Genomic DNA, 72,089 nt, shown 5'->3' with positions numbered 1-72,089 from the left:
AGTTCCGGTAATAAATGCTGATTTGCATTCCTCTCTGTGCCCTTCATCTCATGCCTATCAGCCTGGCTGCAACCATCCCTGTGAGTGCCCATAGATGCAAACAGAGCTTAAAACCAGGTAATCCCGTGTCAGGATCCAGGTGCTTTTTGGGTGTTCTTACCTTCTCGCAGTTGTACTTGAAGATCTCATCAGAGAATGTTCTGCAAGTTCTTTGGCTGTAGCTGAACCAAGAATGACTTTTGAGTTCTCATTAGATGACTGCCAAAGTCAAATTGAGTTTCAATCCAGAAGTCATTCAGCCAAGATGGAAACACTGGCAGGCTTCTGGAGCTTGGAGGGTGTGAGTTGGTTTTAATTCTTGCTCATGGGGTAGGTTCCAGAAGTGGGTGAGCCATGAGCTAGTAACTGCCCAATAGTCAACTCTTCAGAGGGGACATCTTGCCAGAGAAATGCAAAATCAGACAAGAAACCATCACTGGCACTTGTCTGACTTCCTGCCAAATGCAATGACAGGCAAAATCATTATGATGCCTGATTCAGTACCATGACATGTTCTCACTGGTGTCAGTTCTAAAATTTTGAAATATTTTATGGTAAGGGATTAAACTGCTATATTAAGAAAGTAATGTTGCAAATCACTGGAAAATCAAAAAAGAAAATTCTGTGTTTAAAAAAACAGTGATGTTAAGATTGAAGATGCAGGATGCAGCATAGGGAGTCCTAAACTGCCAGGATGCATGCGGAGATTTCCTAGAATATCAGGGTTCACGCTGCATGGTCTGGACTGTGTCTCACAATATACATAAGAAATGCAGCAGCTCACACAAGAACCTGGTTATTCGGGGCCACCACGGAAACTTAGGACTTGTCTTTTACCATTTATCATTAAAATAGCATCCATGTGAAGCAACACAAGTTCTGACTGGGATCTTCTTCCAATGACAGACAACAGGGAAGCAAGAGAGAGGCAAACAAACAACAGCAGACCAGAGGCCACCCAGAATGGCCTCACTGCTGTTTCAACACTGCAAAATCTAGTTTTCCTAAAATCCACATCCTTTGGTGGCCAGAAGGTAAAGGTCCAGCTATAAAGTAATGATCTTGTCTGGTGCAACTGTAGTCCTAGATACTCAGGAGACTGAGGCAGGAGGATCACTTGGGCTCAGTAGTTCGAGTCCAGCCTGGGCAACATAGCAAGACCCCATCTCTAAAAACAAATAGCTAAATAAAATAATAATCTTGATTTTGATTTTTCAAGGTGAGTTGTCTGATCTTCATCTTTCTCCAAAGGCCATTTTATGTAAAAGTCATAAACAAAGAAATGAACTACTCAGAAGCAGAATTAACAGAAAAATCACAACAGAATTCTGAGAAATATCCTCTTTCCAGTATCATGAAATTCATGAAAACAGAACATCAGACCCAAAGGCTCAGAAGGAAGTCACTGATCCTGGAATTGTGTAAAAATCAGGGCCAACTGATCAACATTCAGAGCCCAGTAAACTTGATCTAAAAAGACTGATATTTGATATTTAAAAATTCAAAATCATCTCCTAGTATCCAAGAATCTCAAAGGGCACTCATTCTTGATTGGGTGAATATAATATTGCATTAGTTAAAGCATAAAATACTGTTTATAATTTTGTCTATAAACCATTTGAATTTCAGATAATCATTAACATTGGGCTCACTTTGGGAATACCTTCCTCTTAAATGTTGCTATTAGCAGAGCTCTCTGGACAGACAGGCTGTGTGTTTCTCCCCCTCAAGAGCAGAGGGAATTGTCACACATCAGCCAAATGCATGTTTTCCACTCTTTTTTAAATAAAGTGGGTTACGTCAAGGCCTTTTGAAGTAGCCCATGGGTGTTCTCAATGAGTAGGCACATCCCTGGGCCAGGAGGAATGTGTTATTATTTGGTGGCCCCTCCCTCTGGGAGTGATTCCAGCTTCTCCCACTGCATGGGAGTGACCCGTGCAAGGTGGTGGGTTCATATTTATTAGTGTGCACTTCCTGCACTAATAAATACTAAGACTCAAGGAGCATCCTAGACAGGACTTCTATTCTTTAAGCCTAGCAGGATACTTGGCTAGAACTTGCCCTTCATATATAAGTGAGAAGCTTAACACCCCTTATGCTGCTAAGCATGGCAGAACTGCACTGGATAGAATGTTCCTAGAGTTGTGATGGTGCTGGTAGTGCAGACTGATCCCAGAAAAGGAACAGCAGAGCCTTGCACAGAGAGGCATGAAGCATCTCATCCCCACCAGGGAGCCCCACGCATAGTGATTAAGTGAGAAGCAAGCATGGCCTGGGTGCCCACCAGATTCATGGAAGGGTAGCTGTGCTGGGAACCTCCCTGCCGGGGCCCTGCACATTCCCCAGCTCCTTCTGCAGCCAGGCATCATCATCCTCCTCCCCCTCTCCCTCCCCCTCCCCCGCCTCCTCCAGCAGTTTCCTCTTCACAGTGCCCAGCTCCTGGTGGGCTTCTCACTTGATATTGTTGGCCACTGCCACTGCAGTCTGCAGATCCGGTTGGAATCACCTCCATTCCTTGGCCTCCTTCTGAAAATGCCAGAGCCCACCCCTGTGTCAGATGCCTGCCAGGGCTGGTGCCTGGGCAGAGACCCCAGAGTCCCTGTGTCAGTCACCAAGAAAGAACAACCAGCAGTGCTTAGTGAGGCCCTTCTTTCACCGCGTCTCACTGCTAGGAAAAGGCACTGGTGGGAATTACACCTTCAGGTTATGAGAGCTCTCCATCCTGACAACAAATGACTGCTTTGATTTTACTTCCTGCTGGCAAGAATTTAGTTTCAGGGCCCAGGTCATGAAAATGTTCCAAGAGAAAGCAGGATAGAGACAGTGATCCAGATCTCGGAGGGGGTAATTTATAGGAAGATTGTGGTGAAGGCTCCCACCACATCTCCCCTGTATCTGCTCGGTCAGAGTCTTTAGTTGCCTCCCCAAATCTGACTTCTGTTCCTCCAGCTTGATCACATTACCTAGAAATAGACAATTCAGATAGGCCTTGGAAGAGTTGTGAGACTCCTGAGAGAAGGTAAGTCAGGTAGCAAAGGGGCAGCTCCAGATGCCACAGCAGGTGTTCAAATCTATCCATTCTACTCTAAATGCAACTTTCAGCAATTTCAATTTACCCTGCAAAGAGGGGCTGGAAGAAGTAAGTTCCTCCAAGACAGGGAACAGGATGATCTGAAAAATACATGGTGCATATTGAGGTTACAGCCTCAGCAAACAGAATGCACAACCAAATAGCAGCACTACGGGAAGAGGCCTTAATGGCCATGCACACTTGCACACCGAGCCCAGCCTCCCTTGCACTCACACACAGTCATCCTAAGCATCCTTTATCACTGTGAGATAGAAGCTTTCACATAACAGAGCACATGACTGCTTATTCCTCCTGCGGTTTGTAAAGCACTTTCCAGAGTCGTGGGTGTCAATCACAGTTAAGCCTCTGAATCACTGATGAAGCTTTTGAAAAGCACTTACGTTCTAGTCCCACACTCCAGGTACATGGAGGCAGAATCACCAAGGGCAAACGGAACCCAGGGATGTGTGCATTTAACATCTTCCCAGGCGGCCTCTCCCTACTTAAGGACACCTGCAGCCCCTCATTCTCCCTGCCTCCAATTCTCTCCATATGGCTATCAGTCATTCGAGTTTAAATGTGATGGTGTCAGTCACCAAGCTGAAATTTCTCAACAGGTCCTCATCCTCTAACCTAGAGCATTAGTTTTCTATGAAGCATGTGAATCAGAATCACCAGAGAAGGCTAAAAAGATGCCTGTGGGCAGGTCCTACCCCAGCAGTTCTAGTTCTAGTGGGCCTGTGAGTCTGCATCTGGGATCATTCTGCAGAGTAGAAAACACTCCCTAATTTCCTCTTATTTTTCAGTCCATTTCTCTCCCATCAGGATCTTATGGGAAGGAGTGATTGGTCTAGGGCCGGATTCGTGTGTCCCAGCGTCTCTGAGCAAAAAGATATCTGAATAATACTTCAAAATCCTTTTAAAAAGTTTAACAGCTTTTCAAAAGATGGCTTGGGTTACTGTCAGTCTTGGATATATGATGATATAACCACAGGGGTGGGCCTAAATTTTGCTGTGGACATTAATTACACACTGGTTTTCTTGGTGTGTCTGTGCTGACTTTTAAGGATTTAGGGACAATACAACCCCATTCTCAACAGCAAAATATCACAAAAACAAAAACAAACAGAACAGAACTTGTCTTCTTTGACTTTTCTTCTCAATCATGGTGCTGGGTTTGGAAGGATACACTGACGATGATGGCATACAGGTTTTCAGTTGTATTCTGAGAACAGCCTGGATGGCACCAATGCTGAATGCTGAGGTCCCGCAGTTCTACTGCGTGCCATGTCCAAGGAGAAATGGGGCAGGCGCTGTCAACTCTCACTCATACCAACTCATCAATAACTGGAATACACAGGTTCGTGCACAGAGTTGCCATGCACACCAAATCAGCAAACACTGAACTATCATGAAAAATACAGGTTAATACAGGTTAGGTTCCCGAGATCCTCTGGTCACAACATTCTCATCAACTGAAATGCCATTTGCGTTGTCCAGGTTCATCTGCCAATCTCTCCATAAAACAAGCAAGTCTCATCAGCAGTGAAAATCCATTCTTCCCATTTCCTTCTTCCTGATACTGAGGCAAGTATTTTTAAATTCTTCCTCAGCCTCCTGATCTGCAGAATCTGCCTTGCCTGCAAGGTTAACCTTTCTCACACTTTACAGCCTTTTGAAACCTGGGAGCCGACCAGCATTAGCCAAGGATTTAATATTTTCCTGATTTTGGGCGATGTGCACGTAAACGTCTTTGGTTTTCAGTCTCACAATAACGTTGCCCACTGCTTTTTAAAATTGGCTGTCTTCTCATGAATCCATGAATTTGGCCACTTTTCCATCTTTTCCACGGCTGCATCACACTCTACAGATGTCCCTTTAGCACCTCAGGGCAGCTTTACAAACGTATTGTCAAACACAAACATATTGTCAAACTTCCTCTCCCTTTCTCTCGTCGATTCAATAACTCACGTTTAACAGCTCAGGAGCTCATGCCTTCACGAAGCTTCCCTAACACACATTTTCTCTGCACGTCTCTCTCAGCCTCCCTGTGCTTAGGGACAGTGGACAGCACTGCGGCACTGCACTTGGGGCCATTTTAAACAGCGAAGTCACCAAAACCAAGCAAAAAAATGCTAAAAGTGCAGTACTAAATAGACCACAGAAAAGACACGTGTACAGTACGAGAAGGTAAAGTGTTCGCCTTACCTCATGGGGAGCATAAGCACCAGATGACTCAACTTTTTCACTTCTCTGTGCATGTCCAAAAATGACAAAAATGACTGTGAAAGTGCTCGGTGTATTGATTTGGGGGTTAAAATACATTTTAGAAGCTGGGTGCCGTGGCCCATGCCTGTAATCTCAGCACTTTGGGAGGCTGAGGCGGGAGGATCACCTGAGGTTGGGAGTTCAAGACCAGCCTGACCAACATGGAGAAACCCCGTCTCTGCTAATTAAATTCAAAATTAGCCGGGCATGGTGGCGCAAGCCTGCAATCCCAGCTACTCGGGAGGCTGAGCAAAACTCCATCTGAAAAAAAAATAATAATTTTAGCAAGCAGGTCGATTTCAAAAATGCGAAATCTGTGAATAAGGAGGATCAACTGCATGGGGTGGGGAACTTCTCAGGCAACTGACCAAGCTATTCTTAGTAATGGCTGGTGTGACCTAAATCCTTTGTCCATTAAATCTTTTTTTTTTTTTTTGAGGCGGAGTTTCACTCTGTTGTCCAGGTTGGAGGGCAATGGCGCGATCTCAGCTCACTGTAACCTCTGCCTCCTGGGTTCATGCGATTCTCCTCCCTCAGCCTCCTAAGTAGCTGGGATTACAGGCATCCGCCACCACACCTGGCTAATTTTTGTATTTTTAATAGAGACGAGGTTTTACCATGTTGGCCAAGTTGGTCTCAAACTCTTGACCTCAGGTGATCCACCCACCTCAGCCTCCCAAAGTGCTAGGATTACAGGCGTGAGCCACCACACACGGCCATGTCCATTAAGTCTTTTGTCACAAAAGCAAAGAACATTAGATATGACAATTTGATAAGGCTCATTTGGACAAAGCAGGCAATGTTTAATCCCTTTTAAAAATTTCTTTCCCAAGTCAAAGTAAACAATGAGCTCATAAGCCACATGCTGATGCCTCTTCAGCAACTAAGTGGCCGACATCTGTAAGTTACTTGATATCCTATCATCAATGGCACACATGCAGGAATTCTTTTCTTCCTTAGACCAAGAGCACACATTGTTCATCCACTGTGACACCTATCATCCATCTCTATCAGATCTAAGAGACAACACAGAGTCAATACTTGGTGACTGGCAAGGTATTTCTTCTGAATAACCCATTCCTACCCCGCAGAATGTCCTTAGGAAGAGTCCCTGTGAACTCTCACACAGTCACAGCTGAAGTGTCCCAACTTGCAGCCTCCAAGCCGATCAGGCTGCATAGAGACAGTGGCAGCAGCATGGCTCACACACAGCACATCTAGCACACACAAGAAATATTTGTGGCCAGGTACAGTGATTCACATCTGTAATCCCAGTGCTTTGGGAGGCTGATTTGGGACGATCGCTTGAGCCCAGGAGTTTGAGGCTGTGGTGAGCTATGGTCGTACCACTGCACTCCAGCCTAGGCAACAGACTGAGACCCTCTCTCTAAAACAACAACAAAATGAACAAACAACAAAGCATTTGCTATTTTTCACAGTCACTTATGTTGCTTATTTTTTTCTTCTGTTATCCAGTTTTAAACTTAGTTTAAGAGATCAATGATTGTTTCCTAGGGGCTATTCTTCCCGGGAGACTACAGCACACTCAAATGAAAGACTCTTCATAAACCCCAGCCAACACACGGTCGAAAACCTTCCCATAGTCACCCACTGCTGCTGGGTTCTTTAGTGTCCTACTCACTCCCATTCCACATTTCACCTGGGCTTGACCCCACTTATTTTTTAGGTCACTGATAAGTTGATTACTGTGTAACTTGACAGCCTGGTGCTGTTCCACCTCATCTTCCAATGCAAACATGGTTTCTTTCATGTCTTTGATCTCTGCATCACTCTCCGATGTTTCTTCTTGTAGCTTTAGGCTGGTTCTGTTTAGCTGTTCTGCTTGGTGATTGCATATCTCCTTCAGGTATGAATAATCTTTTTCCACTTAAAATAAAAGGAAAGTTCCCTGGTTGGCTTAACAACAAAAAAGTTCGCATGGTGATCAGTCCACTACAAGCCAAAGCCCCATCATGGACACAATATACCCATGTAACAAACCTGTGCATTAACCCCCTCAATCTAAAATAATACATTACAAAAAGCCCCTGGCAAGTCAGCAGCAGGCTCATGGACACAGTGGCAAAGATGCCCTTGGCATGTGCTGTTTCTTGCATTATTGGCCTCAGAAACAGCTGAGGCTACGAATAGTCAGAGAAAGATGATGTATGCTTCCAAACGGCTGGATTTTGTGCCCCTTCCTACAAGTCAAAGGGAATCTGCACGCACTTAAATATTCCTCTTTCCTGCAGCTGGGGGAGCAGTGCTTTCCTGGGAGGCACTGGCCCTGCACCAAGAGGGCTCCTTGGTGTGGCCGCCCCACCGCACATCAGCTGTGGAGTGGCGCCCTCTGCTGCTGAGCTGTGAACAACGCCCCTGAAGCCAGGCTGATCTGCAATCTCCTTAGCCACAAGATACTTAGCCATTAAATTACAACGTTTCTTTAGAGAAATACATTATGAACCTGATAGAGAAACACGGTGGAAGGCACAGAGCACTGAAACATACACACACCAGAAGCAGAAAAGTGGCACAGTACAGTCGTTCCACTTGTTCAATTTTTGATTGTTAAATATTTTAAATATACAAGAAACTACCAAAAATAATGATAAACAGGTATCCAGACTTAACAATAGTTAAATTTTGCCACACTTGCAAAATCTTTTTACTCTAGGAAGAATTTTTTAAGCTTCAATGTTCCCTCCCACCTCCAAGAGTAATAAACATTATCCTAAAATTGGTATGTGGTCATCCCTTGAATGGTTTTTCACTTTCACTATGTATGTATGTATCCATGATAATGTGTAGTACAGTTCTGGGTGTTCTGAATGTTTTACACAATGATGCTATACTATATTGTGCTTTTAGAGTATACTATATTATGTTGGGTTTGTAACATGGTAACATGCTCTATCCCTCACCATCCTATGCTTATTATGCCCTTGCAGCTTGTTTTTAGCTGTGTTTTCAAAATGTATCCATACTGATACACATCCTGGTAGGTGGCTACTTTAGTTGCCGCATAGTATTCCACTGTCTGCAGAAGAAACTATAAACAGAGTAAACAGACAACTTATAGAATGGGAGAAAATATACAGTTAAGGTATATATTAACAAAGGGAAGCCAGGCAGGTGGCTCCGGACTGTAATCGCAGCACTTTGGGGGGCCGAGGTGAGTGGATCACCTGAGGTCAGGAGTTCAAGACCAGCCTGGCCAACATGGTGAAACCCCGTCTCTACTAAAAAATACAAAAAATTGGCCAGGCGCAGTGGCTCACGCCTGTAATTCCAGCACTTTAGGAGACCAAGGCGGGCAGATCACTTGGTCAGGAGAGCGAGACCATCCTGGCCAAGATGGTGAAACCCTGCCTCTATCAAAAATACAAAAATTAGGTGAGCGTGGTGACGTGTGCCTACAATCCCAGCTACTTGGGAGGCTGAGACAGGAGAATCTCCTGAACCAGTGAGTCAGAAGTTGCAGTGAGCCGAGATTGCGCCACTGCACTCCAGCCTGGTGAACTGAGACTCTGTCTTAAAACACAAAAAACAAAAAATTAGCTAGGTGTGGTGCTGGGCGCCTGTAATCTCAGCTATTTGGGAGGCTGAGGCAAGAGTATTGCTTGAACCCTGGAGGTGAAGGTTGCAATGAGCTGAGAGCACACCATTGCACTTCAGCCTGGGCAACAACAGTGAAACTCCGTCTGAAAAAAATAAATAAAAATAAAAAGGAACATGGCGAGAAGATATAACAATTATAAATTTATATAAACCTAATGACAGGATCCCAAAACATATTTTTAAAAATTGACAGAGCAAAAGGGAGAAACAAATACTCTTATACTAGTATTAGGATATTTCAATACTCCACTTTCAATAATAGAACAACCAGACAGATCAGTAAGAAAATACAGGACCTGAACAACACTACAAACCAATTGGACACAACAGCCATGTACAGAACACTCCACTCAACAACAGGAGAATACACATTCCTCTCAAGTGCACATGGTACGTTCTCCAGAATAGACCACGTTAGGCCACAAAACAAATCTTAATACATTTTTAAAAATTAAAATAATTCAAAGTATCTTTTCTGATCACAATGTTATAAAACTACAAATCAGTAACAGAAGGAGAACTGGAAAATTCACACGTGGAAATTAAACACACTCTTCTTCAATTGGTCAAAGAAGAAGTGACAAGGGAAATTTGAAAATATCTCGAGACAAAGGAAAATGAAAAGGCAATATGCCAAAAGTTATGAGATACAACAAAACAATGTGAAGAGGGAAGTTTATGTAAATACATACACTGAAAAAGAAGAAACATAACCCGATCATAACCTAATTATACACCTTGAGGAAATAGAAAAAGAAGAGCAAACCAAACCCAAAGCTAGCAAATGGAAATAATGATTACAGCAGAGATAAATAACATACAGAATGGAAAAACAATAGAGAAAACCAACAAAACCAAAAGCTGGCTCTTTAAAAGATAAACAAAATTGGCAACACGTTAGCTAGACTAATAAAAAGAGAGAAGACTCAAATTAACAAAATCAGAAATGAAATTCATTAAGAAAAAGAAAAATCAAATTATCAAAATTCGAAATGAAATATACTAAGAACAAGAGAGAAGACTCAAATTACTAAAATCAGAGGTGAAATTGGAAACAGTATTACTTATTTTATGGAAATAAAAAAGATTGTAAGAGAATACTATGAACAGCAGTATACCAATAAATTTTATAACCTGGATAAAATAGACATATTCCTAGAAACACACAATTTACCAAAACTGACACATTAAGAAATAGAAAATTTGGTGGCTGGGTGCGGTGGCTCAAGCCTGTAATCCCAGCACTTTGGGAGGCCAAGACGGGCAGATCACGAGGTCAGGAGATCGAGACCATCCTGGCTAACACAGTGAAACCCCGTCTCTACTAAAAAAAAAAAAAATACAAAAAATCTAGCCGGGCAAGGTGGCAGGCGCCTGTAGTCCCAGCTACTCAGGAGGCTGAGGCAGGAGAATGGCGTAAACCCGGGAGGCGGAGCTTGCAGCAGTGAGCCGAGATTGCGCCAGTGCACTCCAACCTGGGCGACAGAGCGAGACTCCGTCTCAAAAAAAAAAAAAGAAATAGAAAATTTGAATAGACCTACAACTATTGAGGAAGTGAGGAGACTGAATCAGTAATAAGAAACCTACTGGCCATGTGTGGTGGCTCACACCTTTAATCCCAGCACTTTGGGAGGCTGAGGTGGGCGTATCACCTGAGGTCAGGAGTTCAAAACCAGCCTGACGAACATGAAGAAACCCCGTCTCTACTAAAAATACGAGAATTAGCCGGGTGTGGTGACACATGCCTGTAATCCCAGCTACTCAAGAGGTTGAGGCAGAAGAATCGCTTGAACCTGGGAGGCGGAGGTTGCAGTGAGCTGAGATGGCACCACTGGACTCCAGCCTGGGCAACAAGAGCAAAACTTCATCAAAAACAAAACAAAACAAACAAACAAAAAAAAACCTACCAATAACAAGCCCAAGACCAGACTGCTTTACTAGTGAACCTCACCAAAACATTGAAAGAAGAACCAACTCTAATTCTTCTCAAACTCTTCCCATAAATCAAAGAGGGAACACTTTCTAATTCATTCTATGAAGTCAGCATTACACTGATACCAAAGCCCAATGAAGACATCACAAAAAAGAAAATTACAGACCAATATGCCTTACGTATTTAAACGCAAAAATTCTCAATGAAATATTAGCAAAGTGAACCCAACAGCGTATCAAAGAAATTATTCACCATAAGCAACTGGAATTTATTCCCTGAATGCAAAGAGGTTCAACATACAAAAACAATCAGTAAAATGCATCACATTAAAAAAATTAAAAGGCCCGGCACGGTGGCTCAAGCCTGTAATCCCAGCACATTGGGAGGCTGAGGCGGGTGGATCACGAGGTCAGGAGATTGAGACCATCCTGGCTAACACGGTGAAACCCTATCTCTACTAAAAATACAAGAAATTAGGCGGGTGTGGTGGCAGGCGCCTGTAATCCCAGCTACCCGGGAGGCTGAGGCAGGAGAATCACTTGAACCCAGGAGGCAGAGGTTGCAGTGAGCCGAGACTGCACCACTGCACTCCAGCCTGGGCGACAGAGTGAGATTCTGTCTCAAAAAAAAAAAAAGGAAGGACGGACGGACGGAAGGAAAGGAAAGAAAAGAAAGAGAGGAAAGAGAGGAAAGAAAGGAAGAAAGGAAGAGAGAAAGAGAAAGAGAGAAAGAAAGAGAAAGAAAGAAAGAAAGAAAGAAAGAAAGAAAGAAAGGAAGGAAGGAAGGAAGGAAGGAAGGAAGGAAGGAAGGAAGGAAGGAAGGAAGGAAGGAAGGAAAGAAAAGAAAGAAAGAAAAGAAAGAAAGAACTGTATGATCATCTCAGTTGATGCAGAAAACACAATTTTTAAAAATCCAATACTTTTTCATGATAAAAACACTCAAGAAATTAGGGATAGAAAGTAACTTCCCTATCATGATAAAGGCCATATTTGAGAATCCCACAGCTAACAACATTCTCAGTGGTGAAAGAGTGAAAGCTTTCCCCTAAGATCAGGAACAAGATCAGGATGCACACATGCCGCTTCTCTTCAACATAACACTGGGAGTAAACAGCTAGAGCACTTAGGCAAGAAAAAGAAATAAAAGTATAAACATTGGAAAGGAGAGCATAAGATTATCTCTGTTCACAGATAACGTAATCTTCTATGTAGAAAACACTAGCAATTCCATTCAATGGGGAAAAGGATAGTCTCTTCAACAAATCATGCTGGAAAAACTGGATATCCATATGCAAGAGAATGAAGTTGAATCCTTACCTGACACCATATACAAAAATTAACTCAAAATGGACTACAGGCTAAAACTATAAACGTTTTAAAAGAAAACACATGAGAAAATCATCAACTGAATTTGGAAATGATATTTTGGATATGACAACAAAGGCACAGACAATGAAAGAAAAGAAATGAGATAAATTGAACTTCACGAAAATTAAAACTTTTGTTTTAATTTTAATAGGACCAAAGGATACTACTGAGAGAGTAAAAAGACAAGTCACAGAATAGAAGCAAATATTTGCAAATCATATATTTGCTAAGTGATTGATATCCAGAATACATAAAGAACTCCTGAAACTCAACAGTAAGTAGTGTGCAAGATGAAATGAAAGGCTATAAAAAACAATACTGAACAGGCAAAGTACTTGAGAATTGTTAGTTGGCTCAAGAAACCTAGAGAGAAGTGGAAGTTCAAAGAACGTGGGTGGTGTCGTGTGTCTGGACTAGACTGCAGGCTTCCTGAGGCCAGGGACTCTGCCATATATATATACATTGTACGCTCTCTGTCAGCATTTTTTGGGTGGATGGATAGGTGACTAGGATATTCAAATGGAAGGCAGGTTGGAGTCATATTGCAAATACTGTTCATTGCTAAGTAAGAGTATCCAGTATATATTAGTATCCAGAATATATTAATATAAAGAATGCTTATAACAGAATAATGAAAAGAGAACTCAAATGTGGACTAAAGATTTCAAGAGACATTTTACCAAAAAAAGACCTATGACTGGACAACAAGCACATGGAAAGACGCTCAACATCACTTGTCACTAGGGAACTGCAAATCCAAACCACAGTGGGATACTACCTCACACGCCCTGGGATGGCTAGAATGAGAAAGATGGTCAATGACAAGTGTCAGTGAAGATGTGGAGAAATCGGAACCCTCATGAATGAAGTGAATTATAAAATAGTGCAGCTGCTTTGGAAAGCAGTTAGGCAGATTCTTAAAATGCTAAATGTAGAATTGTATGACCCAGTAATTCCACTTCTAGGTATCCATCTACTCAAAAGAAGTGACACATGTCCACTCAAAACTTGAACCCGAGTGTTCACAGAGACATTATTAATAATCATAGTGACTAAAAAGTAGAAACAACCCAAATGTCCATCCACCGATGACTGGATAAGCCACATGATATATCTATAAAATGGAATGTTATTTAGCCACAAAACTGAAGCAAGTACTGATACCTGATACAACATGGACGGCCTTTGAAAACATTGTGCCAAGTGAAGCAGCTAGCCACAATATACCACATATGATTCCATTTATGGAAAATGTCTAAAATAGGCAAATCTGTAGAGACAGATAGTAGATTAGTGTTAGCCTGGGGCTGGGGAGGAATGAAGATTGACAAGGTTTCTTTGCGGGGTCATCAAAATGTTCTAAAATTAGGGTTAAACTAAAATGAATTAGGTTGCATAACTCTGTAAATACACTAAAAAACAGACTTGCATACTTTACACAAGTGAACTTTATGGCATGGAAATTACATCTCAATAAAACTGCTTATTCGAGGGGAAGCAAGAAGGGTGAAGTTGGTGGGAAAAAAGCCTTTGTTATATCTTTCAACACGTTCTGAGTTTCAAACCATCTGACTATACTATCTATTCAAAAGCAAATCTAAAATCAAAGGATCAAACAAAATTAAAGACAGACTCCTGATACTCCCCCAATTTGGGCTGGGGAGTGGAGAAGAAGGGAGCTACCACCCACCCTGCCATAGTGTGAAGCAGTGGCTGAGTAAAGTCCGGCAGTGGGTTCTATGTGACAAGGGCAGCCTTGGGGAGGTTCCAGGGCCCATTCATGGCCTGGAAGCCACCAAAGCCACTGGACCTGAGGGGGAGATAATGTCCGACTAATCAGATGACAGATGGCCCCAAGTGACTGGAGGAACTGTCCATGCCCTTCCTCCTCTACCACTATCTCGACCTACATAAAATCTCAGAACCACCATCAAGCCCAAAGAGGAGCACGAAAACCCCGACTGACACCAGTCAGGCAGAATAGAAGCTTGAGAGAGAAGCTCCATTAATGGAAAGGGAAGAAAGGGAATTCCTCTCTGACACTAACTCTGTGGGCTGGGCTCACACCCTGGACTACCGCAGACTGGGATGCAGCATGGAAACTCTCCCCTGCACCCCGAGACCAGAGAGTAGCCAAGGAGGGTGATTCTCAGAGCCCTCTGCTGTGCCTCCTCACGTGCTTGGCCGGTTAACAGGTGTTGCACCAAGAAAGATCTCTGTGGTCAAATTAGCTTGAAAAATGGTAGGTTAAAGAAAGTCAAAACATTTTTTTTTAACTGCAGGCCTTCTCAGAGCCTTTTCTTGTGACTCTTCAAGAGGGAGTCTGGCAGGTTCAAAGCACTGTTGTGTTTTTTGAGGGATATCTAATAGGAAAGACAGTCTTCTTCATTTTATAGCCGAGAGGAAGCAGCTCAGCCAAACTCCCAGAGCGGGTCAGTGAACAACCGGCCAGGGCTGATTCGGCAGCACCAGACAGCCTCTGCCACTGCCAGGTCACAGTTCTGGCTGGGTTTCGAATCATGGTGCCAGAGCTCTGGGGAATTTCATCCTGTGTCGAGGCAGCCTCTGGTCACTGCCTTATCCAGCTCTCTCAGAAACTACGTATCTGAGCCCCTGGTCGGGTACATGTCTGGGACATGGTCGGTGAGCACAAAAGATGATCAGAGAACAGATCTGCTCCCCGCCTGGGATGTGGGGACAGAGCAGCAGGGAAAGGCTGTGAATCTAGGCTGTGTCCAGGATCCATCTGGCGGTGGGGTCCATCTGCACAGCGAGGGACCTGCAGTTTTCCCCTCAATCTGTTGTATATAAATCAGCCACAACCCCTCCCAGCCTCGTGCCCGCACCTTGGGTCTCTGAAGCCCAGGTGGGTGGCTGGGGTCCAGGCTCCTAGCATCCCATGAGGCAATGCCCACCAGTTCGCACAGAGCAGTGGAAGGCCTGCCTGGCCTTGGGATGAGGTATCAACTATGGGATGGCCCGAGTCTTCTAGATCTGGTCCTGGCCAAACCCTTGGTCCTGATCTTCTGCCCCACTCTGCCACACACCCAAGGCCAGCTCTCCAGCCTCCCAGTATCACTCAGGCCCCTCCTTTTTCCTGGACATACTTATTCATGCCTGGTCAGCTCCTCCTGCTCCTCCTTCAAGGCTCCACCGAAGTGTCACCTCCTCCAGGAAGACATCCCTGACTTCCCCAGCCCAAGTCAGGTGGTGTTCATTCTCTGTGTCTCGTTGGCCCTGTCCAACATCCAGCAGAGCACTTGAGAGGCTGAACCCCTGGGCTAGACAGCCTGGGTTTGAATCTTGATCTTGCTGCCCACCAGCAGAAGGCCTCGGTAGCAATTTATGGAACTCCTCTGTGCCTGCATGTTCTCTGAGCAAGAGGGGATGAGAACATTGCCCATCTCACAGGTGGTTATGAGCATGAAGTGAGGGAGCACAGTTACGTTCTTAGAGCAGGTTCTTGGCAACCAGTAAGTCCTCGATAAAGGCCGTGGAGGATGAACACTGGCCCCTATTGCACTGCATGGCGACTGTACTCCTGTGTCTTCACCATCCTCTGAAACCTCCCAGGGGATGGGAAGCCCAGCAAGTCAACACCGGAGTGAGAGGAACGTAAAAGCCAAAGAAAGCCCATGGGCCCTTGGGAAGAAACTGAAGGACGAGGAGGATGCGGGCAGGTGGAGACGAAGGAGGGAGGCTCCAGGAAGCAGCTGGAGCAGGGTGATGGAGCACAGAGCAGGAGAGGAGACGCAAACGGTCAGCAAACACGGAAAATGTCCAGTCTCCCAAAAATCAGAAAAACACAACTGAACAACGAAAAACTAACTTTCACCCATCAGGTTGCAAAGCTTTAAAGTTGGTAACATCAAGGGCAGAGGGGTGATCTACAGAAACATGAACTCAGGGCCCACTGGAGGGAGGGAGTTGGCAGTAGCATTCTGGAAAGTAACCAGACATGGTCAGTTAAATGCAGAACACAGACCTAACCCACTCCTCAGAAATTCTCCTCCTCGGTGAGCCTCCTAACGACAGTGAGAAACGGGAAACCATGTAAATGTCCACGCAGCAGAGGATGCCTGAATAAGTAGGGTGCACAGGGCAGAGCCAGGAGTCTATGCCACAGTTAAAAGCGTGAGACAGATGTAGAAGCTCTCAGGACAGATATTGAGTGAATAAAAGTAGTTTATAGCATGAGCCTTACAGTACTGTTACTGGAAGGACGTGAGTGTGAGTTGTCCAGGTCCTTAGTGTTTTGAACAAATAATTGAACAAAACACACAAAGTAGCAAAGAAATTAAACACAGGAAAGAAGCAGGAAGGCAGGGATTTATTAAAGTGAGAAAGCACTCCACAGGGTGAGAGTGGACCCGAGCAATGGGCTCAAGGGCCTGGTTACAAAGTTTTCTGGGTTTTAAGTACTCCTTTTGAGATCCCTATAGGCTACCCCTTACCTGGATGAAGGATTTGGTGGTGGCTAACTAAAGGCTGGGGCAAACTGGTGCCCTATGCAGAGGAAGGGATGGCTCATGCTTGGCCCTGGCCAATATTGTATGAATGAAGCCACCCATGAAAACACAGTAGATCAATACTAAGTGGAATATACACCAAAATGCAAGGGTCCTTAACATTCAAAATAAATCATGTAAGTCATCCCATTAGCAGAAAAATACAGGAGAAAATAGTAAGATCATTTAGACGAAAAGTTTTTTAAAGCATTTAATAAAATTTAAAATTGAACCGCCTCCCCCCCCACACACACAAACTTGAGTAAAATATCAAAGAGGACGGGCCAGGCATGGTGACTCACACCTGTAATCCCAGCACTTTGGGAAGCCAAGGTGGGCGGATCACCTGAGGTCAGGAGTTCGAGACTAGTCTGACCAACATGGAGAAACCCCGTTTCTACTAAAAATACAAAATTAGCCAGGCGTGGTGGCACATACCTGTAATCCCAGCTACTCAGGAGGCTGAGGCAGGAGAATCGCTTGAACCTGGGAGGCAGAGGTTGCAGTGAGCCGAGGTCGCGCCATTGCACTCCAGCCTGGGTAACAAGAGCAAAACTCCGTCTCAAAAAAATAAAAAATAACAAAAAAAAGAAGGCAACTTCTGGCCGGGCATGATGGCTCATGCCTGTAATCCCAGCACTTTGGGAGGCCGAGGCAGGGGTATCACCTGAGGTCAGGAATTCAAGACCAGCCTGGCCAACATGGTGAAACCCCATCTCCACTAAAAATAGAAAAATTAGCCAGGCATGGTGGTGGGTGTCTGTAATCCCAGCTATTCGGGAGGCTGAGGCAAGAGAATCACTTGAACCTGGGAGGTGGAGGCTGCAGTGAGCTAAGATCGAGCCATTGCATTGCAGCCTGGGCGATAAGAGCGAGACTCTGTCTTGAACAACAAAAAAAAGCAACTTCCTTAATTTGATGAAGTCTGATGAAGTCTAATATGAGCCAATAACAAACAACATAATTAATAGAGAATTATAGGAAGCTTTTTCCCCCAGTGCAGGACCAGACGAGGATGCCTGCTGTCACTCTCTGATCAGGATTGTAGTGGAGAAACAATACAGTAAGAAAAAAAAGGCAATAGGATTAATTTTTAAACCAAAAAAATTGTCATTATGACACTATTACATGCCTAAATAATGCCTGAAAACCCCAAAACCAATACCATTAATAACTTACTGGATACATTATTGTTATCAACCAGATTACTTTAAACTAGTATGAAACCAACAGAAAATAATGATCAAACTAGAGAACAAGTATGAGCACAAAATGAGCAAAGCATATGAAGAAAAGTAAGGCACAGAAGCCAATAAGCATTTGCTAAACTCTACCTCACATGAAACCTGCCACTGCAAGTTCCAGGTGAGAGGATCCCTGCAGAAACACTGCAGGGCAGGAGGATCCCCGGAGGCAGGACCACTGGGGAAGTGATAGAGCCCCTGCAGTGGGGAGGGTCTCAGGCCCAAAAGGGCCAGGTGGCTCCAGACCTCCTGCTCCAGCTTCCCCTTACTCCCCACACTAGGCACAGCCCCACGTGACTGGCCATGTCTTCTCTGCCACTGTGCAGCCTGCCGAATGGCAGCCTCCTTGCCCATTACATCATTCTAGGCTTCCCTTTCATGGGTCACCTTCTCCCTCCCAACACAATGCCAGAATCCACCCCAGGAGGATAGGGATCGGGAACCAAACTGTGGCACAATGAGTGGAGACCCTGGAGGCAGACATGGGTGCAGGCACCAAGAGTAGAAACACACTAGCCCTGGCCGAAGAGTTACAAGCACAGAAGATGGGGACATTCAAGGGCAGACACGGGCTGTAGGCACAGGAGAGAAGACCTGGGCTACAGTCACAGGGGATCCATACAAAAAGGGAGCTCACTGGCTACAGATGCATGGCACAGAGGCACACCAGGGACAGACATGGGTATAGGTGCAGGACAGAGGAGTAGGTGAAGGTTGGTGTGGGCAGGGAGCACAGAGATAAGAGACGCCCAAAGGTAGATGTGGCTGTAGGCTGAAGGGTGGAGTCACAAGAGTCCTAATGTGGGCTGCATGGACAAGGGCTGGAGACACAGGAAGACAGACATGGGAAGCAGGCACACTCAATGACAGGCCCCTACTACAGTAACAACAGAGGGAGACACCCAACGAAACAGACTGGCTGCAGGTACAAACACTAGGGATAGGAGTTTTGGGCATAGTCTCCTGGGAGAAATGATCCAGCAAAAGGACAGAAACGGGCTGAAGGCACAGGGGAAGGAGACACGAGTGCAGACATGGCCCAAAAAGCATGGATGAAAACACTGACTGTGGACATGGATTAGGGGGACAGAGAATGTAGCAAACATAAGCTGGCATGGGCAGAAGCTCAGGGGACAGACAGACAAAACCATCGGAATGGGCTGCAACGGACTGAGGCACTGGAAGACTGCTACTGCCTGAAGGCTAAGGAGATGGCAACACTCAAGGCAAGCAATGTGCTGCAAGCACACAGGATAGAGACTCACATGGCTGGCAAGGGCTGCAGGAGCAAGAAATAGAGACTCCTGACAGGAGGCTTAAAGTGCAGGCAGAGGACAGACCAGGTGACAATACACAAGGGCAGACGTGGGCTTCAGTCATTATGGGATGGTGATACTGGTAAGAAGATACAGGCTTCAGGCACAAGGATGGAGACACACAAGGCCTTGCATGGCTACAGGCATACAGGGTGGAGACACTGGGAGGTCAACGCGGCTGCAGATACAGGGTTTAGAAACACCTGGTGGAAAATGTGTGCTGTCAGATAAATCCCTGCTTAGAGAGAAATTTACAGCCTTAAGGGAATATGTTACAATAGAAAAAAAGATTGACAATCACTCACATAAACTTCCTTCTCAAGAATTAAAAACGATCAAAATGAAAGAAAGCAGAATTAAAGTAATAAAGAGCAGACATCAATGAAATACGAGAAAAATGCAACAGAAACAAATCAAGGATAAAAGTTGATTTATAGGGTCAGGCGCGGTGGCTCACGCCTGTAATCCCAGCACTTTCAGAGGCTGAGGCGAGTAGATCATGAGGTCAGGAGATCGAGATCATCCTGGCTAACATGGTGAAACCTTGTCTCCACTAAAAAATACAAAAAATTAGCCAGGCGGGGTGGCGGGTGCCTATAGGCCCAGCTACTCGTGAGACTGAGGCAGGAGAATGGTGTGAACCTGGGAGGCGGAGCTTGCAGTGAGCCGAGATCGCGCCACTGCACTCCAGCCTGGGCGACAGAGCGAGACTCTTGTCTCAAAAAAAAAAAAAAAAGGTTTATAAATATTAATATACTTAATAAACCACTAGTGAAACTAATTAAAAAAAAGACCAATATCAGGAATCAAAACAGAAGCCTGCTCTACAGAGCAGCGTATTAAGACACCAGGAGGGTTCAGTGAAATACTTAGGACTACGAGTTTGACAACAGAGATTCAAATAACACCACAATGAAAAACAAACTTACTAGGCCAGACATGGTGGCTCATGCCTGTAATCCCAGCACTTTGGGAAGTTGAGGCAGGTGGGTCACCTGAGGTCAGGAGTTCGAGACCAGCCTGGCCAACATGCCATAACCCTGTCTCTACTAAAAAATACAGCCGGGCACAGTGGCTCACACCTGTAATCCCAGCACTTTGGGAGGCTGAGGCAGGTGGATCGTGAGGTCAGGAGTTCGAGACCAGCCCGGCCAACATAGTGAAACCCCGTGTCTACTAGAAACACAAAAATTAGCCAGGTGTGGTGGCACGCACCTGTAATCCCAGCTACTCAGGAGGCTGAGGCTGCAGAACTGCTTGAATCCGGGAGGCGGAAGTTGCAGTGAGCCGAGATCGCGCCACTGTACTCTAGCCTGGAAGACAGAGCAAGACTCTGTCCCCCAAAAAATAAAAATAAAAATAAATAAACTTACTAAAATGGACACAGAAATAACATAAAACAAGAAAACTCCTACATATACCAAAGGATTTGAATTATTAGAAGTCAAACCAGCCAATAAAAATACTGTTCCACATGGAAAATTCCATACCTAAAGAAATATTCCAAATATTTAAGGAAGAAAACACCTAAATTTCTCAGACTCTTCTAAAGAGAAGAAATATAGGAAATATTTTTCAGTTTTTTTTCTGAAGCCTGCATTACGTTGACACCACAATCTGAACAGGACATTAGAAAAAATATATATAGGCCTTCTCTTTCATTAACAGAAATACAAATATTCTTTAAAAAATCATATCATATGAATTAAACCACATATGAAAATGTAACACATGAATACCAAGTGGGATACACTAAAAAATGCAGGATTGGTTAACACCCAAAAATAGTTCATGTAAAATATCCTATTTTGAGAAAAACAGGAGAAAAACGTATGATTATTTACAGTATATGTAAAAAAAGCATTTATTCAAATTTAACAATTAGTCAAATAATTCTTAGCATATGTAAAAGAAGGCAGCTTCCTTAATCTGATAAAGTTTGTCTAAAATGAAATTATAACAAACTATATAATTAATACAGGACCTCTGAAACCTTTTCCCTGGAATCACAACCAGACACACCGTGTTCAGGAGGTGTGATCGGGACAATAAAAGAAAATTAAGAAAAATAAAGGTGTAAGAACCAACATTTAAGCAATATAGCTGTTATTACATATGGCTGACAGTAAGTACATAAGTACCTAAGTACATAACTACATGTACATAAGTACATGAAAAATCCACCACAATCCAAAAATGACAGCTATGAATATGTGAATTAAGCCAGGTAACAGAATACAAAATCAATATATAAAATCAAGGCCGGGCGCGGTGGCTCACGCTTGTAATCCCAGCACTTTGGGAGGCCGAGGCGGGCGGATCACAAGGTCAGGAGATCGAGACTATGGTGAAACCCCGTCTCTACTAAAAATACAAAAAATTAGCCGGGCGCGGTGGCGGGCGCCTGTAGTCCCAGCTACTCGGGAGAGGCTGAGGCAGGAGAATAGCGAGAACCCGGGAGGCGGAGCTTGCAGTGAGCCGAGATCGCGCCACTGCACTCCAGCCTGGGCAACAGAGCGAGACTCCGTCTCAAAAAATAAATAAATAAAATAAAATAAAATAAAATAAAATCAATTAGATTCTTATTTACCAGCAAGAAAGATATGCGAAATAAAATTAAGGTACAATGACCAGACTAAGAAACAACTATCTGCACTAGAAATGACCCTAGAAAGGATGAATTTATAGAATATCTTTTTAAATTCTTCAAATCAAGGTAAAAACACAAACGACCCAACAGAAAAGCCAGCATTGAAAATGAAGAAAAAGATGCAAAGGCCAATAATATTGACAAACCTTCGCTTCACTAACTTATTTCCAGATCCAAATGACAGGAGGTCCGCAGGGACCCAGAAGGCCCGCAGGGACCCAGAAGGCAGGACCCCAGGCCCGGCCTCTGCCTTGGCCTGAGCTAGGCCACAGCTCCCCGCGGGCTGCGGGGGGCACGCAGCCTGAGCAGCCCGACGCTCTGGGTCCCTGCGCACGCTTCCCTCCCTCCACCCGGTTCCCCTCTCTCTCTGTGCCTTGGGCCCCGTGGGATGAGCTCACAACCAGACTCACCAGGCCCGAGACATTAGGAGAATGCAGAAGCGCTTGCGAGTGGAAAGTCCTCCAAGAACACGTGAAGGAAGCTTCGCCTTCACCTGGGACACACTTCCCTGATGCTGGCCTCGAGGCAGGCGCGCCCGCACACGCTTCCGGTCCATGACGATCACAGCGCAGACGACTCGAGCCCAGCCTCCACGAAAAGAAAATGGCGGAGTGGGCCTTCCCCTCCCTTTTATAATGGCTGTGCGCAACCGCTGTATCTTGGAAGCTTGGTTCTGATTGGATGAGAAGGAATTTTTTGCCAACTCTTATTGGATAATAGTCTCCATCTCTGACTGGATAATCTTAACTAATCAGAGTTGGAGACTTATCCAATCCCTGTTGTAGTACAGAGTCTGCTCTCATCCTATCAGAAAGAGGCTTCCAGGCTGTGGTATTTGAATACAGACATTATAAAAGGGAGGCAAAGATCTGCACCTGCGGTGGAGGTTGGGCTCATGTCCTCCGCTGCAATGGAGTTAGCCAAGGAGCGTGTGCAGAACGCTTGCCTTATAGGCCAGCCATAGAGAAGGATGTCCCAGATGCAGGCAAAGTTTTGTTCATGTGTTCCTGGAGGATTTTTCTTGTGACAAGCGCTTCTCCATCCTCCAGCATGTCAGGCCTGGTGAGTCTGGATGTGACCGCTTCCTATAGGGGCCCCAGGCACAGAAAGATGCAAAGGAGGGTGGATGGAAGGGGAACGTGGGCAGGGCCCAGAGAGCATCAGGTTGCCCGTTTCACCAGGCGCCCCTGCTCTGGTGCAAGGCAGAAGCCGGCCAGACCCCCACCCAGCGCTCCTCCTGGGCTCTGGCCCTGGCACCTAGACCCATCCCGCCCTTCTCTGCAGCTCCACTGCCCCGCAGGCAGGAGCTGCCAGCGTGGAACCTGCGGGCTGCAGTGCACAGTGGAGGCAGTAGCCGCTGCTCCCTGGATTCCCGGGATGTTTTTCTTTGGCTTTTTTCTTTTTCTATTTTATTTTAGATTCAGAAGGCGCACAATGGTGCGGGTTGAGCTTCTAGCATACCCAGCACCCAGATATTGGAGGTTGTACCGAATAGGTACGTTTTCAACCCTTCCCCCCAACTTTTTGAGTCCCCAGAGTGTATTCTCTCCATCTTCATGTCCATGTGTACCCATTGTTCTCACTTAATACATGAGAACATGCAATATTTGGCTGTTTCTGCAATTCACTTAGGATAATGACCTTCAGCTGCATCTAAGTTGCTGCAAAGGACATGATTTTGTTTTTTTTTTTTTATGACTGCCTAGTACTTTGTGGTATATATGCACCACATTTTCTTTATTTAATGAACCGTTAGTGGATACTTGGAACGTCAGTTCCATGACCTTGCTGTTGTAAGTTATCTTGTGATAAACATGGGAGTGCAGTGCCTTTTTATATAATGACTTCTTTCTCTTTAGGTAGATACCCAGTAGTGGGATTGCTGGGTCGAAAGGTAGTTGTACTTTTAGTTCTTTGAGATACGTCCCTACTTTTCCCATAGAAGTTGAACTAGTTGACATTCCCACCAACAATGTATGAGCGGTTTTAGGTCTTACATTTAGGCCTTTAATCTACCTCGAGTTAATTTTGTACAGGTCAACGATAGGGGTCCAGTTTCATTTTTAAGTAAATGGTCAGCCACTATTCCTAGAACCATTTAGTGAATAGGGTGTCCCTTCCACGTTAACTTTTTTGAAGATCCATTGGCTGATTTGTTTCCTGGCATTATTTCTTGAGCAAAATCCTTCAGCAGAATGTTGATGGAAGTGGTCAAAGTGATTACTCATGTATTGTTCCAATGTTATGGAGTAAACATTCTTTCCACACTAACTTAGTTTAGGATGTTTATTGTAGGTTTTCTTAGATGCACTTGACCAGATTGTGGAAGTTCTCTTCAATTTCTAGTTTGATTAGGGTTCTAATCATATGATGGATTTAGCCAAATGCTTTTCTTCCTGTGTCAACCAGATTATCACAACTAATTCTGGTGGTCAAACCTGTAGACGTGTATAGTCTTATTACACACTGGATCATGGGTCACTCTTATCTCTGCTTTGCCCATGCAGTGCACCAGGCTTCCTGTGCCCATTGATGGACTGAGAGGAAGATGAGCCCTTAGGATGCCTGCTATGCTCACTGTTAAGGTAGGACTCATCCTTCTCCCAAGAGCACCAGTGTTGCTCCTGCCCATCTCTCAGTGACCATTTCCTATCATTGGCCTGGACATTCTGGCACTTCAGTTCCCCACCTGAAGGTCTCGCCCCACCAAGTTCTTTGCACCGATGATTAGTCATGCCTACTGGGAACCTTTACAGCTCCCCAGACTCCTCAAGGTGGTCAGTACCTCATAATATCACCCAAGCAAGGCACAGAGGGGATCTGCCCAGTTAATAGAGCTTGTGTTCTGAAACCCACCATCTCACCTTTTAACTCACCAATGGCCCTTTCTCAAGGCCAGGGAAAAGAGTGAAGTCTCATTGCTAATAACTGCAATCTCAACAAGGCTGTACTTCCTTTTAGAGCCCCCTTACCTGGAATTGTCATTGTCTTGGAAGAAGTTCAGAATGCTTCTGCCTCTTGGTTTTGTTATTTATCCCGGCCCGCGGGATCGTCGAAGCAGGCCCTGGAGGAGGGAGTGGGAATTTGGGGGACAAGAGACACGAGAAATGGAGACAAGGCAGTGCTCTGATCAAGTCTCGTTTAATGGCGGTAATGCAGTGCCTTATATACACTTGGAGGGGAAGGGGTTGGGCCAGAGGCGGAGATGATCTCAACGCAGAGGGCGTCACCAAGTAGGTATTGGTTTCTCTGGTCGAACGTCATGTTGCGCCTGCGCTGTCAGTTGGTAATTTTCCCGGACGCAGGATGGTGCCTGCGCTACAAAGTAACAATTTTCGCCGCGCGGGGGAAAAACAGGTGAAGAAAAAACAGGAAGAGCGCCATCTTTTATGAGGTATTGATACAAAAGAGAAACAACAAATCTAGGGAGGAGGTAGAAGGTGGAAAGGAATAGAGCTCGGGTGTTTAATCATTAATTATTATTTGCTATGGCCGGGGCGCGCAGCTCCGGACAGTTACTCACCTGACAAACCTGTCGTGTCTAATTTGTAAAGAAGATAGGTGCAGCTCACCTGAGATTTGAAGGCTGACAGTACACCATTAGGAGGCATCTGATGAACTACCTCAACAATCTTCCACTGGCTCAAGGTTGCATTGACTAGCTCTAGCTACTCTCTGACTGCCACCTGATGGCCACTTGTGGCACTATGTGGATAATGTCCTTGAGCCTGATAACAAAGAGGGAGAGGTTCAATGGGCCCTCATATTGACAACAAACCACACAACTCAATGGGGATGAGCCATTGGCCCATATGATACAACAGCCTGCCATTTCCATCAAATTGTGGGGCTATATTTACTTATTTTTTTGGATATAAAATGTTAATTTTATAGGAAGAATGGAATTTAAATTGGCATTCTTTAAATGTGGACTATCCAAGTTCAACAGTCTGTACTCATTGATTTCTTCCAAAAACAGAAAAATTTAAGGGGCAGATCTGAACAAGTCACTAATTACTTGAAGCTATATGGTTTGCAAATGTTTTGCCCTTATTTCAGTACAGTTTGATATAATGAGATCGAATTTTTCCAAAACTGATACACTATAAATCTCAGTGGACATGCTAGTATCCTTTCAATAAATTTTCATTTCAGTAATATGGGCAATATCCAAGTATTATATACAGAAGGCTAAGAAACAGAAGAAATTGCCAGACTATATTATTCAAAACATCAAGAAACTGATGTCTAACTAATGTATTCAATCCTTGTTCTGGAGATCAACATTGTGAATGCATGAATTTCTAAGGGAAAATTTTAAAATTTTAATTTACTCATGTTATAGATTTTGATGTTGAGAAAATTAGTTTTTGGAATAAATCTTTGATTTTTGTCAAATAATAGAAGAAAATTTCCAGCGTACTAAATAGCATATGACATTTTTTATGGCAAAACAAAAATGATTCTAATTGATGTTTCCTTTTAAAAATCTAAAAAGTGCTCATCCCTTGACCTTTCTGAATTCCCAAATATACTCCCTTAAATTAATAACATTGAAAGTGCAATTGTATCAGAAAAGAACTATTACATTCTTACATTGTTTTCAACATTGTTAAGCTATTGCTACTTTTTTAAAAAATTTTAGTAGGTTTTTGGAGAACAGGTGGTGTTTGGTTACATGAATAAGTTCTTTAGTGGTGATTTCTGAGATTTTGGTGCACCCATCGCCTGAAGAGTCTATACTGTACCCAATGTGTAGTAGTCTTTTATCTCTCACCCTGCTCCCACCCTTTCCCCGCCAAGTCCAAATTGTGAGGCTATATTTAGAATAAGGAAGGCAGACAAAATCTACAACCAGTCGGCCTCAGGCTCCTCACCCTCAGGGATCCCATCTCCACCAAGAAGACCCAGGGCATTGTTGGTATTTTTGGCTTCTGGAGAAAACATATGCCAAACCTCCAGTAAGTTCCATTTTTCAGGTCACCTATGAGACATCCACCTTCACTCATGCCCTTCTCCAGAAGAAGCTTTAAGGGCTGACCAGCAGGCAATCCAGGAGGCTCTTCCACTTGTCCTCTGGAGGAAGGATTTGCAGATGTAGGCTTTAGGTTTCAAAGACATCGCTTTTTCACACATAGAGGCTTTAGACTACCCAATCCAGGTCTCTTCTTCCAGTGGGCTTTTGGCGTAAATCCTGTGTTAAATGTGTTTGACTCTCTTGAGACGGCTGGCTGCAGCTTACTTAGCCCTCTCTGAGATGGACACTGATGGGATCCAAGCCCATCACAATAAAAATCGATTCCCATTGTGCCTTGAGTTTAGGATCCTCATCTTTGCAAACTGGGCACCACCACCGACCATCTCTTGCCAAGTGGAAATGGTACTCACAGGACTGAGCCAAGCCCGAATGCTTAGCAGTTTCTGCGCCTCATGAGAATTTCAGTCTCTGCTCCTCCAGGGTGCCTGAGGAAGATCTCCAATAAACAGCTCCCACTCAGCCTTTGGTTAGTTGGGGCCCTTCCACCAGCCAGGGGCCATCACAGTGCTGCAGCAGGGGTGTGACTGCTTCGCTGATGGGGCATGCAGAGGTGCCATCTGGGTAGCTACCAGCCATCCTTCTACATCAGACAACCCCTTCCAGCTGCAGAGGAAGGGTCACTCAGCTCAGTGGACAGAAATTACAGCCATTGTCCTGGTTCTGTCATCCAAGGCCATCCTGAAATCCACATCTTCACCAACTCTGAGGCCTTCACTAATGGCTATGGGTGGCGTCATGCTGGGTGACCATGACCAGGCAGTGGGACGGGGGTGCTTCCCTTTGGGGGTACATTGCTGATACTTAATAATGTGCCACTTGTTTGCTGTGTGTCAGCTCACAGCAGTCACCAAGGTGCTGCCTCTCAATAAGACCAAAAGGCAGACTGCCTTTCCCACATCTCTACCCTTATAGCTGAGACTGTGGTACTTGGACCAGCTGGACCTCCTGGGCACACCTGACTTTGGGACATCTAAGCTAAGCCTGAGTGTCAACTTGGATTTGCACATGGGGCTTCCTTGTCCCATCCAACTCATTTGCTTGGGCCATCCAAGACTGGCTGCGCTGTTGATGAGACATCACTCTTTTTTCTCCCTTAGTCACCTTTGGAGAGGTGACTGCCCACGTGCCAAGTGGCAAGTCGATTTTATTGGCCTACTCCGGCAAGAAGCAGGCCTCACCAGCTATGTTCACTATTGTTGACAGCTACTCTAGCCTGCTCCTTGCTTTTCTGTTGATGTTGACAGCCCAGAAGGTCTTCTTCCTACCTCAGTCGTGACCCCTTTGTGGAACCCCCATGTCATTCAGTCCAACCAAGGTACCCATTCTACAATTGAGGTCACCCAACAGTGGGCACTGGGGAATGGCATTCACCTGGGCATTTCACCTTCAATACCAGCAGACTGTGGTGGGCTAATGGAGAGAATGTGTGGGCTGTCGGAAAGACATCCCTTCTTTGTAAACACATTCGACTCCTTGGCACTAATGTCTGCCCCTGGTGCTGGCCCATTTTAACGGCTGTCCACTGCTGCCACTACTCATCTTCACACCCAGGAGGCAAACCCACCTTTCAGTCTTTCTGTATGGTTCTTTAGGCCAACCTGCCACTCCATTGTGGGTTAATTGGACTTTGATGCTGCCATGGCCCTTGTCCTGGCCCTAGGAAAGGAATCCTTGAATCACGTTTTCCACTTACCTGTCTTCTCAGGGGTGCTACCCATACCTCAGGGCCACCCACCATGGGCATTGGCATCTCAGGGTCTCCTCACCTCTCCCTATCCAGTTACTGTTACAGGGATGGGTATGCCACCAACCATCCTGTATTTGATCTCACTTTGAGACATGGCAGCCACCACCATCTTGCTGTCCCACCGGGGACTCGACTGCAAAATCAACCCTGCATGAGAGTGAGCTGACAGCTGGCAGACTAGAAAAATATCTTGGCAGATGCCCTGGGAAGCACATCACCCTCTTTATGTTTCTAGCGATAAGGTAACATAGGCTGAATCACATTTCTGCCCTACATACAGACATACCCAATCCTGGTTATTGCCACTGATGCCTTTGCTTTGTGTTAGTGCTTCTCTTTCAGGGCCTCATCTCGATAGCCTGGGCAAACCTCCGGAGAATGACCACCATGCAATGCTCTGGACTGGGAGCCTCCCTGTTGGTGTCCTCTACTGTATGACCTGCTTACTACTAACTCCACATTGTCTACCACAAACCTCAGAACTGAAACTGCCCCTCCAGTGCCAATAAGCACCCCTGGGGTCACTTGTACCAAAAATACACCTGATTAGTGAGGACAGGACCCTGCTCTTCCTGCTAAAATGCCTTTTGATTAGCATCTCCAGTGTTGGAAGGAGTGCCCTGACATCTGTTCCTACCAGTGCTACTACTACTGCTGTCAGCAAGCCTGTGAGCTGTGCTTCCACTTACAGCCCCAACTAGGAACTCTTGAATGGTGCCTAAGGCAGAGGCCATCCACTGGACCAAGTTCGCCTCCTGGGGATTCAACTTCTTGTGCTGCTTCTGGACTGGGCTGATTCAGGGTCCCATTGTCATTACATTGACTGGTTCTGACTGTGCTGTCTACAAGAGTTACTCCAGATTTGACCCCCTTTTCTCACTTTGCTTTCTCACCATGCAGTGCCTCCACTGCTGGATTGCCAGAATTCCAACAATTAGTTGCAGCATCGGCCTCATGACACCTTCTCTCTGGCACTCACATCTTTCCTCATGAGAAGTGGAAGCTGGGACTTCACTGCTAATTGACTCCTATCCCACGGACTCTGCCATCTTGCTATGTGACAATGCTACTGGCTAATAGCACTGCCTGATTGACCACAGGCAGCCTTCTGTGTCACAGGCCATCTTCTCTTATAAGAAGTCTGCTTTCTTCTAACACATAGCAAGCTTCCCTTCTGGATCGATTTCCATAAAAGTCTCCTCACCTTTTTTCTTAGCTTTTCTTTGGACCCCTCTATTGCTGTGATAACTATACAGGCTAGCGCTTTTGTGACACTCATCTAGTCCTTGAATCCACTCAGAGCTTTCCAATCTTCCGGGAACTACCTCATGCCTATGAAGCTTCTATGCCTTGTACCCCCTGGAGACTAGTTCATGCCTTTGCAGATCACATACTGATTTTTCCACCTGCTGGAAGACTCTCTCATTGCAACCATCCCTGTCATGCACCCAGGATGGCCACACACGGTCCCACTAACCATGACTACATTCCTATCCAGCAAAACCTTTACTGGTGTGTTTAAAACTTTAGACAAATTAAATTTCACAGATTTTAATTGAGTAAAGAATTATTCACAAATTAGACAGCCTTCAGGACCAGAGGAGGTCAGTGCTCTGCTCCAAAGTGTGTGCAGGAGGGAGCATTTATAGATAGAAAATAGAAGTGAGGTCCAGAAACAGCTGGACCAGTTATGGCTTCGCATTTGCAATTATTAGCCATGCTTTGATATGTTGGCAGCCTATGATTGGCTGAATCTCAGCTGCTGTTATTGGTTGGGACTCAGCTATTTGTTACAAAAAATACACTCTTAAGTTAGGCTTCAGGTTTCTTTCCATGCTAAGTTAGGTTGCAGCTCCATATGTAGAAACTCAAGGTATGGAGGCAGCCTCAGGCCACGTTGAGTTTAACTCTTAGGCCACCTTTATCACAGTCTCTACAGCCTGTGCCTCCTAGAAACCCTTGGCATCTCAGTTGTGCTTCGCAGCCATTCGGGATAGATAGAACCTAAAACTTAGGGTTGATTAGGCCACCTCTGAGATCAAGCTTTTGTGCCTATGACATCACCTCCAGCACACACAGTGTATTTAGACCTTACTGCTTAGTTCTGAGTCCTCTTGGTCCTGTTCCTGTCCCCTCTAGCCTGTCATTGCTCACAATGCAATAACTCCAAGCCTACTACCACCCAGACCTTTCAACTCCTTTTATATCCCCATGGAACCATTTTTCCAAGCCTCCGTGTGCTGTGGCTTTTGCTGTCCCAGGTTTCCCAAAGTTCCTCACGTAACTGTGTCTTCTCCAGGCCTATTCATCAATTACTCGGCACTGAGGTCATGGACAGCTTTTATCATAGGGTCATTTCAGACACCACCCAGTAGCCAGCCTTTTAGCTCACCAGTCATGCCTTTGCTGACATTCTGCAGCCTTACAGTCAGACCCTGGTTATGACCCATTCACTGTTTTTCCCTCACCATTGGTGAGTCTGCCTCAAATCTGCAGCTGTACCTCACTCACAGAATCTCCTCTAATAGTTCAGCCACCAATGGACCTACTATGCCCTCTCTGCTGATGGTGCAGTTCAGTTCCCAGCAACCGTTTCAAGGATGCCACTGAGTCCTGTCTTACCATCACAATATGCCCTCCTATGAGATACCCTCACACTATTTTTAATTTTAATTTATCTTATGTTGTCTTTTTTGACCCATATTTTACTTACAAGCATATGTTTTAAATCTCCATGTATCTTGGGATTTTCCAGATCTTTCTGTTACTGATTTCTAGTTTGATTCCATTGGGTATGAAAACATAGAACATATGTTTTGTGATTTCTATTTTTTTTTTTTTTGCATTGTTCAATGTATATTTTATGGCCTAGAATCTGGTGTATCCTGGTAAACGTTCCCTTATTCTGTTGCTGGGTGGAAGTATTCTATAGATATCTATCATATTCAGTTGATTAATCATACAGGGGGAGTTCAACTAAGACCTTCCTGATTTTTCTGTCTGCCATGTCTGTCCATTACTGATAGAGGGTATTAAAATCTTCAACTAAAATACTGGATGTATCTAGTTCTTTTTGCAATTCTATCCGTTTTTGCCTCGTGTTTTGATGCTTTGTTCTTAGGCATATACATTGAGGTATATATATGTACATTGATATTCCTGATTGAAAAATTGACCCTTTTAAAATTAACAGATGTTCCTGTTTATCCCTGATGAATTACCTTGTTCTAAAGTCTCCTCTGTCTCAAAACAAGCTTTTTTAAAATTAGTCTTAGTACAGTATATCTCTCTGTATGCCTTTACTTTTAAACTATATGTGTATTTATATTTAAAGAGTGTTTCTTGAAGATGCCATATAGTTGCATTTTGTTTTGTGATTCACTTTACATCTGTCTTTTAATAGATGAATTTAGACCATTGATTAGTTATTGGCATAACTGGATTAATATCAACCATATTTGTTACTGTTTTCTATTCATTGCTCCTGTTCTTTGTTTCTATTTTTCCTTCTATTATTTAACTGCCTTTTACAAAATGAGTTTATGGAAGAATGATTGACTTACAAAAGTAAATATTTAATATATAAGTTGTATAGTTTTGGAGATAAGTATATATCTGTAAAACCATCAACACAGTCTATTCTGTAAACATATCCAATAACTCCAAAATTTTCCCTGGTGCTCTTATTTATTATTATTTTATGTGATAAAAACACAACATAAAATACACCCTCTAGGCAAGTTATTTATTTATTTATTTATTTATTTATTTATTTATTTATTTTGAGACAGAATGTTGCTCTGTTGCCAGGCTAGAGTGCAGTGGTGCAATCTCAGCTCACTGCAACCTCTGCCTCCTGGGTTCAAGTGATTCTCCTGCCTCTGCCTCCTGAGTAGCTGGGACTACAGGCATGCGCCACCACACCCAGCTAATTTTTTGTATTTTTAGTAGAGATGGGGTTTCACCGTGTTAGCCAGGATGGTCTCAATCTCCTGACCCTGTGATCTGCCCACCTCGGCCTCCCAAAGTGCTGGGATTACAGGCGTGAGCCACCATGCCCAGCCCAGCTGGTGAAAACAATTAAAAGCTTTCAGGAAGACAGTGATGCTGAATGATCATAAAATATATAGGGAGATTTTATGCATGAGGAGTTGACTTCGACAACTTTCTAGTTTTTTTGTTTTGTTTTGTTTTTGTTTTTGTTTTTGTTTTTTGAGACAGAGTCTCGCTCTGTCGCCCAGGCTGGAGTGCAGTGGTGCAATCTTGGCTCACTGCTAATTTTTTTTTTTTTTTTTTTTGTATTTTTAGTACAGATGGAGTTTCACCATGTTGGCCAGAATGGTCTTGATTTCCTGACTTTGTGATCTGCCTGCTTCGGCCTCCCAAAGTGCTAGGATCACAGGCATAAGCCACCTGGGCGTGAGCGCCTGGCCTAGGTCTTCATTTTTTACAGAATGAGAATAGGCCAGTACAAAGATAGCAGCAGTTGGAATTAGAGCAACAAAAATATTTCTAGATGATGTTTTGGGGAAAACATCAGTGAGGTTTAGGTGTATCAACTATCGATATCAAAAGAAAATTTACAGAAGCGTTTTTTCCCCTATTTTAAACGAACCAGAGATATACTATGTATGTCTATGTGTGTGTTGACTTACACATTTCAGTGCACTAATAAAAATCCATTATACCTAGAGTCACTTCTTAATGTCTTTCATTTAGGATCCCAGATAGTTAATTTTGGTGGAAAAAGTTCCTTGCTGTACACATTTAATCAGAAATTCGATAAGCCCAGCAAAAGAAATTATTTCTTTGAAATTTAAAACCAACTGGAGTGATGGAATCCTATTCCCTGGGGGACACAATGGCAAACACATCGCCCAGAAATTGAAAGAAAACTCATCTTAATTCAGGTAGAAAACTAAAGGGCAATGGTTTTTGAAAATGTGATTATTTAGAAGAAAGTATTTTTTCATACTTCATTTTTTTCAGTTAAGTGTTGATTTATCTTGAAACCAGAACACATTTGAGAATGAAAGGATGTCCTGTAAGTAATTTCTTTGGGCAGTACGGGTGAGTTAGAACCATGTAGGTGTCAGGAACACAGTTATCCTATAATTGAGGTATATTAAGGGCAACCTGTGTATATCTTAAATATGCTTTTATGTGAAAAGTCTTACAGTTTGGTAATTGTGTAAGACCATTATTAGATGCTCCATAAATAAACTGATGACATCATAAAGGGCCCTGGGAAGAAAATATTTTCAAGAAAAATGAAAATACAATGAACAATAATATTTTATAAACAGAAAACATTTCTGAAGGTGGACAGTAGATTGTATTTAGACAAAGCCAGCTGACAAATTCTTGGAGCAGAAGGATGTAAGGAAAGTGCAGTGCTTGTGAGAAATGCTAAACCTCTGTAACCATGGCACTGAACTGGATGGAACAGTGCAGTTACTTTTCCTCTTTTTCCAGGCGATGCTAACCTGCTCTCCATGGATGCCCTCGTGACCCTCTCCCTGCCCAGGGCAGCCTGCTGGGCAATCAGCACTGGCATTCCGTCCTCTTCAAGTTCCTCCAGACACGTGTCAGCATCACCGTGGACAAGCACACTCATCATTTTCAGGCAAAGGGAGAGTCCAGCTACTGTGGATCTTGATTATGAGGTGTGAATATTACTTTTTAAGTATTATAGATTTTACCATTGACACACCAGTATTATAATTATCTAGATAAAATACTACTACATAGTGGAATATCCTTTCTTAGTAATTCAGAATTGTGATGAAATATTTCCCATGAGTGACTATCACACAGTTGTAGAGAACATGCAGGCACTATTGAGACATATTATCGCTTAAAGATGTACATTTTCAAATGAGAGTCACTTGTCACACCATTATGTTTAGAAAGCATATAGATGAAGAGCTATCAGTATAGGAAGCAACATATTTTTGTTTATTTATATATTTTTTTCTGGAGCAATATTTATTTTTAGAGTCCCTTGAATACAGAAGTGAAAATGTACTATTTAAGACTTGTATTTAACTTTATAAAATTTCTTTGCTAGATGGATATTACCTCTTATTGAACAACTAATAAAATATGTGGTATATAGTCATACATTTAAAACGTGGGAAGACTACTAAAACCTTTTTTCTTTTTTTTTTTTGAGACGGAGTCTCCCTCGACCGCCCAGGCCGGAGTGCAGTGACGCCATCTTTGCTCGCTGCAAGCTCCGCCTCCCGGGTTCACACCATTCTCCTGCCTCACCTTCCTGAGTAGCTGGGACTACGGGCGCCCGCCACCATACCCGGCTAATTTTTTGTATTTTTAGTAGAGACGGGGTTTCACCGTGTTAGCCAGGATGGTCTGGATCTCCTTAGCTCGTGATCCGCCCACCTTGGCCTCCCAAAGTTCTGGGATTACAAGCGTGAGCCACTGCACCCAACCAACAACTAATATCTTAAAGTACATGAAGACAAACTTCAGGAGACAAACATTAAATATATCCCCAAACTAAATGGACCTGTACTTACAAATTTGCTTAAATGGAAATGAAATTTGTGTTTAAGAAATGTTGTCACTGATGGAAAATAAATCTAATAAAACCATTATGTAAAAACATACTGATTTACAAAGCCAATGTGTCTCCATTTTAATTTGTATATACCCTAAATGAGGTTTATATTAAATGAAAATAAAATACGAAGAGTCCGTCAACGTGTAGAAAAGAAATTCAGCTGCTCGAGTACTAGATAGAGCTTCATATTCTTTAATCTATTTCCAGACCTGTGAATTGACTTTTTAAAATTTTATAATTTATCAACTACTCCCTATGGTTATTGACAATAGCAGGTGTTGGCCGAGCGCAGTGGCTCACACCTGTAATCCCAGCACTTTGGGAGGCCTAGGCAGGCGGATCACCTGAGGTCAGGAGTTCAAGACAAGCCTGGCCAACATGGAGAAACCTCATCTCTACTAAAAATACAAAAATTAGCCGGGCGTGATGGTGGGCGCTTTTAATCCCAGCTACTCAGGAGGCAGAGGCGGGAGAATTGCTTGAACCCTGGAGGCAGAGTTTGCAGTGAGCCGAGATCGCATACTGCACTCCAGCCTGGGCAATAAGAGCGAAACTCTGTCCTAAAACAAACAAACAAACAAACAAAACAATAGCAGGTGTTATGACTGGGCATATGATGTCATTTGTTTCTCCTATTACTTTTATCTCTATATTACCATATAAAATTTTCAATCCAGTATTTTATAGCCCTGTGTTTAAACTGATTAGTACCTTTAAAAAAATAAGATTCTAGATATAAACTTGGTGGTTTAAGGCCCAGTAAACAGTAATCAAACAAACAATAGATTTGTCCTCATAAAGAGCATATGAAAGCCAAAGGTTTTTTTCTTTGTTGATCCTGCTTTGTATTACTCTGTTCTGTCCATTTTCTTTTCTGTAAGAAAACCCCAAAGAGATATAAAACAGTGGTGAATGGCCTCCAAATGACTGTTTGCCCTTGTTTTTTGAGCCAAAAACCTCTGGGAACAGGTCTTTAATTCTGGCAGCAGATTAGAACAAATGCTCAAAAATTCATGTTTTCTTCAAAAAATTTCAACTGGCGAGCTTTCACAATGTAAATTGTATACTTTTCACCCATGTGCTCCCACAAACGTGCCTCTCTCTCATATTCATCCTCCTCTTCCAAAAGATCATACACCTGCTCTAAAAGCTGAGCTCCCAGGCTCCGAATTACATCAGCTCTCAAGACTTCAACTAGTCTCCTGATCTTTTCAGAACCTCACATGGTAGCTGAAGGCAGTTCTTTGAAATGGAGTTCCTCTGCCTCTTCTGCAACTTTCCCATGAAGTATCAGTGTGTTCCGATATTTCCGATGAAGTTTGAATTCTGACACTCAATTTGCTACCGGGAGATCTTCACAGCTCGCTTTAGAATCCAGTTTCAGGGTCTGAGTCATCAATTGTACCAAGGCATTAATTTCATTTGTCTGACCTTTCCCTTCCCTGGAATCCCCATCTGACTTATCAGTTGCACTTGTAGAAGAACTTAACTCATCCTCAGACAATGGATCAGTTTCCTTTCCTGAGGGATGCTGCAGTCAGAGGAGAGCCATCAGGCGGGATAGGTTGGTCTTCCTCCTGCGGTTTCCCTGGCCCTACTACACTCAAGAGAAGCTTTCCTCACTGAAGGGCCTGAAGAGAACATTTCTTCCTGAGACTGCTTTAGTTGCCTCCTCTCTGGCTGATAATGGTCAGTCCTTTGATGATGACGTCTCACTGCTCCTTGAACTGCTCAGACCCTGTGGCCATTCTACCTTGATTTTCAGCATCTTGAGGGCAAAAATCAAGGAGGCGACTCTTGGAACTGTCTCTTTTCCCCTCTGTGCTCAGTCTGTTCTTTCTTCTTCTGCCATCACTGTTGAGACAGGGAAGGTTCAGATCTCGAGTTGTGTGGCTGTCAATCTGGGTGGATTCTGCCGTGTCTTTCTATAATACATTCACCAGCAACTTGATCCTGGTCCTTTGGCTTTTGTTCTTTGATTAGGGGCTGCAGAGCTTCATTGGTTCATTCTTTTCCCCAGTGACAACGTCAGAGGACCACGTGGGAATAAGGTTTTCAGGCTGAGCACTGGATTTAGTGTTGTCCTGCAGCAACTCCTCTTCCACTTGAGAAACACTGCATTTACCTGCTAACTCATTAGAGGCATCCAGGTGTCTTGGCTGACTCTCCTGAATGAAGCCATCGCTCCCTGAGTCCCTCCCTTTTGCTGGTAAGATGTCAATATTTACCCTACTGATTGTGGCTAGTTCTGTGGTATTGCTCAAGTCCTGTTTGCAGGTATGGGCTTTCAGGCTGGCACGTGACTTCAAGGGACCAGTTCCTAGGTCACTTGGCCAATTCCTAGGTTCCCCACTTTGATGATGTTTGTTCTTGTTAGGAAGACATTTTGAGTTTTCAGATCTCGATGAAGGCTGTGTTTTTCATGTAAATACTGCAAAGCCATGGCGATCTGTACAAATCACTCTGCCACCTGATTCTCAGGCAGAAGCTGCCCTTTCTGCTCCTTGAGTTTTCGGTACAGATCACCTCCTTCAAAGAAGCCCATGACAATGTCTCCTCCCTCCCGTGACTCCTTGTAGGTGACAATGTTGGGATGCTTCAGCTGAGACAAGAGCTGGGCTGGGCTTCCTGTTCAGCAGCTCGCCGCTCTTGGCTACAGGCATTTCGGAGGTTCAGTTATTTTTGTTTTGTTTTGTTTTGTTTTAGACAGAGTCTTGCTCTGTTGCCAGGCTGGAGTGCAGTGGCACAGTCTCGGTTCACTGCAACCTCTGCCTCCCAGGTTCAAGCGATTCTCCTGCCTCAGCCTCCCAAGTAGCTGGGACTACAGGCACGTGCTAATTTTTGTATTAGCACGCCCAGCTAATTTGTGTATTTTTTAGTAGAGACAGGGTTTCACCATGTTGGCCAGATGGTCTCAATCTCTTGACCTTGTGATCCTCCCACCTCAGCCTCCCAAAGTGCTGGGATTACAGGCATGAGCCACCACTCCCAGTCCCTTGGAGGTTCAGTGTTTTAATGACATACTGCTTGTCATCCTTCTGATGATTCACAAGCGTCACCTCTCCATAGCTCCCCTTGCCCACGACCTGCAGGTAGCAGTAGGCAGCCAGGGGCACATTCCCAGCGCTGGCCCGGAGTCAGGATGTGGCAACAACGGCAGGTAAGGCAGCAGGCAGCAGCAGGAGGCTCAGTTCACGCCCAAGAGGCAGCAGTGGGGGCTACTGTTGAGGCAGCCATTCCCCGGGCAGGAGCGTGAGTTCCAGCCCAAGATGACACCACTGCCATAGCCTATTTATTTATATATATTTTTTAAGAGGCAGGGTCTCACTATTGCCCAGGCTGGATTACAATGGTGCAATCACGGCTTGCTGCAGCATTGACCTCCCAAACTGAGGTGATCCTCCCACCTCAGCCTCCTGAGTAGCTAGGACTACAGGTGCACATCACCATGCCTGGCACATTTTTTTATTAAAAAAATTTTTTTGTACAGATGAGGTCTTGGCAAGCAACATTTTAAAATGCATTCTTTTGGACCATTCTTCTGTATTACACCTGGTGTTTCACTGTGAACCCTGAATATTTCTTCTTGCTTTACTTATTATATTTTATTATTTTATTTATTTATTCCTAACTAGAATAAGCAATATGGAGAAGCTGTCAACATGTATTCTAACCTGATTTATTATGGACCAAAGGACCTAAGTGCACATAAATTAAAATACTGTTTCTTTTGGATTTTTAGGATTTTAAAGGACCTAACAGTGTTTGCAATACATTGCCTACAGACCTCTATTCTACCCTGAAATGCAGCATTTATCCTGACCATGCTGCTTATCGCCTGTATTGGAGTGAGCAAACCAGAACATTTTGACATTCACTGGCCTCAGCAGAAGAGACCAGCTGAAGATCCTGGGCTTGAATGAGATTATCAATGACTTTATTAGTCTAACCTATTAATGCCACAGCAAAGCCAGTACCCTAAAGTCTCACTACTAGAAAGATTTATACAAAGTCATATGCCATCAGAGTAGGATACATTGTTAGGCAGATCAAGATTTACTAGGGAAATAAAGATGCAATATTCCCCATCATAAATAATGACAGTCATATGACTAGCAAATTATAAGAATGGGATATATCTATATAAATACAATAAAGATAATGATAAACTTACATCTTAAAACTTCATTTGAAATTAAAATGACAGTGTAAAATAATGCAAAATAGACTTGAAGGCAACTGACACTATACCCATTAATCATAAATGCTTTAGGCAGATGATATGGTGAGGCTTTGTGTCCCACCCAAATATCATCTTGAATTGTAATTCCCATAATTCCCACATGTCAAGGGAGAGACCAGGTGGAGGTAATTGAATCATCGGGGCAGTTTCCCCCATGCTGTTCTTGTGATACTGACTGAGTTCTCATAAGATCTGATGGTTTTATAAGGGGCTCTTCCCCCTTCACTCAGCACTTCTTCCTGCTGCCTTGTGAAGAAGGTACCTTGCTTCCCCTTCACCTTCCTCCATGACTGTAAGTTTCCCAAGGCCTCCCCAACCATGCTCAACTGTGAGTCAATTAAATCTCTTTCCTTCATAAATTACCCAGTCTTGGGCACTTCTTTATAGCAGTTTGAAAATGGACTATTACAGCAGATAATCAGAAAATCATTAAGCAACATTATTTATGTCTTTTTTTCCCCTAAGATCAGCTTTGCAGGGACTCCTGGACATGGAAAAACAATGGCGTTCCTACATAAAAACTTTGATGGGTGTTTCAAAAACCTCTATTAGAATAGAGCAGATTATCATTGATTTGTTAAAGAAACACAAACCACAGATTCTCATTCCGGTAAGAAACTCTATTTGAGTTCAGTAGAAAAGGGAACTGCAATCTGTTTCATTAATTCAGTTTTAAAATATACATCTTCTGAAGGTACAGATTCTATATACTTAGTTCATGTTAGACTTCATTTTTACGTATGTATGGAAAGATATGCGTAATTTTACAAAAGTGTTAAAGTGTAATCATATAAAGGTTTTTAAATGCAATATCTTTTCTAAAATTGTGGTAAGAGCATGTAACATGAGATCTACTGTCTTAACAAAACTTTAAGTGTATGATAAAGTGTTTTTAACTATAGGCAGGTTGTTGTACAGCAGATCACCAGAATTTATTCATCTTGCATGTAACACACTTTATATTAGTTGTATAGCAACTCCTCATTTCTTTCTGCTTCCAGCATTTGACAATCATTCTATTCTCTGCTTTGATGAGTTTGACTACTTTAGATACCTCATATAAGTGGAATCATGCAACTCTTAATTTCGTTTACTTTTTATTTTATTTTTTGAGATGGAGTCTCACTCTGTCGCCCAGGCTGGAGTGCAGTGGCACGATCGGGGCTTACTACTAGCTCCGCCCCCTGGGTTCTCACCATTCTCCTGCCTCAGCCTCCCGAGTAGCTGGGACTATAGGCCCCTGCCACCATGCCCGGCTAATTTTTTTGTATTTTTAGTAGAGACAGGGTTTCACCATGTTCACCAGGGTGGTCTCGATTTCCTGACCTCATGATCCACCCACCTTGGCCTCCCAGAGTGCTGGGATTACAGGGTTGAGCCATCGCTCGGGCTACTTTTAAAAATTTCCTTTTCTGTCCTCAATTTATTTCTGCTCTAATGTGATTTCCCTTTTTTTGCCTAACTTTAGGCTTTGTTTGTTCTTCTTCTAGTTTTTTGAGGTGTAAAGTTTCGTTATTTGATTTGAGATCTTTTTCAAAGTCAGCATTTATTATTCATTTCCTTCCTAGCACTGCTTTTGCTGCATCCCATAAGTTTTGGTATGCTGTGTTTTCATTTTCATTTGTCACAAGATGTTTTCTGATTTCTCTTTTGATTTCTTCTTTGACACATTGGTTGTTCAAAAATGCGTTCTTTAATTTCCAGATATTTGTGGGATTGCCAGTTTTCCTTTAGCTATTAATTTCTAGTTTTATTTCATTGTGATCAGAAAAGACACTTAATATGAACTCAGTGTTTTAGTGTTTGTTGAGACTTATTTTTTGGCCCAATATGTGATCCGTTCTGAAGAATATTCTGTGTCCTTCGAAGAATGTGCGTTCTTCTGCAACTGGGTGGAATGTTCTGTCTGTCTGGTCCATTTGGTCAACAGTGTTGTTCAACTCTGCTGTGTCCTTATTGATTTTATATGTAGATGTTCTATCCATTATTGAAAGCTGGGTATTGAAGGCTACTTTTATTGAAAGTAGCCAACTTTTATTGAAGGCTCTTTCTCTTCTCTCGGTTCAGTTCTCCCAATGTTTGTTTTATATACAGTATTTAAGTGCTCTGATGTTGGTTGTATATATGTTTATAGTTGTTCTATCTTTCTGGTGAATTGACCCTTTTATCATTTTATGATGTCCGTCTTTGTCTCTGGTGACAATTTTTGACTGAAAGTCTATTTTGTCTGAGATAAGTTTAGACACACCTACTCTATTTTGGTTCCAACTTGCATGGATGATCTTTTAACCATTCTTTCACTTTCGGCCTATGAGTGTCCTTGTATCTAAGTGAGTCTCTTATAGACAACTTTTAGTTAGATCTTGTTTTTTATCCATTCAGCCACTCTGTGTCTTTTAATTGGGGAGTTTAGTTTATTCACACTTGAAGTAATTTTTGATAAAGAAATTGAACTACTTTTGTTCATAACACTTCTCACACTAAATGTGTGGATTTTTTCCTGCTGACATCAAATATGTGGTATCTTTTTAAGCACCAATTATCCAGTTCTCTGGACACTAATTGTGTGTCCTATAATTGAATAAAACACTGACTACCCAGAGTAGTGTCAGACTCCACAGTTTATTTTATTTTAATTAATTAATTAATTAATATTATTATTATTATTTTTTGAGACAAGATGTCACTCTGACACCAGGCTGGAGTGCAGTGGTGTGATCATAGCTCTCTGCAGCCTCAACCTCCTAGGCTCAAGCTATCCTTTCACCTCAGTCTTCCCAATAGCCGGGACTAAAGCTACTCATGTGCCACTACACCTAGATGATTTTTGTATTTTCTTTTTTTTTTTTTTTTTTTTGAGATGGAGTCTCGCTCTGTCGCCCAGGCTGGAGTGCAGTGGCCGGATCTCGGCTCACTGCAAGCTCCGCCTCCCGGGTTCACGCCATTCTCCTGCCTCAGCCTCCGGAGTAGCTGGGACTACAGGCGCCCGCCACCACGCCCGGCTAGTTTTTTGTATCTTTTAGTAGAGACGGGGTTTCACCATGTTAGCCAGGATGGTCTCGATCTCCTGACCTCGTGATCCGCCCGTCTCGGCCTCCCAAAGTGCTGGGATTACAGGCTTGAGCCACTGCGCCTGGCCGATTTTTGTATTTTCTAGACAGGGTCTCACTGGGTTGTCCAAGCTGGTCTTGAACTCTTGGGCTTAAGCTATATGCCCGCCTCAGCCTCACAAAGGGCTAGGATTACAGACATGATCCACCACACCCAGCTGCTACTTTTTAATTTTAACAGAAAGAACAGATCTGAACTCATATGCTTCTGGTAAAAATGAGTCAAGGTGTATAAAGACAAAAGTTGACTAAACTAGAAGAAGAAATTTATAAATCAACCATGATAGAAAGAGGCTTAAATATACATCTGTTAGTAATTGGTAAGTCAGTTGGACAAAAATTAGTAAGGAAATAGAGTTAACAACAAAACGAACAGCTTGATTTGTTAGAACAAAACTAAAGAATACATAATTTTCTCAAGCACACATGGCATGTTTTTAAAAACTGGTTGCCCAGCCGGTTGCGGTGGCTCACGCCTGTAATCCCAGCACTTTGGGAGGGTGAGGCGGGTGGATCTTGAGATCAGGAGTTCAAGGGCAGCCTGGCCAAGATGGTGAAACCCAGTCTCTACTAAAAATACAAAAAATTAACCGGGCGTGGTGGCAGGCGCCTGTAATCCCAGCTACTTGGGAGGCTGAGGCAGGAGAATCACTTGAACTCGGAGGGCAGAGGTTGCAGTGAGCTGAGATTGCACCACTGCACTCCAGTCTGGGCAACAGAGCGAGACTCCATCTCAAAAAAAAAAAAAAAGAAAAAGAAAAAGAAAAAAGAAATGCCTACACATTCAGCAAGGTATATTGCAAACAATAAAATGAAAAACACTCTATTATTATAATATCTGCCTAAATACATACAACTTGCATCATGATTTTATATATGTATTTTCAGGACTCTGTACGCATTGTCAACGTTTAAAGCAGAATTAATGTTTAGTTTTTTCTACATTAAAAAATACAGTTTTTGACCAGGTGCGGTGGCTCACGTCTGTGATCCCAGCACTTTGGGAGGCTGAGGTGGGCGGATCACCAGGTCAGGAGATTGAGACCATCCTGGCTAACATGGTGAAACCCCTTCTCTACTAAAACTACAAAAAAATTAGCCGGGCTTGGTGGCGGGCACCTGTAGTCCCAGCTGCTCGGGAGGCTGAGGCAGGAGAATGATGGGAACCCAGGAAGTGGAGCTTGCAGTGAGCTGAGATCATGCCACTGCACTCTAGCCTGGGGGACAGAGTGAGACTCGGTTAAAAAAAAAAAAAAAAAAAAAAGTAGTTTTTAATTAGTTCCTCAAGATTCAAACATCCACAGTGAATGACAAATACACTTGCATTTTTACTCTAGGATGTTTTTTTAAAACAGCAATCATAGGAATTAAAATGTTTATATGTGATGTTACAGATAGGTTGATATTTAACACCAGAAATTAATTCGGTGTATTATCCTCACATTTATAATAAAACAAATGTCCAGGTTCACTCCCCCTATAATCTGGTGGTTCCTTCTGCCTTGTTGACCACTGGTTCCACAACACAGCTAGATAGTACTATGTTGGCAATAATCTACGGGCTTTCCTTAGGGGGAATCACAGGGGCTTACCCAGATAAAGCCATGCCATTTTATTTTGTCTGATTTTGGTAGCAGCCTGATTCAATAAAACAATTTCTTAACTTTTAGGATATTCATTTTATATTTCTTCCTGTCTTGCCAAATATTCTGCTGGTCACTTTATTAAAAATTTTAGACAGGATATAAACTTAACAATGCTAACTTTTCTATCTGAAATGAGGGTTCTGAACCTAAGCAGAATTTGAATGACTACTAAGTCATTCATATTTTTTAGTGCAAAGCTATTCGTTTGGGTCATATTAAATTGTTGACCTGCAAAAGTGGTAGTTTTACATGCTTCAATCTGTATATCTTGGAGTGAGTGGTGGCTTTGTGATTGTTAGGAATTAAAACTTACTAAGTTCTACACGAATAAAGGGCATCAGAAAGGTAAAACTAGATGAGCGATTATTTGTCCATAAATCAGAAATACACGTATAATTGAAGTATTACAACAACAAATATGAACATCTTAAGAGCTATAGAAAAATTGCCTTACTCTGTCCAGAGGGGAGGTTGTTGGTCCAGCCAGCTCACCTGCCAGGTCTCTGGCTCCTATGCTAGACCTTTATGTGTTGGAACCACAGATACTAGTGTTTCCCCAAGTATTTACTTACATGATGATATTATTGTTGTCATTATTATTATTGGTAATATCCATCAGATTTCCTGGGGGCATGAATGATACTTATGTCCACATGCCCCACACACAGGCCTGGCAAATACAAGATATGCAGTAAGCGTCGATGCACGGGTGGTGACAGTCATTGGCCAAGCACTTTCCCATGCATTATCCTACACAATAACTTTAAGAACGCATTGTGTCATACCTTTATCTTGCTCTTGAATCAGTATTTTTTTATTTTTAAATTTATAACATCAATGAGTAAGGAAATGCCTAATAATCACAATAGGAATCTCTTAGGACTTTAGCAATAAAGTTCTGATAAATTGAAATCCTAAATCTTCTCAGTCAGGTGCTTTTATGGTGAAGGCAGATTGCTATTCCTTGCATGGTAACTGCATTTAAGTTTTATGCAGTGGCTACATTGGAAAGAGCAGTGGCGTGCTTAATTGCATGGAGAATGTAATCTCACGTCTGCACCCACGACCACTTGCTTTTCTGTGGTCAGGTTCATGAACAGTGAATACTGATCCTCAGATGACCTCACTAAATACATTACTGTGTTTGTAAGTGTTCACCTGAGCATTTTGATTTCCCTGCTATTATGGATGAAAAAAAGAGTCGAATTCTGTAAAATATCTGAGGAGATTTATTCTGAGCCAAATATGAGTGACCAATGGTCCGTGACACAACCCTCAGGAGATCCTGAGAGCATGTGCCCAAGGTTGTTGAGGCACAGTCTATTTTATACATTTTAGGGAGACACAAGACTCGGTCAGATACATGTAAGATGCACATTGGTTCAGTCTGGAAAGGCAGCAAGAAGCGGGGAAGGGGAAGCTTCCAGATTATGGGTAGATGGAACAATTTTCTGATTGCCAATTGGTTGAAAGAGTTAAGTTATTAACTGGAAGACTTGGAATCGGTAGAAAGGAATGTCTGGGTTATGATGATAAGGAGTTGTGGAGACCAAAGTTTATCATGTAGATGAAGCCTCCAGGTAGCAGGCTTCAGAGAGAAGAAATTGAAAATGTTTCTCAGCAGACTTAGTTTGTTCCATCGGTAATTCCAAAAGGGAGGATGGTGTAATGAGGCACCCCTTGTCCCCCATCATGGCCTGAACCAGTCCCTCAGGTTAGCCTTGGAATGCCCTTGCCCAGAGGAGGGGTCCATTCAGATGGCCAGTGGGCTTAGAATTGTATTTTTGGTTTACATTATGTATTTACAAATGTAACTTAATACCTCTTGAACTGCAATGAAAGGTTATTATTTACTGTGTGTTGTTCAGAATAACATTAAGGTAGTTGTATTTGCTTCCTAAGGCCAGTGACACAGAAGTTCTTTCCCATGAGGAGCTCCTGCTGGTCACTCAGGTTGTGAGGATGGACACACAGCAGCCATGCTCTGAAGCGGCTTACATGCTGGGGCCTCTGCTCTGCCAAAGCGACAGTAAGTAGTGGCAAGAGGAACTGTCTTGGCCCACTAATAATACACGTCCATGTTTTATGGGAAATTTACCTGCATGGGTTAATAACAATATTGTCTGCCCTGGCAGTCTGTGTTTCATTAGGAATAATTAACTTGAAAAAGCAATGTATCTTATAATTGGGAAAAAGGTGATAAAAATTATATTACCTCTGGGTTATGTCTCTTTGATACAGTGTTTAAATAAGACCACAGCTGTAAAGACTAATGGAATCATCTGAAATATTTTATCACTTGCTAGCAATATCACCTATTGAAATGTTTTCAATAGGTGAAAATATTTTATCACCTATTTTACCAAAAGCTAAGATCACTAAAATTGGTCAGCAAATGAGAAAATGTGAGGACAGAGCCATCAGGCCTATTGGCTCATTAGCACCTCTGGCAACTCTGCATGTTCACAGGGAAACCTCCATGACCTCAGCTCCCCCAAAACAGGCAAAATGAAACACATGTATTCTAGCTTTGATCTCATCTCTCATGAATATACTCTGTCCAGGACTTCTCTGTCATCACTCCCCAGATGCTGGAAGAAAGCCACAGCCATGCCAGGAGTGGAGCCAGGGTGTGCAGGACATGGCAGCAGCAGCCACATATGATGGGCTGTCTACACACAAGGTGGGTGTGCCCATGGAGCAGGTTGCAGAGAAACTGTGGGAGATCACAGACTACAGAGATCATTCTGGCATTTGGCACTTTAAGGAAAGTATAAGGTAATTCTGTCTGATTATTTAAAATAGAATTGTTTCCATCCCAAACCCATTTACTTTAGGAGGAGATAGGATTCCATTCTCGAGACGTCTGTGGCTGCTTCTGTTGGATCTGGTGGAAGTCCTTTCTGCATTTCTCAGAGGATCATCAGTGCAACACCCTGAGGAAAGCAGTAACATAGAAATTACACAGTTCTACTGGAGATTCACCTTTATCCAAATTGAAGATGAAGCATTTTGGGGGCAATAATAGGATGTTAGTTGTTAATTCTGGGTCCTGGGGATATGAGGGAGTTTAGTTATCTATATTTTATATTCCTCTTTGTTTAAAATTTAAAAAGTTTAAAAAAACATCAAAATGCCATGATTATTTTACTTTGAGATATTTAAGGATTACGGACACTTTAAAAATATACACAAAGTAAGAGTCTGGCACATACATATGCGTAACATAGCAAAACTGTGTCATTCCAGAGATTTTGGCATGTTGAATGGGCACTGTGGTGTTCTACAATCTTCAAGAACAGTACACTTACACCTTCAGTAAGAACTCCAGCTTCCCTGCAGCTTTATTTCCTGAAGAGATCATGCTGACCAGAGAGGCGGCCACACTGAGCTTCCGAACCACCGTCCCCCCGCTTACAGCTCTACAAGAGCTCCTTCCGCGAGGAATACCTTCCAGTTGTTCTCACCTTAAATGGTGAGTGTCCTCAGTGTAACAACAAGAGTGAGGCCAAATATTATGACCATAACAAGGTGGGGCCCTTCAGTGTTCAAACCACAAACAAGAAACTCGACAGTATTCCCTGCAACTGTCATTTTTTTAGCATTGGTTTACTTTTATTATAGCCCTAAATATTTACCAAAAAAGTTAAATTTTGGTGATTAAAATTAAGATACCTTTCTTCCATAAGATTTTGATCGTTTTTATGTATTTGATGTGAAATTGTGCTTCTGCTTGTCTGGAAGCCTTTCCTTCTCTATATGAATACATTTTAAATCAATTTACTTTGAAATAAGAGCTATTATCTTATCTATGGAAATTATTTCCTCCTCCTAAACAAAGTAGCACTTAACCCATGTAAAAGCTGGTATCCATGTGCATAGATACTCACAGCTGCTCTTCATCCATCGGTAGCTGGGAAGTGGCTCATGTCATCCCTGCATGAAACAGAGAAGTGGAGCGGGAGTTACCCAGCCTGTGCCCCACCACGGCTTTTTCAGGCGTGGACACTGGAGAGCAAAACCAGCCTTCAACCTTGCCTCGTGGCACACGAGAGGAGAAACTTCTGGAAGCACCTCCACACTCTCTAATAGGATCTGGCATAGGCATCAAGGTAGAGAGTCTATCTGTGAAGACCATTGTGTGGGTAAAGGGTTTAGATATTGTAGTAAACCACTTACTTCTCTTTCCCATGTTCCTTGATTATGGCAGAAACATTAGGAAAAAAAATCCCGGTTGTGCAAAGAAAAATTATGCAAATGTCAGTAATACATTCAAATGTATTAAAATAAGTCATATTAAAAGAAGTTATTAAAAAATGTTTTCAGGGTTCATCCATGTTGTAAGAGGTATCAGAACTTCACTCCTTTTTATGCCTTAATTATATTTTATTGTTTGTATATACTATAGTTTTTAAATCCAGTCATCTGCTGGGTTGTTTTCCACGTTTTGACAATTGTCACTACAGCTACTTTCACTTTTTTTTTTTTTCAGATGGAGTCTCACTCTGTCGCCCAGGCTGGAGTGCAGTGGCACAATCTTGGCTCACTGCAAGCTCCGCCTCCCTTGTTCAAGCGATTCTCCTGCCTCAGCCTCCAGAGTAGCTGGAACTGCAGGTACCCACCACCACACCTGGCTAATTTTTTGTATTTTTAGTAGAGAGGGGGTTTCATCATGTTAGCCAGGATGGTCTCGATGTCCTGCCCTTGTGATCCGCCCACCTCTGCCTCCCAAAGTGCTGGGATTACAGGTGTGAACCACCGCACCAGGCCAACATTTTTTTACAAACAGAAGTTAAATGCTTATAAAACTGAATGGTAATGCGGTATTGCCTAAGGTCTTGCCATTTAATGATATAAATATCACATTAATAATAACTTAGAGACTCACTCAGTTTTCATATGCTTAATTTCACCTTTTTCCTTTATTGAATGAAAATAGGGGGACTTGATTGTTGGTGTTTTTTGTTTATTTGTTTTGTTTTTGAGACAGAGTCTCGCTCTGTTGCCCAGGCTGGAGTGCAGTGGCACGATCTTGGCTCACTGCAAGCCCTGCCTCCCAGGTTCACGCCATTCTCCTGCCTCAGCCTCGTAAGTAGTTGGGACTACAGGTGCCTGCCACCACGCCCGCCTAATTTTTTGTATTTTTAGTAGAGATGGGGTTTCACCATGTTAGCCTGGATGGTCTCAATCTCCTGACCTCGTGATACGCCTGACTTGGCCTCCCAAAGTGCTGGGATTACAGGCGTGAGCCACCTCGCCAGGCTGATTGTTGGTGTTTTTTAAGACTTGGGTTCTCACTCTGTCACCCGGGCTGGAGTACAGTGGTGCAATCACAGCTCACTGCCACCTACAACTCCTGGGCTCAAGGAATCCTCTTGCCTCAGCCTCCTGAGTAGCTGGGACTACAGGCATGCACCACCACACACAGCTGAAAATGGGGGAACTTGGAAAAGGTATTGTTTATTATAACCTATTTGGTCTTGACTTTTGAAATAATTAGAATTGGATTTAAAATTTGGTCCTGGAATAGCCATAATTGATCATTATTCCAGGAAAAGTAAATATTGGTGCACCCAAGTAAATGCTTAATAGATTTGAATTTTATTAAATAAATTAAAACAAAATGTGCTTTAGAACCTGCATTCACAGTTTAGTACTTCACTGGTTTTAGTTTACTTGGTAGCCAAATGTTGTCTAGTTTATGATAGTGACAACTGGGGATATGCCAATGATAATTTCTATAAAACTCTGTTTTGGCCAATTAAAATTGTTACTCCAAGAATGTAAGACTTAGAGCAAAAATTTATAATAAATCCTAAAGAGAAGAGATACGCATTCAGCACTGTTCCTCCTTAGATCTTGCTATGACGTAACTTATAGTTTTGTTTAACAATATTTAACAATGAGATTGTCAAGTTATCATTGATATTTGACCATTTAAAATACCAAGCTCTTCTCACTGGTTTTCCTTTACCTGGCAGGGAAATGTTTGATTTATCATAGTGACTACTGGAGACGTGCCAGTGGGAACCCATTCCCACTGGGTACAAAATAACAAGGCTACAGCCAATTTACCTGAAGGAAAAATCAAGATTTGGTTTAAATAGGAATACATATTTATGTATGCACCAGAGACCAGGTGCAGTGGCTCATGCCTATAATCCCAGCACTTTGGGAGGCCGAGGCAGGAGAATCACTTGAGGTAAGGAATTCAAGACGAGCCTTGCTAACAAGGCCCTGTCTCTACTTAAAATACAAAAATTAGCCGGGCGTGGTGGCGGGCAGCTGTAATCCTGGCTACTTGGGAGACTGAGGCAGGAGAATCGCTTGAACCTGGGAGACAGAAGTTGCAGTGAGCTGAGACTGCGCCATTGCCCTCCAGCTTGGGCAACAAGAGCAAAACTCATCTCAAAAAAAATAATAATAATTAATTAATTAATTAAAAATAAAAATTAAATTAAAAGCTCCAGAGTATTTAAATTATGCATCAGCACTTGGTTTTGAAAAATAACAGTTTTATGTTGGATCTGTATATAGCATACATTTTTCCACTTGCATTACAAAGTTCCTGTTGATATAAGAAAAGCTTTGGCCGGGTGCAGTGGCTCACACGTGTAATCCCAGCACTTTGGGAGGCTGCGGCGGGTAGATCATGATGTCAGGAGATCGAGACCATCCTGGCTAACACAGTGAAACCCTGTCTCTATTAAAAATACACACACACAAAAAAAAGTAGCTGAGTGTTTTGGCAGGTGCCTGTAGTCCCAGCTACTCAGTAGGCTGAGGCAGGAAAATGGCATGAACCTGGGAGGTGGAGCTTACAGTGAGCCGAGATCAAGCCACTGCACTCCAGCCTGGGCGACAGAGTGAGACTCCATCTCAAAAAAACAGAAAAAAGAAAAGCTTTGAGGTTTAAAATAAGTGTCTTTGTGGATTATTATACCAATTATGGATACTTAAAACATGAATAAGCATAGAGGAAAAAGGGATAGACAGTGGGGGGGGTGGAATTTGAGGTATTAGAGAAATTCTTTATGTAACAGTTTCCCCCTTTCCAAATCTTCTATTGTTTGATGTTAGTTTCTTTAACCTTTGTAATAGCACTAATGCTATTGGCTTATTTTTATCATTTTTCTTGAATTTCCTTTGATTCCCCTTCTATTATCAAAATTGCTTACTGGCCTGTCACAATGGCTCATGCCTATAATCCCAGCGCTTTGAGAGGCCAAGGTGAAAGGACTGCTTGAGGCCAGAAGTTCGAGACCAGCCTAAGCAACATAGTGAGAGACCCCATGTCTACAAAAAGTTTTTGAAAAATTAGTTGGGTGTGGTGGCACATGCCTGTAGTCCCATCTACTTAGGAGGCTGAGGCTGCAGTGAGCTATGATCATGCCACCACATTCCAGCTTGGGCAACAGAGCAAGATCTTGTCCCCCTGGGGGTGCGGAGGGACCACTCACCATTTTACCGTTTCAACATTTGCTTCTTGTAGGAACATTTAATAGGTTAACCAGATTACACGGAGACAGAATTCTTTTTCATTACAGACAGAATTCAATGATTCAATGCTGTCAAATCCCTTATGTTGGAGGCAATTTTAGGAAAGAAAAAGAAAGAGTATTTCCCCCATGACATGGATCAGAGGCCCTAAATTGCAAATGCAGGCATGCTGAAAGAAGCTCCTTGTCATATTCATAATTTCCCAGTGAGAGACAAGGTAGAAACTGCTCTCGGCTGAGCGCACATGTCATCCTAAATGCTACCTGTGAGACCACCAGGACCTTCCACGAAAAATGCTTCCACACTGACTCCCTCACTTGGCCATCAGGCATAATGTAAGAAACTTAGCATTTTTCTAACAATTCAGGAAAGCTGAAATCAAAGCAGACATCAACTTCACAAATGATATATTAATCTGAGCTCAAATATGGAAATTATTATTATTAGTAGTAGTAGTAGTATTTTGAGTTGGAGTCTCGCTCTGTCACTCAGGCTGGAGTGCAATGGCATGATCTTGGCTCACTGCAACCTCTGCCTTTCAGGTTCAAGCAATTCTCCTGCCTCAGCTTCTGGAGTAGCTGGGATTACAGGCACCTGCCGCCACGCCTGGCTAATTTTTGTATTTTTAGTAGAGAGGGGGTTTCACCATGTTGGTCAGGCTAGTCTCGAACTCCTGACCTTGCGATCCACCCACGTCAGCCTCCCAAAGTGCTGGGACTACAGGCAGGAGTCACCATGCCCAGCCAGAAATTATGTAATGATAAAACTAGATTTAAGTGTGTGAGAAGAAGAGAAAGAACTGTTCATTTTCTTTTAGCAAATGAATACATTTAAGGCTGTGGCTTGGGTCCTGCCTTGCCTGTGGATTGAGGTGAGATGTGTCCAGTGCTCCCCGTTACTCTTGCAAACAGGACCTAAATATTCTGCAGACATTTTTTCCAGCTACCGGTGATTTTCCATAAAAACATACTTTACTATTTAGGCATTACATTCCTAATGCCTTTATTATGTTTTCTTCTTCACAAATAATTACATTGAAATATAAATAAGTTTTCACCTTCTTTCCAGGTATGCCTTTGGACAGTCCCAGCTATTCAGGAGGCTGAGGTGGGAGGATCTCTTGAGCCTGGGAGTTCAAGGCTGTAGTGAGCCATGATTGCATCACTGCACTCCAACCTGGGCAATAGAGTGAGACCCTGCCTCAAAAAAATAGTTAATTCTTTTCTTTTTGTTCATATATAAATTGTACATTTTTAAATATTTAAATATCATTTGGAGCAAATCCCCCTGTGGCATGTTTATGATTCCTGCTTTGGTACTTGAGACTCAGCCAGGTCTGTTTTGTCCTAAACAACTGCTGGGATCTTTGTTGTTTTTTCAGCCATTTGTACATTGATTCCCCTGGTCACTTCTTTTACCCCTGTGTATAATAGCACAAACCTGGAAATGTTAGAGAAGACACATGAATGGGCATTTAAAATATGTTGAGAAGCACAGTAACTATTAAAACTAACACGGCTTTCAAACAGATGATGATTAATAAAATTGTGGCTTCTTATTTTTCAAACAGGAAATGCTGTGAATTTTAGTGCACTAAAAACCAATGGGTAACAGAGAGTGCAGCCTGATTTTTAAATTTTGTTTAAAACAGTGTCATAGTGTAGGAAACCAGAAAGAATTGGAAACACAAATGAAAGAAAGAGACTGCTCCCTGCAACTTTTAGCCATGAGAGTAACAGTATACATTTAGATATTTAGATAGAAAAGGCTATGAGATTCCAAAAAATTCAAAGACAGTATTGAGTTTCAGAGAATAGCGGGATATAACCCAGTCCTTGGTGGTCAGCTGAACCATATTATGATTGTTTTTAACATGGAAGGAAGAAGACTCTGCTCTCTTTTTAAAAACCTGCTGTTGAGCTGTGTACTCTCTGCCCCAGCTGATAGTCACAGCCTTGTCCTTACTGTGAGCAGAGTGAGGAATTGATCATCTCACTAGTGTGCAAGCTCTCAGACTTGTTCTTTACTAGAGTAGGTGCAGTCTGGGTGCAGTGATGGTTTCTCTCTGTGCCCAGAGGGCGGCTCCCTCCTTCACTGCCAGGACAGATGTCGGTGTGTGTTCTCCCAGCCAGTAGGACAGATGCAGTCAGTAAACAAAACAAACAAACACAGACACACACAAACACCTTCCTGGCTCAGCAACCCTGACCCCTGACAGCAGAGATGAATCATGTTACTCAAAGCAGAAAGTTGCCATCAGTAAGTGAAACTGACAAAAGGGTATCTTAAAAGACAATTGCTTTAAATTTAACATCTATAAATTAATATGGCTGGGCACGGTGGCTCACACCTGTAATCTCAGCACTTTGGGAAGCCAAGGTGGGCGGATCATCTGAGGACAAGAGTTCGAGGCCAGCCTGACCAACATGGAGAAACCCTGTCTCTACTAAAAATACAAAATTAGCCAGGCATGGTGACGCATGCCTGTAATCCTAGCTACTGGGGAGGCTGAGACAGGACAGTAGCTTGAACTCAGGAGGCAGAGCTTGCAGTGAGCTGAGATTATGCCATTGCACTCAAGCCTGGCAACAAGAGTGCAACTCCATCTCAAAAAAAAAAAAAATTGCAGTTGATTATGGAGATTGATTAAGAAGTAAACTGCATGATAGAAAGGGGAACATATTGGCCGGGCGCGGTGGCTCAAGCCTGTAATCCCAGCACTTTGGGAGGCCGAGACGGGCGGATCACGAGGTCAGGAGATCGAGACCATCCTGGCTAACACGGTGAAACCCCGTCTCTACTAAAAAATACAAAAAAAAAAACTAGCCGGGCGAGGCGGCGGGCGCCTGTAGTCCCAGCTACTCGGGAGGCTGAGGCCGGAGAATGGCGTGAACCCGGGAGGCGGAGCTTGCAGTGAGCTGAGATCCGGCCACTGCACTCCAGCCTGGGCAACACAGTGAGACTCCGTCTCAAAAAAAAAAAAAAAAGAAAGGGGAACATATTAATCAAAAGTAGAATAATAAATTTCATTGTATAATTTTTTTCTTTTTCTCCAAGTTAATATATAAAGGACAATAGCATAGAATTAAAGGTGTTTGTTTTTATTCAAGAATGATTTTTTTTTTTTTTTTAGGCAGAGTCTCCCTCTGTTGCCCAGGCTGGAGTGCAGTGGCATGATCTCGGCTCACTGCAACCTCCACTTCCTGGGTTCAAGGGATTCTCATCCCTCAGCCTCCTGAGTTGCTGGGATTACAGGTGCTGAGCCACCACACCCGGCCAGGAATATTTACCTTTTTTTTTTTTTTTGAGACAGAGTCTCGTTCTGTCGCCCAGGCTGGAGTGCAGTGGCACGATCTCGGCTCACTGCAAGCTCTGCCTCCCGGGTTCATCCCTTTCTCCTGCCTAAGCCTCCCCAGTGGGTGGGACCACAGGGGCCCACCACCACTCCTGGCTAAATTTTTCTATTCTTTTAGTAGATATGGAGTTTCACCATGTTAGCCAAGATGGACTCAATCTCCTGACCTTGTGATCTGCCTGCCTCGGCCTCCCAGAGTGCTGGGATTACAGGCGTGAGCCATTGCACCCAGCCAAGAATATTTTCAAAAGCATATCTCTCAGGCTATAAAAATTGAAGTTCAAATTGTGTAATCACGTTTATAGCCTGAAGCAATTGGGTCTATTAAAATAATAAGTGTTCGTTTTATTTCTAAGTAAAAGAGATAAATCAAAGGCCAATAAAACATTTCACTTGGGAAAACTTTCTTTTCAGATGGTTTTCATTCTGATTCTGCTGTTGCTTTCAGATCAGTTAATACATAGAAGACGACTACAATTTTGTGTTCAGATTTAGAGTATAAACCAAGTCTCATTTCATTAACTAATATAGACCAATGGGTTGGTTAAGAAAGGAACCATTAATTTTACAAAGAGAGTTATCCTAAACTGTGACCAGTTTTCCAGTACTTAATTCTTTTTGTAAAAAAGAATTCATTCGTTTTTTTAAATGGCAAATAAAATTGTATATATGTTGTGTAAAACCTGTGTAGAAATAAGCAGATTGTGGAATGATTACATTGCACTCAGGAACATATGCATACTTATTTTTTTGGTGAGAACACTTCTTGATTTTCAAGAATACAATACATTAACTGCAGTCACCATGTTGAGCAATGTATCTCTTAAACTTATTCCTCCTGTCTAACTACAATTTTGAGTGCTTTCACTGTCTCCCCAAGTCCCTGCCTCCCAGCCCCTGGTAACCTCCATTCCACATCCTGCTTCTGTGAGTTCCATTGTTTACATTCCACATAAGTCAGATCACTTGGTAGTTGTCTTTTTGTGCCTGGCTCATTTCACTTAACACAATGTGCTCCATTAACCTCCTGTGAATCCCAGTTTCTAACCTGCAATTGCTCTAAGTGTTTTCATTCCCTTTTCATGGTTTCTACTAAGAATTCCAGAGCTCAGCTGCAATGTGTTCACTGCTTTGGAAGTTATTCATTGTTTTTCTTTACTTCTTGTCCACGGACACACAAATAAATTGTCTGGTGCAAGTGCAGCGGCTATATGCCCTTCCTGTGAAGGCAGGCCGGTTTGATAGCTATTAAGCAAATCCATCTCAGCATTCTTAACAGCATTTATATTGTTTGATATCAAGCTCAGCAATTTAAAAAATATGCCTCTATCTCTGTAAGACTACCTATGAGTTGGAGATGACTTATGTAATATTCAACTCAGCAGATAATGTATATAAAAATTATTTCATATGATTTAATGATCTTGAATCGATTTAACTGTTTATATGTCATACTTGGAAAAACCAGGGCAATTATAATGTTTAATAATGGCATCTGCATAAAAAGCAATAATTCATATTCCACTTTAAAAATCTTTTCTCTTATGTAAAGGGGTAAGTGGCATCCTAGTTGCAACAGAAGGATGTACTGGTGAGCTTGTGTAGCGGTCCCTAAGTTAACGCATGTTGCTTTATTTGACTGACACTGATGTTCCCATCTTAGCTTCCGGCTGTTACGTGGGCAGAAAACCCAAAGTTAGTAACTTTGAACAGTTCCATCAATGTTAGTAACTCAAGGGCCAAAGTGATGGACTAAACTGCCAGTCGAGTCAATCTCTGGTTCGCCCTCATGATGACAGAGTGTTTTAAGGTAGTGAGGCAGTGCTTAGTCTCAAGGTAGCCTCCCTTCCCCTCATGCATTACCTGGTGTTTGTGTGCAGGAATGTGGATCCTCTATACATGCCTGGGGTTGTGGGTGTGGGGAGGCGCCTCCAGTGTGCTGGGGTATACCCCGGGGCCTCTGCAAGTGCCTCACCCATAGATGCTCCCTGTGACCTGGTGACAGGGGTCACCAGGCCCATGGAGGCTTACAATGTGGAAGTTGGAGGCTTCACCATAATCTGTGGCCTGAGCTTGGCCTCAGGGAATATTCCTGGGTGGTGTCAGCTATACATCCTCCTTACTCATGGTCATAGGGGAGCAGCGACTCTCTGGGACTGTGGGATGGGTGGTAAAAGAATTTACCAAGACAATTGTAGGTAAAGAAAGGCAGATTTATTGGACACCACAGAGTTTACATGTTTGTGGTGATGTGGGTGTGTACAATTATGTACAGTGCATAACAATCGATGAAAAGAATAGATGCTGATGTTAATGTTTTATGTATTTAATATCCTATGTTTTTTATTGTTATTTTAGGGTATATGCTTACTTTTTTTTTTTTTTAAGTTAACTGTGAAGCAGCCTCGGGCAGGTCCTTCAGAAGGTTTCCAGAAGAAGGCATTATTATCAAGGAGATGACAGCCCCATGCCTATTACTGCCCCTGAAGACCTTCCAGTGGGACAAGATGTGGCGGTAGAGGACAGTGAAATTGATGATCCTGACCCTGCTTAGGCTTAGGCGAAAGTGTATGTTTGTGTCTTGGTTTTTAACAAAAACGTTTTAAAAGTGAAATAAATAAATAAATAATGAATAAAGCTCATAGAATAAGGTTAAAAGGAAAGAAAATATTTTTGTATAGCTATATAATTTGTGTGTTTTTCTGTTGATCTGTTTGAGACAGGGTCTCACTCTGTCACCCAGACTGGAGGGCAGTGGCACAGTCACAGCTCACTGTGGTCTCAACCTCTTGAGCTCCAGAGATCCTCCCACTTCACTCAGGAGGATGCCAGTCCTGCAGGCAGACATCAGGCCCCAGATGGACGCTGGATTCAAGGTGTACACCAGGCCCCAAGTTGACAGCTAGGCCCCAGATGGACACCAAGGCCCTAGGTGAACAGCAGGCCCATTTGAACACCAGACTCCTGTGGACATCAGGCCGCAGGTAGACACCGTGCCTTAGGTAGATACATAGGCTCCAGGTGGACGTTAGACCCAAGGTACACAGCCAGTTCCCAGGAGAACATCAGGCCCAGGTGAAAACTCAGGCCTTAGGCGCACATCCGGCCTTAAGTAGACACCCAGACCCCAGGTTGATACCCAAGTCCCAGGTGATCACCAGACCTCAGGTGGACACAAGGCCTTAGGTGAACAACAAGAGCCAGTAAGCCATCAGGCCCCAGCTGGATATAGTCCCCAGGTAAACACAAGGCCCCAAAAGGAACATAGGCCCAAGGCAGACATCAGGCCCTAGGTGGACATCAGGCCTGAGGAGGACATCCGGCCCCCGGTGAACATCAGGCACAGGTGTCCAAGCAGGCCCTGGGTGGACATAATGGTGTCTAGGTAAGGAGTTGTCCTGGGGGGAGGGTGAGCAGTCAGCAGCACAGTGGAGTCCTGAATAGGACTTATGGAAGAAAGGGGCCAAGGGGACGGAACCTTAAAGAAGCGACCTCACTTCCTCGATGACACATTCAACAGAACTTAGAACTCTGGTAACCAGGCGCTGAGATCCTAGGGTCAGCCCAGTAACCAGCTCACTTGGTGGGAGACGCTCGAGAGAGCAAGATGTTCTTGTGTTGCTTCCCCACTTCGAGAGGCTGCTGCTTCAGGAATGGAGGGAATGAGAGCCTTTTCCGACGATGCCGAAGAAGGCTCATCCCTCACCCCAGACGCCTGTGGCCCTTTGTAAGAAGGCGCACCCGGGTACCACAGGGCAGCCCGGGGCAGGCCCTAGAGGGCCAGGCCACACCAGAGATCCCATCGGGGCTGCATCTGCACACTGCCCTCATCCAGGAGGAGATTTGGGAGCCCATGGAGGCACAGGCACAAGGTGAGGTGGCCTGCAGTCTGGAAGATTTCGTAGGGGCAGTGTTTAGGGGCTGGAACTCCTTTAAATTCAGTGAGGTTGTTTCTGTGTTTGGAAATTCCAGTGGAAAGTGACTGACGCTGCGGACCCTTTCTCCTTTTTCAGCTCCTGGTCCATATGCAGAAATACCAGCACTTCCAGCACCAGCTGTTGAGCTAGAGCCAGCATGGGAAGAGCCCCCTCCAGAGACAGCGCTGGAGGTGAAGGGAGCTCCAGCCAAGGACCAGCCCAAGGAGGAGCTGCCTGAAATTATGGCACCTGCTGTAGCCACTGGCCTTAGCCTTGCAACTGAAAACGCGGCTGTAGAGAGAAGTCGGAGGGAGGGGGTGACCAACACGGCCCCAGCCAGCGGCTCCCATGCTGCCCCTAGTCCTGGGCACGGTGGCAAACATGGAGGCGGAGACCAGGGTTTTGAGCCTGGGCTCCTCTACGTTGCTGGAGAGAGGCTTGTCTCATTCACTAGAGCTGCAGTCCTGCTGCTGCAGGGCCTGTTTATTCTACTGCTGCTGGTGGGGTCCATCTGTGTGCAGGAGGTGCTTGAGGGCATTAAAAGAAGGCTGAGAGGAAGAATTCCAGTAGCTCCTCCTGCACCCAGAGGCGGCCTCCTCCTCCAGGGATGGATGTCTGTCTGCAACAGGGCATCCAGGCTGTTTGCCCCTGTCATGCTGCCCAGGACAGGCTCTTAAAAGGCGGGCAGAGGGTGAGGGGACCAGGAGGCAGCTCCAAAGGGTACAGCAAGCAAAGCTTTTAAAGATAGCACTTGTGCCCCAGGCTGTCCATGCCACCACCTGCCCTAGCATTTATTAGTGGTGTTAGAATTACTAGTTGATGAAACAATATTTCAATAAAGTTTAATTTCTGAAACTTTGTGCCTTTTTGAACTCCCTAATGTTAGATGGTGTTTTTGAGGTGATCCTGAAAATCTCTGATAGTTGTGTCTTTTGTTGTGGTTGTTTGTGTGATTGAATTACCATGGAGTCAACTGTTATTGGAAACCTTTCAGGTATGGCTTTTAGAAGACCTTGACCTACTCTTGCCTGTTTTGACTCTCTGGTTTATTGTGGAAAGAGGGATGATGTAGGCTCATGTCTCTGGCAGATCAATCACCTTTTGCCATCAAGGATTTGGCATCAGAGTTTCCAAGAATTATGTGTGCAAGTTGACATGCTGGCACTTTAGCTAATCTGGGTGTCAAAACAGAATGCCATAGACTAGGTGGCATAGGAAATTGATTTCTCACAGTTCTGGAGATGGCAAAATCCAAGGTCAAATGGTCAGGAGATTCCATGTCTGCAGAGGGCTTGCTTCCTGGTTCAGAGACAGCCATCTTTTATGGTGTCCTTACATGACAGAAGGGATGAGGGAGCTCTCTGCAGTCCCTTTGATAGGGGCACCAATTCCATTCATGAGGTCCCTGCCTTCATGAACTTAATCACCTCCCAAGGCCCCACCTACAAATACCATCACAGGGAATTAGAATTTGACACATGAATTTGAGGAGGACAGTAACATTTGCTTTACAGAATCAGGTCTCCCCGAGCCATATGCACTCACAGGAAACCTATAATCTTCTATTAAGTATTTGCTGGTCCCCTTTGGGATTAGGGAATTTTTTTTTCTTTTTTTTTTTTTTTTTTGAGACGGAGTCTCGCTCTGTCGCCCAGGCTGGAGTGCAGTGGCCGGATCTCAGCTCACTGCAAGCTCCGCCTCCCGGGTTCACGCCATTCTCCTGCCTCAGCCTCCCGAGTAGCTGGGACTACAGGTGCCCGCCACCTCGCCCAGCTAGTTTTTTGTATTTCTTAATAGAGACGGGGTTTCACCATGTTAGCCAGGATGGTCTCGATCTCCTGACCTCGTGATCCGCCCGTCTCGGCCTCCCAAAGTGCTGGGATTACAGGCTTGAGCCACCGCGCCCGGCCAGGATTAGGGAATTTTTTTTTTCTTTAAGAAAAATGATCTTTCATGTGATCCATGGTTTATTCATAGAAAAGCACTGTGAGTTCACACACTTGCTAAAAAGAAGGGCAATGGTGACACAAAAATGACAGTGACCTCTCTCTGTTTCTCTCTCTCTCTCTCTCTTATTTAACCAACCCATTGGGCTGAGACGTTGTAGGGGCGCTTGGCTGGGCAGTAGGACTTGAGTAGCCACAAGCGGCAAATACATCTTTTTGGTCAGCTTGGAGTAGAAAAGGTGACAGTTTGTCAACGAAAGAAAAAGTAAAGCAGATGGAGAAGTTCTTAGTTCGCTTTCTAGCTATACCACCTCTTCCCTATGAAACCCCACCCCCAAATCAGGACTCTTCTGAATGCCCTTGCTATCTCCTACAACAATTCCAGGCTGAGCAGAGGGGTCAGGAAGGTGGCAGGAACACGATGATTCCCTGTGGAGGTCAGCCAGGGCTAAGACAGGGCTGCTCACTAGGGCTAGAAATTAGGAAGGAGAGGCTAAGTGCAGACCAGCCCTAGCCTCCAAGTCAGCAAGCAATGAGATTGCGACAAAAACAGGCAGAAGAAGCCTGAGGTAGAAAGGCAGGGGAAGAAAGCAAGTATGGGGTGAGAACAGAACTGTGCAGCGAAAGCAGCCAATCTGATGGCAGACGGAGACTGGTGCTTAGAAGGTCGTTCGGGGAGAGAATGAATAGAGGAGGCACAGAGATGGGGAACAGACATTTAGCTGGTGAGAGAGATTTAACACGAATAGGAAGAGAAATCTCGCACAAAGGACACATTCATGCAGATCCTCTAAGATGAACATGCAGTCATTCCTACATGTAGAAATACGCTCAGTTACACATATAAAACCACAGATGCATGGAGAGCAAGCATACACACAGACACATATTTCTACACATGTGCTCATGTGTGCCCAGATACACACACACTAAACATACAAAACACAAGAGCATTTACACATAGATATGCATCCTCACATGTATGCAAATGTTACATCCTCACACACAGACCCACAGTTCAGTGTGCACATATCCACACAGGTACGCAGTCATCGAACAGACATAGATACACATAAAGATGTAATGTGCACATACAGACAGGCATGCGCAGTTATATCTATGCATATAGACACATGTACTCAGTCATACAGATACACTCTCTAGCACAAAGGTGATCAATGTAGATGAATATTGTGAGCTCAGTGGCTTCCCAGACCTTCATCTTTTCCCTGCACTTGTTTCAAAGGTGCTCAGCAGACTCCTGGCGAGGCTGTGTGAGGCAGGGGAGGAGCTTCAGAGTCCTCACAGGTTTGTGAGGCAAAAGTCTAAGTCCAGTCCTGGCCTCTGCCGTTCACCCACCACTGGGCTATTAATGCTTTGTCTGTAGGTGAGAGATTTTGCATAGACTAGTCTTGGGATATTTTCTAACTGATCGTTTTTCTCCTTGGCACCCCCACTATCCCACTGGGAACGGCATACACTCTGCAAGGGAAACCTGAGAAATGGTTGTGAGTCTCCTCAGACAGTAAGCATATCCTCTACCCACAGCTACCTCAAGTGCCCATCAAATCAGAACCAGAATTATAAATATTTATGACTTTACAATAATTGGCAACACATATACTATAGTATTTACAGCACCATAAATGCATCTATTTCTCTGGTACAGCAATCTCTGAGACGGAACAGTGTTCTGTGTTTGCCAAGAGAGACAGGGCCAATGCCCAGGACACACAGGACGTAGGGACAAAAGGTGACATATCATGGGGTTTCTGGTCGATCTGCAGGGCCCAGCTTCTCCATGAACAGTGGGCTGTAGTGAGACGCTTGCCAAGACAGGCATATTGACTGGAATTGGACTCTCCCCATCCTTAGCCCTGTGGTCCTTTGGCCTCAGCCACAGGTGCTCAGAGTCCTCTCAGGGTGCACAAATGTTTCAGTGTTTTTGACCTGACCTGATACTTCCTGGGGACCCAGCGTGCGGGGCCGGTGAGCTACCTGCTTTCTCAGCCAAAGGGCTCTCGAAGCAGCAGCATCAGCTTTTTCTTGCCTTTGTAGATCTGTTTGAGATTGTCGATGAACTGGGCAAATTGCAGGAAGCCATCCTGGGGCAGCAGGAAGGTCTCCCGAGCCTTGCTTAGAAACTCAATAAACTCCATACCGGCAATGGCTGATGTGTGTTGGGTGTAGTGTGGGGTGTTGATGTAAGCATTGATGGTGGCATCAGCAACTGGCACAATGGAGCTCTGTCAGTGGAGATGAGCTTTCCAGAGCTGTGGCGGCCTGGGATGCTGACCAGGCCAAGTGCAGTCACCGTGCAACCTCACACACAGGATGTCTGAAAGCACCATGGCAATATGCACACTCTTCACCACCAGGGGGATGAGAACTGCCAGATCATTCTTTCCCAGAGAGTGGCTGAGGGCACAAACTCAAAGCACGTCATTGATGGCTGCGCGGGTATCCTGGTTAAGAGCCGGGTTAAGATGGCTCACGGCCATGAGGCCAGCTTGAAGGCACGGAGCTGCAGCCATGGAGATGCACGTAGCAGGCAATGGGGAACAGCTGGGAATGGGCCGTGCCACCGGCAGCAGCCTCAGTGGCAATCTGGCAGGCGGCCTCAAAGGCAATGTGGTCTTTCTCAGAGTGTAAGGGCTGACAGGGCACAGCTCTGTGGATGCTTCATAGCACGCTGCAAGGCCAGTGTGCAAGCACAGCTAGCCAGTTCCTCCCGCTGTGGATAATCAAGACTGAGGCGCAGGATAGTGGTGTGGGATACGGCTGTGGCAGCTACAATACTAGTAGCCTCAGTAGGGGTGAAGAGTGTGTCCCAGCTCTGCAAGATGCTCACTGGGGCCCACACACCTGTCAGGCCAGTGCCTGAGCTCAGCCGTGGCCATCTGGGTCCTGATTCAGGTCTGCCCAGATTACCATGTGGGGTTTGAACTTGGCCTGCAGAGATTAGTTCTCCTTCCTCCTCAGCAACCTTGAGATGATCTGAGGCAAACCAGGGCAAGGAGGCATCCCAGGTGGCCAGACCCTGCTTGGGGTCTCTTCCTATCCCTTCCATCCCCAGGCCAGAGGGTTAAAGGTTTCTGCAGGTGCTCTTAGCCCCTCACAAGGATGGAGCAGTAGAGCCTGGGGTTTGCTTGCCCCGAGGCCAGGGCTGCAGATCTGCCAGGAGTTCTAGCTGAAGTGGGGCCTCTCAGGGTTGAGTCTTGTGCTGGTCTTTGGGCTTTAGAAAAGGTCCTGAGCCAGCCGGGTGTGGTGGCTCACACCTATAATCCCAGAACTTTGGGAGGCTGAGGCGGGCGGATCACAAGGTCAGGAGATCGAGACCATCCTGGCTAACATGAAACCCCGTCTCTACTAAAAATACAAAAAAATTAGCCAAGCATGGTAGCAGGCGCCTGTGGCCCCAGCTACTTGGGAGGCTGAGGCAGGAGACTGGCGTCAACCCGCAAGGTGGAGCTTATAGTGAGCCGATATTGCGCCTCTGGACTCCAGCCCGGTCGACAGCACGAGACTCCGTCCCGGGAAAAAAAAAAAAAAAAAAAAAGAAAGTGTCCTGAGCCTCCAAGCTGTCTGGGGTTTCTCACAAGCATGGACAGGGATGGGACCAAGCCACCAGGCCCACATGCTCAAACCACAGTGGCTGGCCTTGGGAATCAACGGGTAGTCTTGACCGGGTGTGGTGGCTCACGCCTGTAATCCCAGCACTTTGGGAGGCCCAGGTTGGCAGATCACGAGGTCAGGAGATGGAGACCATCCTGGCCAAGATGGTGAAACGCCGTCTCTACTAAAAATACAAAAAATTTAGCCAGGCGTGGTGGTGGGTGCCTGTAGTCCCAGCTACTCAGGAAGCTGAGGCAAAAGAATGGCGTGAACCCGGGAGGCTGAGCTTGCAGTGAGCCAAGATCGCGCCACTGTACTCCAGCCTGGGTTGCAAAGCAAGACTCCGTCTCCAAAAACAACAATAACAACAACAAAAACAAACAAACATTAGCTGGGCAGGGAGCCTGTAATCCCCACTGTTCGGGAGGCTGAGGCAGGAGAATCGCTTGAACCCAGGAGGTAGAGGTTGCAGTGAGTCCAGATCGCGCCACTGCATTCCAGCCTGGCAACAGAACTTCTAGACTCTGTTTCAAAAAAAAAAAAAAAAAAAAAAATTGCACAGATCCCTAAAAATATGATTATATGCATTTTCTTTTTTGTTTTGTTTTGGTTTCGTTTTGGTTTGGTTTTTTGAGGCGAAGTTTCGCTCTTCTGCCCAGCCTGGAGCAATGGCGTGTTCTTGGCTCACTGCAATATCTGCCTCCCCCGTTCAAGTGATTCTCCCACCTCAGCCTTTCAACCAAGTAGCTGGGATTACAGGTGTGTACCAGCACGCCAGTCTACTTTTTTTATTTTTCTTTTTTTTGAGATGGAGCTTCGCTCTTGTCGACCAGGCTGGAGGGCAATGGTACCTTCTTGGCTCACTGCAACATCCGCCTCCCAGCTTCAAGCAATTCTTCTGCCTCAGCCTCCCAAGTAGCTGGGATTACAGGCGCCTGCCACCATGCCCGGCTAATTTTTTTGTATTTTTAGTAGATACAAAGTTTCATATGTTAGCCAGGGTGGTCTCAAACTCCTGACCTCAAGTGATCCACCCGCCTTGGCATCCCAAAGTACTGGGATTACAAGCATAAGTCACCATGCCCAGCCTGATTATACCCATTTTCTTTTTTTTTTTCTTTTTTTTTTTTTTTGAGATGGAATCTCGCTCTGTCGCCCAGGCTGGAGTACAGTGGCCAGATCTCGGCTCACTGCAAGCTCCGCCTCCCGGGTTTACGCCATTCTCCTGCCTCAGCCTCCCAAGTACTGGGACTACAGGCGCCCACCACTTCGCCTGGCTAGTTTTTTGTATTTTTTAGTAGAGAAGGGGTTTCACCGTGTTAGCCAGGATGGTCTCGATCTCCTGACCTCGTGATCCACCTGTCTCAGCCTCCCAAAGTGCTGGGATTACAGGCTTGAGCCACCGCGCCCGGCCTCCCATTTTCAATAAACACATATGAAAATGGTCTCAGGCATTTTAATAATTAGAAGACCAAAATAAATAAAAATGTAATAACATTACCCACTAACCAGAATATAGAAAAGAAAGACTGACAAAATCAGGTGTTGGAAAGGACATCTAATTAGAATGCTATTAAACTCGTGGTTGGGTTGTATATTAGTCAATGAAATCTTTGGAATTAAAAAAATTAATTGATAAATTGTGTGTATTTGTGGTGTACCACATTATATATATATATATATATACACACACACACAGTGACACACATTGTAGAATAGCTAAATCTGTGTGTATATATATATAGCCACAGACATACACTGCAAAATGGCTAAATCAATAAATCAAGCTACCTAGCATATTAGTTACCTTAGATACTTCTTCTTCTTCTTCTTCTTCTTATTATTATTATTATTATTTATTTTTTAGATGGAGTCTCCCTCTGTCATCCAGGTTAGAGTACAGTGGTGTGATCTCGGCTCACTGCAACCTCTGCCTCCTGGGTTCAAGTGATTGTCCTGCCTCAGCCTCCCGAGTAGCTGGGATTACAGGTGCCCGCCACCACACCCAGCTAATTTTTGTATTTTTAGTAGAGATGGGGTTTCACCATCTTGGCCAGGCTAGTCTCAAACTCCTGACCTTGTGATCTACCCGCCTCAGCCTCCCAAAGTGCTGGGATTACAGGTGTGAGCCACTGTGCCCGGCCAATACTTATCTTTCTGTGTGTGTGTGTGTGTGTGTGTGTGTGTGTGTGTGTGTGGTGAGAACATTTAAAATCTGCTGTCTTAGCAATTGCAAATATTACCACGTTGTTATTAACTATAGTCAACATGTTGTACAATAGAGCTCTTGAGCTTTTTCCTCCTAGCTGAAATTTTTAGTGACATGCATTGCATTTGAGCATATGCATTACTATGACCAAGCTATTTCATTTGTAGGGCTGTACTTAACTAAAATATACATGTGAACCAAAAGAAATTAACAAGAATGTTCATAGTGGCTTTTTTGCTAATAGCCCCAAACTGGGAACAAACCAATGTCCATCAACAGTAGACTTGATAGATGTGCCCTATTCAGGCAGAGCACTACCGAGCAGGGAAAAGAAATGAACTGCTTCATGAAACCGCCTGAAAGAGTGTCACAAATGTAATAATGCTGGGCCGAAGAAGCCACACACAAAACCATTCCTACCGAATGGCCCTCCATGCATCCATTTATGAAACAGGCATCACTAATGGGGCTGCTAAAAACCAGGTGACTCTTTGCTTTGGCAAGACAGATGGGCAGTGGTTAGGGAGCAGAGCTTCAGGAGAGGGATTGCCAGTTTGTTATTTTTATTTCATTTTTTTGGACTGTGTGGTAGCTCCAAGCATGTGTCCTCTTTGTGATAAATCAGAGTAGTAGAATAATAGGATTCCTGTGTATATTACACTTTCATAAATGTATTTGAATTCCTTTTTGCCATTAGGGCAAATAGTATAAATTATAATAAATCTTTGCAATTTTAATATTATTTCTGCTTGATTACAAATAAGTCACCTGAAGGATTCCAAACTTGGATATTTTAATATAGAACTTTTGCCTGCAAGTATATATTTCTAGAGACCCACAACTGTCTGATTAATGTCATTTGAGTGTAAAAAAAGCAAAGTTATGTTGAGAATTTGCTGACTCTCTAACCTTTTACTTGAAGTTAAGCTAATTATCCACATCCATCAATGAAATTGCATTCACGGAAGAGTCCAGTCCACGGCGTAAATGATAGGAACCTCAGAAAAGTCATTTCTTCTTCATTATTTATGTAAAAACATGAAATTTCTTAGAAACACAGACCAGCAAACTCTCAGTTTAGTGTTGCTTCCATTGCTTTCTATAGTCTTGTTACCAGAGAATATTTTTATGTTCCAGAATTGCACAGAGGGAAGAACTGCCTATTATGGTTACCACTGTGGCCATTGAGAAAGGCACATGATTCCTAGGATCCCAGCAATGACCCTCCCTGGAGGTGAGGGGAATTAAGGGACCTGCTAGGGAAATTGTGGGGGCGGAGTACACAGTCTCTACAAAGCTTTCTCTGGGTCTGGTACTTGAAGTCCACAGGCAGTAAACAAGGGAACATTACAAAACAGGCTGGGAGGGATTCCATGAGCAAGAGCTGGAACCCCATAAAAATAAAGTGAAACCCATGTTTATGAAGCTAAACACAGGCCAGTAACCCAGCAGTCAGAGAAACTAAAGGAAAAATCCAGGGAAAGGCAGAGCAATTGCAGGCTCAGCAGCTGTTTCATGCCAATGAGGCAAGTCAGCAGATCGGCAACGTGTGTGTGCACACGCGCACGCGCTTCCACTTACACACTGGCTATAAAATTCAATTCATTTTATTCCAGTGTGTGAGTGTGCACGTGTGTGTGTGCGCACTCCTGTTGACCCAGTATCTGCTCTATGTCTGGGTCCATGACCCTGGACGACCCCAGGTGTGCCCTCGATGACATCTGCAGGGATGGAGCACAGTCCCTGCCATTGGGCATTGCACTGTGTGATGCCATCCTTGGCGCCCTCAATGTGATGGAAACCAATAGGCTTCCTTAGCCTTTCCTTTCAGATGGACAGGAAATAGATGATGCTCTATTGTCGTTTTGTTTCATTTCTTTCCATGGATTCTGTCACTGTCTTCCTCTCCTCCTCAACTCTGCAAGAAGGGGATTCCTGATGGGGGAAGGGTAGCTGGAGAGAAATGAGGCACCAAGAAATTATCAAAGGATCTTTTGGCCATCTGGGGACAGTCCTCATGTGGTCCCCAGCCCAGTTGAGGGTTCTGGGCCGGTCACCCTGCAGCCTTGGTGCTATATCTCTGGATCCGGCCTCCACAGGAAGAACCCTGGGAGACCCAGCAAAACGGGGTGCCTGGTCTGGCAAACATCCCCCTGTGCCTCTGGCTTTGCGGTTCAGGACTAGGCCCAGACATCATGTCCAGGCAGTGCCAGGCCACCTCACTGCCCCCTTTGAGGTGAGCACAGAAAGCTTTTGGGGGCAAGCATGAAGCTGGGCACCCAGAGCCTGAGGCCGACTATCCCTCCCTGTGTCCTGGAGAGGGGGCCTTGACCCGAGGAGACCCCCAGGGCATGGCCTGTGGGTGCTGATGTGGGGAGAGGAGGGTCTGTGGACTGAGGGGGGGCATTGGCAGGGGACATTGAGCACCGCGGCTCAGAGTTCTGCTCAGGTCAGTGGGAACCTGGTCAGTGAAGACCTGGTCAGTGGGGTTCTGGCTAGCAGAGATCTGGCCAAGTGGCCACTAGGTGACCTCAGGCAGGGTTTGTCCTTGGAGCATCCTTGCCGCCATCTGTAGTGGGAATGAGTCATGGCATGCTGGAGGGCTACTGGGAGGAGGAGGTGAGCAGGTGTGTGAAATCCAGCCCTGCCACACAGATCTAGCACTTCACAGCCTAGCTGAGTCCCCTGCTAGGGAGGGGGCCTGCCCTTTGCCCTTTGCCTCCAACTCTCAACCCTCTGCCCCCTATCCCCCATTTGCAATCCCAGGACTGCCCTGGATGGGGAGGTCTGAGGTTAGGGAGCACCCGTGGATGCTTCGATGATGGCCATGGGTCCTGCCGGGGGAGACAGTGACAAGGGTGACCCAGTGTCCTGGGTGTACATGCGAGTAAGGCAGCCGGGCTCAGGCAGAGCAGTGATACAGGCATGTACCCGTGTTCACCCACATACACGTGCATGCTAACATGCACAAACACTGCATGCACACACGTTGACACTTCAGAGGGTGGAGGGTGCTGACTCTGGGCCCAGCTGACCCAGGCAGGGGCCCATTGTGATGGGTGTCATGACCCCACAGTGTCACTGGTGCTAAGTACTCACCCGCCTGCCCGCCTGCCATCTCTATGTCTGGAGCTCTTAGAAACAAGACATAGAGGTGTCTGGTCCTGAGAAGAGGAAGTTTTGCTAAGCGAGAGACACAGCTGACTCAGCCAACTCAGGTGAGTGTGACCTGCTCTGTTCCCTCCCTGCTGACTTGGTGACAGTCAGTACCTGGTGGGCAGTGCTGGCCTCTGGGCAGGTGCCGAGGAGGGTCATCCCTGAGCACTCACCAGGTGCCTGTTGTGCACTGACCTGGTGGACTCGGTGGGGTAGGTGCTGTCCTCGAATGTACCCCATTCCACAGGTGAGGTGTCTAGGGTCAGAGAGGCGGTGACTGGCCAAGGGACCCAGACATGACTCTGGGCTGTGCTCTTAGCCCTACCCTGTACAAGCCCTGACCTCTGTGGCCCCCCTGCCCTAGATTCCAAATCTGCCCGGGGTTTTCCGGCCCCTGATGGGGCAGAGTCTGGCCCTGGAAGAGCTAAGATCATGTCATTGCATTCCAGCCTGGGCAACAAGAGCAAAACTCCGTCTCAAAAAAGAAAAAAGAATATACAGTATGTTCACATACTAAAACAGCACGAAAACATAAAAATTAACAAATTAGCCATATATTGAAAGTGATTAAAAATTAAAGTGATTAAAAATTAAAGAAGCTATTTCATTGAATATTATACTGGTCAGCATTGAAGTTTGCCAAAATTTAAAGACTTCAGATTGCTGAACATGTATGTTAATAAATTGTAGATAAGAATATGTGTATTTATAAATATATTTCAACAGTTTCACTTCCTCAGAATAGTGTTACTACTCAAGTATCAAAGAGGCCAATTGGGTCATGAACACACGTAGAAGCATAAATGCAATGTTTATCATCTAATCTTCATGGAAAAAAATGCTCAAAAACCTAGAGATGTGAGCAGTATCAATAAAAATTTCTACAATTTGTCAAGATTGTTTAAAATGATAAGTCTATTTCCCTGGTTGGTTGTTACTTTTCTGGAAGCCTGAGGAGAGGAGAAGCTGCCAGTGAGGTCCCTGAGGTTACCCAGGCCCTGGAGAGACACAGCATCAGCTGACAACTGTGGTAAATGCCACGGAAGACTCTCACTGGGAAGAGGCTGCAGGACCGTGTCTGCTATGCTTGTGTTTTAAACGCTGGCCAAGATGAGTCAAAACTCCTTTTCCTTTTATTAAATAGAAGAATTTTCAGGTACTCAAAAAATGTTACACAAGACTAATTTATTGTGTTTGCCCTATATAATTTCTTTCCTAAACAATTTAAGCAGGAGTCATTTCACATACTGTATTTGGCAATCAGCTTTTGTTATTTCGAACCACTGGACAATAAATTTGCTTTCTTCCCCTTTTCTCTCTGTGTGTGTTTTTCGTTTGTTTGTTTGTTTGATATGGAGTCTCGCTCTTGTGGCTCGGGCTGGAGTGCAATGGTGGGATCTCAGCTCACTGCAACTTCCGCCCTGGCTGGCTGCATCCCTCCCTTCTGCAGGGAAGATGTCAATATTCACCCTCCTGACCCTGGCCCGTTCTTGGTATTGCTCAAGTCCCCTGGGCCTTCGAACTGGCAGGTGACCTCAAGGCACCAACCACCCTGGGTCTCTCCTGGAACAACCACTTGCCTTCCACCATTATCATGTCTTGTTCAGCCTCAGAGGAGCGTGGTTGGGGTGGATTACTTCATGCCTTGATTCTGCCTTGCTGGAAACCACAGTGGCAGCAGGCTTGGGTGTCACCAAGTCCTCACGTTTCATGCTGTTTCTGGAGGTTCTGGCCTTTGTGGCCTCGGAAAGGAAGGTGATCTGGTGCTTTGGGGAAAGCCCTCGGGATGCTCCTCCAGATGGTCTTCTTCAGGCCTTTTGCTCAGCATTGATCTGATCAGTTCTGCCAGCTCTGGGCCATGATCTCTGGCACTTCGCGGCTTTCCATCATAAACTCCAGACTTCGTGTCTTTTGCATGGAAAGCACGCGGTGCCCATTTCATATGACACCGCACCCCGGAGCCCAAACGTCAGCCCTGCAGGTGTTGGGTTTGTTGGGGACAATTTTGGGC

General features: G+C 44.2%; 1 protein-coding gene and 1 pseudogene across 2 annotated transcripts; one reads left to right on the top strand and one right to left on the bottom strand.

Annotated features, from left to right (window-relative positions):
• Positions 1-36,384: 36,384 nt before the first annotated feature.
• Positions 36,385-57,256, bottom strand: LOC112610197 (annotated as a pseudogene).
• A 1,557-nt stretch (positions 57,257-58,813) lies between these two features.
• On the top strand, positions 58,814-60,010 carry LOC112609795 (CMT1A duplicated region transcript 15 protein-like protein). 2 transcript variants are annotated; one of them, XM_025362900.1, is made up of 3 exons: positions 58,814-58,980; positions 59,249-59,397; positions 59,674-60,010. In XM_025362900.1, the coding sequence occupies exons 1-3, from the start codon at positions 58,917-58,919 to the stop codon at positions 59,827-59,829; spliced, it is 369 nt and encodes a 122-aa protein (XP_025218685.1). In that variant the 5' UTR covers positions 58,814-58,916; the 3' UTR covers positions 59,830-60,010. The 2 variants fall into 2 exon arrangements, with proteins under 2 accessions (XP_025218685.1, XP_025218684.1); XM_025362899.1 differs by having other exon boundaries at positions 58,832-59,107; positions 59,249-59,829.
• Positions 60,011-72,089: the final 12,079 nt, after the last annotated feature.

This window comes from Theropithecus gelada, chromosome 16 (genome assembly GCF_003255815.1).
Source record: "Theropithecus gelada isolate Dixy chromosome 16, Tgel_1.0, whole genome shotgun sequence".
Lineage (NCBI taxonomy): Eukaryota > Metazoa > Chordata > Mammalia > Primates > Cercopithecidae > Theropithecus > Theropithecus gelada.
The sequence above is the reverse complement of the archived record's forward strand: the minus strand, read 5'-3'. Positions and strand labels throughout refer to the sequence as shown.

Bases quoted from the DNA above. Each gene is read 5' to 3' on its own strand.
- LOC112609795 (XM_025362899.1), top strand. From the start codon at position 58,843: ATGTTCTTGTGTTGCTTCCCCACTTCGAGAGGCTGCTGCTTCAGGAAT. The intron at 59,108-59,248 runs GTGAGGTGGCCT...CTCCTTTTTCAG, and splicing joins CATGGAGGCACAGGCACAAG to CTCCTGGTCCATATGCAGAA.